The 69,167-nt window shown below is 41.0% G+C and overlaps 3 protein-coding genes across 4 annotated transcripts; 1 reads left to right on the top strand and 2 right to left on the bottom strand.

Moving 5' to 3' along the window:
- Positions 1-32,813: 32,813 nt before the first annotated feature.
- On the bottom strand, positions 32,814-39,662 carry LOC139417304 (transcription factor E2F1-like). The gene is made up of 7 exons (XM_071166569.1): positions 38,208-39,662; positions 37,938-38,040; positions 37,599-37,818; positions 37,242-37,394; positions 37,013-37,127; positions 36,627-36,858; positions 32,814-34,409 (listed from the first exon to the last, which is right to left on the bottom strand). The coding sequence occupies exons 1-7, from the start codon at positions 38,451-38,453 to the stop codon at positions 34,144-34,146; spliced, it is 1,335 nt and encodes a 444-aa protein (XP_071022670.1). The 5' UTR covers positions 38,454-39,662; the 3' UTR covers positions 32,814-34,143.
- Positions 39,663-40,057: 395 nt separating this feature from the next.
- Positions 40,058-47,258, top strand: LOC139417303 (zinc finger protein 341-like). 2 transcript variants are annotated; one of them, XM_071166566.1, is made up of 15 exons: positions 40,058-40,148; positions 40,611-40,721; positions 42,507-42,694; positions 42,936-43,085; positions 43,323-43,538; positions 43,676-43,859; positions 43,995-44,088; positions 44,173-44,393; positions 44,551-44,759; positions 44,971-45,179; positions 45,344-45,440; positions 45,521-45,653; positions 45,736-45,847; positions 46,001-46,071; positions 46,187-47,258. In XM_071166566.1, the coding sequence occupies exons 1-15, from the start codon at positions 40,118-40,120 to the stop codon at positions 46,543-46,545; spliced, it is 2,385 nt and encodes a 794-aa protein (XP_071022667.1). In that variant the 5' UTR covers positions 40,058-40,117; the 3' UTR covers positions 46,546-47,258. The 2 variants fall into 2 exon arrangements, with proteins under 2 accessions (XP_071022667.1, XP_071022668.1); XM_071166567.1 differs by having other exon boundaries at positions 40,093-40,148; positions 43,998-44,088; positions 46,187-47,108.
- Positions 47,259-48,927: 1,669 nt separating this feature from the next.
- On the bottom strand, positions 48,928-60,810 carry LOC139416605 (E3 ubiquitin-protein ligase Itchy-like). The gene is made up of 24 exons (XM_071165471.1): positions 60,662-60,810; positions 57,981-58,057; positions 57,528-57,669; positions 56,885-57,009; positions 55,734-55,871; positions 55,545-55,590; positions 55,277-55,467; positions 54,805-55,018; positions 54,395-54,490; positions 54,017-54,200; positions 53,451-53,520; positions 53,287-53,371; positions 52,947-53,075; positions 52,222-52,294; positions 51,962-52,033; positions 51,797-51,885; positions 51,412-51,571; positions 51,162-51,295; positions 50,866-51,006; positions 50,641-50,761; positions 50,429-50,533; positions 50,210-50,306; positions 49,999-50,071; positions 48,928-49,908 (listed from the first exon to the last, which is right to left on the bottom strand). The coding sequence occupies exons 2-24, from the start codon at positions 58,048-58,050 to the stop codon at positions 49,809-49,811; spliced, it is 2,655 nt and encodes an 884-aa protein (XP_071021572.1). The 5' UTR covers positions 58,051-58,057; positions 60,662-60,810; the 3' UTR covers positions 48,928-49,808.
- Between the last annotated feature and the right edge of the window lie 8,357 nt (positions 60,811-69,167).

Below are 69,167 nucleotides of genomic sequence, written 5' to 3'. Positions count from 1 at the left end.
AAATTATGCTTCTACAGTTTTTGGAGAAAAATTACAGACTCTTTGGCTAGTATTACAGCTAGCATATAGTTTACACAAATTACATAAAATATACATTTTTCCACAAATTAAATAAATTATAGCCTGTTTGGAAATGACTGACAATAAAAATATTCTCTACACGAGCAATATTTAATTATATTTTTCTTTCACTTCTGGACGTCACATCTGGAACAACTGTCTGCTGCAGCCATGTGCTTCAGTGTCACAATACGTTTCCATGGTAACTAAATTAACATTCTCTTGAAAAAAAATATATATTAATGAGGAATGAGTCCTCAGTGGTTGAAATGACACCACTAACAAAGGACAGGTATATTTTGTGTAAAAAACAATGTAAAGGGCAAACTCACAATAAATATTGATATAGATTTGATTTTAATTTACTCTTTCTCTAGTAGATAACCTTATAGAATGTGTCATTTTTAATGCTTTCTCATATAAAAAGATAGTAGTATCTCAAAAGTCTGGGTAAGGGACAGGGGTGTAATAGTGAAATGTAGGTATAAAATGCATCTGTAAAGTAGCAAAAATACTTGATAGAGGGGTGTTAAAAAAGTCTGGAGGGATTGTAGTGTGAACTTAACATATAAAGAATGTAAAAAAATGTTTTACCCAGAGGACATAGAAGTGCCTGCAGTTGCAGAATCACACACCTACAGTGCCTCCACACACCCCCTGTAACTGCCTGCATTTAAAATGGATTAAATTTAGATTTTTTATTTTTTTGGGACTACACACAATTCCCCTATAATGGCAAAGTAGAATTATTTGATTTTTGTTTGGTACAAATTAATTTCAAATGAAAATCTTAAATTTCTTGAGTAAATAAGTGTTCAACCCCTTCGTTATGGCAAGCCTAAATAATTAAACATTTTCTTAACAAGTCACATAATAAGTTGTATGGGCTCTCTCTATGTGCGATAATAGTGTTTAACATTATTTTTGAATGATTACCTCATCTCTGTACCTCACACATACAATTATCTGTAAGGTCCCTCAGTCAAGCAGTAAATTTCAAACACAGATTCAACCATAAAGACCCGGAGGTTTTTCAATGCCTCTCAAAGAAGGGCATCTATTTGGTAGATACAAAATAATATTGATAGATAACAAATAAAAAAAGCAGACATTGAATATCTCTTTGAGCATGGTAAAGTTATTAATTACATTTTGGATGGTGTATCAATACACCCAGTCACTACAAAGATACAGACGTCCTTCCTAACTCAGTTGTTGGAGAGAAAGGAAACTGCTCAGGGATTTCACCATGAGGCCAATGGTGACTTTAAAACAGTTACAGAGTTTAATGGCTGTGATAGGAGAAAACTGAGGATGGATCAACAACATTGTAGTTACTTCACAAAACTAACCTAATTGACAGAGTGAAAAGAATGAACCATGTACAGAATAAAAATATTCCAAAACATGCATCCTGTTGGCAATAAGGCACAAAAGTAATTCTGCAAAAAATATGGCAAGCAATTAACTTTATGTCCTGAATACATGGCGTTATGTTTGAGGTAAATCCAATACAACACATTACTGAGCACCACTCTCCATATTTCAAGCATAATGATGGTTGCATCATGTTATGGGTATGCTTGTAATCGTAAAAGACTGGGAAGTTTTTCCGGATAAAAAAGAAACGGAATGGAACTAAGCACAGCCAAAACTTGAAATTGTTATCTTGCAATGATCAACAACCAATTTGACAAATATGGTACAATCCAGATGTGCAAAGCTCTTAGAGACTTACCCAGAAAGATTCACAGCTGTAATCACTGCCGAAGGTGATTCTAACATGCATTGACTCAGGGGTGTGAACACATATGTAAATGTGTTATTTCTGTATAAAATGTTCAATACATTTGTCAAAATGTCTAAAAACATGTTTTCACTTTGTCATTATGGGATATTGTGTGTAGATGGGCAAGAAGAAAAAAACGATTTAATACATTCTGATTGCAGGCTGTAACACAACACGTGGAATAAGTCAAGGGGTATGAATACTTTCTGACGGTACTGTACATGGGCAAAAACCCATGGTGTCTGTTGACAGCAGAAATCAGAAACAATTCATCAGGGGAGAAAATCTGGTAATGCCGTCATTGATTTACATTTATATTTTGGTCATTTAGCAGACACTCTTATCCAGAGCGACTTCAAGTTAGTGTATACATCTTAAGATAGCTAGGTGAGACAACCACATGTCATAGTAAGTACATTTTACCTCAATAAAGTAGCTATCAGCAAAGTCAGTGCTACTGGGGAGGGTAAAGTGCGAGTGTTAGTTTGTAAAAGGCAAGTTTTTTTAGGGGTGTTTGCAGGATTTCACCTAGAGTGAGAGGGGAGAAAGAGGTCAAGGCCCAGGGTAGTTTCTTTTCAAAGTGGTTGACAAAGTTGGAGGGGAGGTAGGGGGAGGAGTGAAGGACTAAGGAGTTAGGAGAAGGTGGAAAAGAGTTTCCTAGGGTTAGAGGCAGAATCTTAACATTTTGAAAATGGTGTTAGCAGCGGATACAGAGAAAGGGAAGATAGCGAGGAGGAGGTGAAAGGATGATAGGTCCTCCGGAAGTTTGGTTTTCCTAAATTGTCACTCAGTTGCCCGCAGCCCTGCTCTATAAGCTCGCAATGAGTCACTCAGCCACGGAACAGGGTGGGAGGGCCGAGCCGGCCTAGAGGAAAGGGGACAGTGTGAGTCATAGGTTGCAGAAAGTGAGGAGAGTAGGGTCGAAGAGGCAGAATCAGGAGACAGGAGGAAGAGCGATTTAGCAGAAGGGAGAGATGATAGGATAGAAGAGGAGAGAGTAGTGGGAGATAGAGAGCGAAGAATGCGATGGCGCATGACCATCTGGGTAGGGGCTCTGAGTGGGTAGGTTTGGAGGAGAGGGAGATAGATAGAAAAGGAAACAGGGACCTGGAGGGGTGTTGCAGTGAGATTTGTAGGCAAACAGCTTCTAGTAAAGATGAGGTCAAGCGTATTGCCTGCCTTGTGAGTTGGAGAGGACTAGGAAAGAGTGGCAAGGAGTCAAAAGAGGCAAGGAGGGGACAGAAAATGTAGATTTTTTTTTGCAAGTGTAGATGTCAGGAGGTTGAAGTTAATCAATACAATGAGAAGTGAGTCATCTTCAGGAAATTAGCTTATTTTTTAAAACCAGTGTCAAGCTCATTGAGGAACTCTCTAAGGGTACCTGATGGGCGCCAGATGGAATTAAAATGTGAAGATGGACAGGTGAGTGAGGGAGAAAATATAAAATCTCCACTTAGGTGAAATGAGTAGCCACCACCGTGACAACCAGATGCTCTCGGACTATGAGAGAACAGGTAGTCAGATGAAGAGAGAGCAGCTGGAGTAGCAGTGTTCTCTGGGGTGATTCATGTCTCCGTCAGGGCCAAAAAGTCTAAGAACCGAAGGGCAGCATAGGCTGGGATGAACTCTGTGTTCTTGACCGCTGATCAGCAGTTCCAAACGTTTCTGGAGACCAGGAATTCCACATGGGTTGCAGGCAAGAGGTGGGGAGACCCTACAGGGAAAGGAGCGAACAGGTATAGAAAACACACACATAGTTGACAAAGCTACAATGAGCAAAATTAAGTCATCTGAAAATAACTAGGTAAGATACTCAAGTGAGAGAGTGGTGTGGAGCCTTCCTCTCTTTCCTTCCTCGAATAACTCCGCAGAGCAACTTGGCAGAACCGTCTTTGTTTTGTTGATGAGATTTCCTGCTCTAAGGGGAATTGATATAGAACATTTCAACTATCCTTCAGGCAACTAGCTGGAATGAAGAAAAACTCCAAACTCTGTGTTAATTGTTTTTTAAAACCAGTTAAATTAGACTAAATGTAATCAAAACTGCTATCTGCGTAATCCACAAAAGTAATTATTTATCATAAGAGGGCCATAAACAATAACTATTAATGCTGCATACTCCAAGAAATGTTAAAATCTCACCTTTCTGGTGAAAATAGTTCTAACTTGCTGATGTGTAGTCACTTTTGAGGACACAAACTCAAGTACACAGTACACATATGATACAAATCTAAAATATTTTATTTTATCTTATCTTAATATCTTATTCAACAAAACTTTATGAATAAAGCTTGAAATGACTTATACCTGTATACTTTCTAAATATAGTATAATCAAATTATAAAATGACTAACTATAAGACTTCACCTTTCTTATAACTGTCAAATACATATTTGTATGTTTGTGTTTAGAAATGTGCCTATTTCTAAATGTCTCTCTTGATCAAAATGTCTGCCCTTGTCACTGTGAACGTCTCACAGAGCTCTAGCTTAGCCTCCTGAACTCGGTAGGAACTCACAATGTATTTTTTTATTTTAATGTATGAATTATTTTAGATGAATAGCTATATTTCGATCTCTGGATGTGCTACAATGTAATGGTTTGTCAGTGGCTGTTACATAGGGTTCAGCCAGGAGTTGATGGACAGTCGGAAGAGCGAATTAAATGGTAGGAGGGACATCCCAGCTTCAAGTGGTTTCAGATTTCACGTCCTACGGGCTCAGAATACATGCTGCTGTGTCTGTGGGAACCAGGGCTATTGCTCAATGCAAGCCATTTCGATTACAGTGTCCACAGATCGATGTATAAGCGGAAATGTTGGTTGGAACCGTTACCAGAACCACGCAGGTCCCCTAAACAGGGGACTTTACATCTAAGAGGTTTTAAGACCCAACACCATGGAGGAATCAACAGGCCAGACAACACAGAGGAATATGAATGGCACACAAAAGTGGAATGCCCTCAAAGTCAATCTCTTCATATTATATCTGACACAGCAGACAGAGCAAACATCAGTTATACCCCTTCTAAAGCAGAGGAAAAAACATCTAAGACAAGTGAAGTAAACAAATGCCAAAAAAATAACCTCTGAAATAAACTTTTTCTTCTTCTCTCTCCTTTGTGTGTGGCACTTACATTCTCTCTGTTAGTAACTCTTGACAGAAAATTAAACGTTATATTTTCTCTTCTGGCTGGTATCAGGGCATTAAGCGTGAAATTAAAGGGAATGCATTCTGAGTCCAAAATAAATGTGCTCCTCTGATGAGGTTGGAGTTCTTCCAAGCCACTGAGATGAAATGCTTTTACACTTATTTCCCTCATAGGAAAATTATCTCCTGCTTATTATTGTTCACAATTCATGATTCCTTCTCTGGGGAAATGGAACTCTGTGCCAAAGGGAGCTTACTGGAGGAAATCAGACTTTTGGAGAGTTTTACAATTGACTAGTCACAAAATCACTTTATTTCCAGTTTTTCCACATTTCTATTTTGTATAGCATTATAGCTCAGTCCTAAATTCTCACAGTAATCTTTGTTCTTTGAAAATTGTGAATACACATCTACAGTAGTAGCACACATCCATTAATTTACAGTAAATGGTTTATTTGGGTGATAACCTATAACATTATATAATGCGCTTCTGTAAAGACTATCCATTCCTGCAAATTCAGTGTAGCTCATCACAACAGAGGAAATAGCTAAATGTCAACATCTATAGTAAACTACAACTAATTTAGTGGCACGTACAGTACCAGTCAAAAGTTTGGACACCTAATCATTCAAGGGTTTTCTTTACTTTTTACTAGTTTCTACATTGTAGAACAATAGTGTGTCACACCCTGATCTGTTTCACCTGTCTTTGTGCTTGTTTCCACCCCCTCCGGGTGTCGCCCATCTTCCCCATTATCCCCAGTGTATTTATGCCTGTGTTCTCTGTTTGTCTGTTGACAGTTTGTTTTGTCTGTCAAGCCTACCAGCGGTTTTCCCCTTGCTCCTGTCTTTTTTTATAGTTCCTGTTTTCAAATTTTCCCAGTTCTGACCATTCTGTCTGCCCTGAGCCTGCCTGCCTTCTGTTTTTTTTTTTTTTTACTTTGATCTGGATTACTGACCTCTGCCTGCCCTTGACCTGTTGTTTTGTCTGCCCCTGTTCTAGTGATACACTTTTGTTACTTCGACACTGTCTGCATCTGGGTCTTCCCAAACGTGATGTAGTGAAGACATCAAAACGATCAAATAACACATATGGAATCATGTAGTAAGCAAAACAGTGCTTTCATATTTTAGATACTTCAAATTAGCCACCCTTTGCCTTGATGACAGCTTTGCACACTCGTGGCATTTTCTCAACCAGCTTTACCTGGAATGTTTTTCCAACAGTCTTGAAGGAGTTCCCACATATGCTGAGCAATTATCCTTCACTCTGCAGTCCAACTCATCCCAAACCATCTCAGTTGGGTTGAGCAAAGGTGATTGAGGAGGCCAGGTCATCCGATGCAGCACTCCTTCACTCTCCTTCTTGGTCAAATATTACACAGCCTGGAGGTGTGTTGTGTCATTGTCCTGTTGAAAAACGAACGATAGTCCCACTAATCGCAAACAAGATGAGATGGCGTATCGCTGCAGAATGCTGTGGTATCCATGCTGGTTAAGTGTGCCTTGAATTCTAAATAAATCACAAACAGTGTCACCAGCAAAGCAGCCCCACACCATCACACCTCCTCCTCCATGTTTCACGCTGGGAACCACACATGCACAGATCATCCGTTCACCTACTCTGCGTCTCACAAAGACACTGCGGTTGGAACAAAAAATCTCAAATTTGGACTCATCAGACCAAAGGACATATTTCCACAGGTCTAATGTCCATTCCTTGTGTTTCTTGGCCCAAGCAAGTCTCTTCTTATTATTGGTGTCCTTTGGGGGTAGTCTCTTTGCAGCAATTTGACCATGAAGCCCTGATTCATGCAGTGTCCTCTGAAATGTTGATGTTGAGATGTGTCTGTTACTTGAATTCTGTGAAGCATTTATTTGGGCTGCAATTTCTGAGGCTGGTAACTGTAATGAACATATCCTCTGCAGAGGTAACTCTGTGTCTTCCTTTCCTGTGGTGGTCCTCATGAGAACCAGTTTCATATTAGCGCTGGATGTTTGTTGAAATGTTGTTGTTGAAATGTTCCACATTGACTGACCTTCATGTCTTAAAGTAATGTTTATCTTTGTCCTTGCCAAAAGACTTGGTCTTTTACCAAATGGGGCTATCTTCTGTATACCCCCTATGTCACAACCTAGGGGGGTATACACAACACAACACATAGGCTCAAACACATTAAGAAGGAAAGACATTTCACAAATTAACTTTTAACAAGGCACACCTGTTAATTGAAATGCATTCCAGGTGACTACCTCATGAAGCTGGTTGGGAGAATGCCAAGAGTGTGCAAAGCTGTCATCAAGGCAAAGGGTGGCTACTTTGAAGAATCTCAAATATAAAATATATTTAGAATTTTTTAACACTTTTTTTGGTTACTTCATGACTCCATATGGGTTATTTCATAGTTTTGATGTCTTCACTATTATTCTACAATGTAGAAAATAGTAAAAAATAAAGAAAAACCCTGGAATGAGTAGGTGTGTCCAAACTTTTGACTGCTACTGTATATTCTGACAATTATATAGATTTACCTCTAGAATAGGTAGATAGTCTTGGCATGTTGCCTGTTAAAGAACATGAAAAGCATATGCATAACCATTGTAGCAATTGAAAGGGAACAGTTTGGAGATAATGGGAAAATGATTAGATCAGAGGTTGAAATAAGTCTGAGTCTTCACATTACACTGATGATTGTATGTGCGTTTTACATTTCCTGTGTATTTTGCCGCATTTACTGATATTGAAATCAGAAAATACACTGGATACATTCAGTAACAGGATATGAATATTCATAGAAAATATGGGGTAAGTGCAACATAAGACAAAGAAATTACAAGGGTTTGAGTGAGAGGACTAACTGGTGTCTTCAAGTGGCAATTTCAATGCACTTTTATGATTAGAAGAATCTGGGTCAGGTGGGCATGATATGAAAGCTTGTTCTATTGCCAACATGACTAGCTAAGTTATAAAATATGATCTTACAGTGTTAGGCTTTTCACAAGGCAATTCAGGGAAACAGATTGTAATTTTGGTGTGCATAGAAAGGAGTCATCAGTGCATTCAGGTGTGAATACCGTTGCAAATGTTCTTCACAATAAACAAACATAGGCCTTTTCTGTTCAGAACAATCCAGGGTATGACGCCATATCATCTTGTAACTGTACATCAAACATAGTGATCATAAATGTTGACAATGTATATGACATGAGTGTTATGATATGGAAATGTGAAGTGCACATTTGTGTTTGGCTTGCTTGTATGACATCAAAGCAGTATTTATTATAATCCTCAACATCTCATCTTTCAAAATACACAGAGACATCAAAATGTACAGCATTTCCCTTACTAAAGACAACATGTTTTGTTGCAAAAGTTGCCCAATTACAGGGAGGGATGGGGGCAACGTCTTGTCATCTGCGGTGCTCAAGTTCAGAACTGCTGTCAGTCAAAACCAATACAACGCTGTGAAATGCAGAGCCAGAGCTCTGATGTCATGTATTCCATGTTAATGTACAGCCACTACGTTCCAATTTAGGCACTTACAGTATTAGTGCCCAAATCTGCCATTTTCAACCCATATATGGGTACGAGTGTAAATGGCTACATAATCATTCAGACGAGCAACGCTGTGTAGTTTGATGTCATAACCCCAGGGGGACGGGACTGATATACAAACTCGTCAGGCTCTGTTTGGCTCACCTGTAAAGTCACATTCTGATTAATAATCCCTCTATATTAAAATGGGAGAGCCGGGGACTTAATTAAACCTCATGGCATGCTGCTCCATTTGTACAGACACTGCTTATCCTAAAGCTCCCTTTGTATTCTACGGGAAAATGTATTACACTGTACTTATTTCTGGAGGAAACAGTGAGGTATTATTAGAATATTAATGAAATGTAGTGAACATTAACTAGAGAACCTTGATCAATGCTCAGCAGCCTATATGACCCAACCCACTGAGCACAGATGTCAATTCAACATTTATTCCATGTTGGTTCGACGTACTTTCATTAAAATGACGTGGAAACAACGTTGAATCAACCATGGGGAAGGTTATGGATTATCAAGAAGTTGATCTCTTGACAAGATGCTTATATTTTAACTGATGATTACATGAATACTTGGCTACCAATATTTGTTTGGATTGAATTGAATTTTGTTATGCACTTATGCCGTGTATACGTATCCTGTTTTCTTTCTTGACTTAATCATACAAAATGGTCCCAACTCACAGCCCACTTACTGTAATTAATAGTGGGATGATACTGGTTGGTTGGCCAAATTCTGTGTTGGCTCTAGTTCTGCCAATCCTGCCATATTCATCATCCGCTGGTCTAATTGATTGATTAAAACCTTATAAATATAGTGGCTTACAAATAAATGGCTGACTTGCATGTTACAGATGGGAATGATGCAAGTTTTCTATTTCTCTACTGCAATATTGTATTGCGTCACATACTGTATGTCTAAATACATGCTGCTATTCTACAGCACAGAGCATGACAGTGTGGTATCACATGACCCTCTATTGTAACGTAACATCATTTATGATACTAAAAGGAGGGATACAAATTTACATACCAAATCCTACGTAATGCCCAGAGGCCAATTTGGCCTATCATGTCCTGTGGTTCTACAGAGAAGTAATAGCATTAACATGAGAATGTGTTGCGAGTCAAGGCAGGACAAGGTGGGCTGGACAGAGGTCAAAAACAGTTTGTGGCGAGTATTGATTTGGCCATGAACATGGCAACAAATAAGGTGTCGTTTTAGGGGTATCATACTTTGCGGATACGGAGACAATCACTCAAATTACAATTCTTGTCAATGCAGGTGACCATCCCAATCCTTTCCTCCAGCCAAAAAACAGAGACCTGGGTGTGAATGGCAACGTTCCCATCAATTAATTTCCCCTTTGGTATTTCAGTAAACCATTGAGAAAGAACGCTGTTGTCATCCAGACCTCAATCCTGCCTGTGATTTATGGTGGTAAGAAAATAGCCATTTCCACAAACGTCATCCCAGACCAGTCGCCATATCACCAGCCTGAGGACCTGTCTCTCTACAGGTGTGGCTCTGGAGCCATGAAAACCCGGTGATTCAAGATGAGTGTTAGTCAACTACAATAGCCTTTATAACAGAATAGCATTCTGAATAAATACAAAAACAAGCTCCAAGAGAGATAAGCTAAGCACTCAGGAAAAATAGTACAGGCTTTATCCACAGGGTGCCTCGGCCCAGCAGACTGTACCATGGACAGTGTGAACATGACCAATAAAACAAAGCAAACACAGAACAAAGATCTCTGCTAGACCTGGCTATATCTCCATCAATCTGCACCTATTAGCACAGCCCCCAGTAATTCCACTCATATTACCTAGCCTGGCCAGGAGTTGAAACATTTTGTGTCAGAGTAATTTGAATGACCACAGGCGACCCTCTCTTGGCTAATGAAACAATGCAGAGTTAGTATCGGTAGCATTGGAAATACCCTCACTCACCTCTCCAAGCATTCATAGATCATAATGAAACACAGAGATCAATGGCGTGAGAGGAAGCAAGGCAAAGGCAGTGACATAGTTGCAGAGCTAAAAAAATTGACTGTTTGACCAATGCGTGGCACTTCTGGCACATAAGCCAATGTTAATAATTAGCTATTGAAGCTGTGACCTCAGGGAAAAACCCATTAACGGGTGACGACGGATGGGTCGCTACTAGATTCATTATCACAGTCATTAAAGTCTGATTACTCACATTTCTCAATCAGGGGGTGGGAGCTAGGGCTGCTAGGGGACTATTATTACCACCAATGCAATAGCTTGAATAATTTCACTCTGAATTCCCCATTATATGTCCATATTTGTAATAGGTGACATCATTTGGAAGTGGAACTCTGTAAAGGCTTCATTGAACTGTTCTCTGGAAAGATAGGGCATACTTCAAAATCATACACTATATAGACTACAGAATAATGAAAAGTAAAGAGAAATCAGTCCTTTTTTATCCCAAACTATGAAACCTAGCACCCTCTCTGCTTGTCCATAAGAGTTAGTGGACTGACACTTTACTTTGCAGCTTCGTCATTGTTCAGTTTAATACATCAACTATATATCTGCTCTCTCACTTTGTTTCCCCCACTCCTCTGTGAAGTTCAGAAACTTTAACTCTCAACTCAAATCTCAGGGTGAAGCTCTTAGAAATGGCAGAAGGAGGGAGAGAAGAAGCTGTTAAAGGTCAAATGCAGCCATGTTTTATCTCAATATCAAATAATTTCTGGGTAACAATTAAGTACCTTACTGTGATTGTTTTCAATTAAAATGGTCAAAAAGAAACAAAAATAGCCTGTTAGCAAATATCAATTTCTCAAGCAAGAATTTTGTTAGGACGGCCTGTGAGTGGTCTTAATGGGAAGGGGAAAACAAGCTGTTATTGCCAGAGAGGTTTGGAACTCTCTTTCTTGTTGGTCTATTAACTAATTTATCGCCTGGTGGTGTCACCAGGCAGGCCAAAATTTCATCCCACCAAAACAGGCAAAAATTTCAGGCGGTCTTTTTAAACAGCTCTTACACTAAAAGACCATTATCATAATTTTCCCAATTTCACAGGGAAATCACATTTTTGACTGCACTATGCCTTTAATAATTTATGGATGCCTCAGCTTTTCAAACACTGGAGTGGTCCCACTCCCCGGTTTCCCCCTGACATTTAATTTGTCTGAAAATCAGCAACCGTGCAGTCTGATTATCGCACACATCTGCCAATATGACTGTGTGTGAAAGCTCCACGGCACCAGAAGAGAGAGTTCGCAAGGATGTTCAAAACATCAGCCTTCACCCACCAATTCTGTTTCACCTAGCCTAGGTTATAGACTTCAAATTGACTTCAGCAAAAATCATGCTTATTATTTTCTATGCCACAGCAGAACATTTGTCAAAACAATGTTGACATTAGAAAGAATTTGAAATATGACACCTTGCCCTATTCACACAGAAGGGATACAAAGGCAAACACACACAGAGACAAGAAGGTGACATTAATTTTGAGACTTCAATACTGCCATCTAGTGACGACTCAAGATCATAACAGGTAGGACTACTCCACGGTGCACACACCTCAAGTCCTATAAGCTGATCCATACCCCTGGTCCTTATAGGCTTGTTAAAGAGCAGGCAGGAAATACCAACATCGAACAGTGAGCCATCATATTCATGCATTAAAAAAAAGAATGAAAGAAAAGCATTGCAAGTTTTAATTTTGTAAAGTTATTGATCAATAATGAAACCTCCTGGCATTGACAACTTGGATAGAAAGCTACTGAGGATGGTACCTAACTCTATAGCCACTCCTATCTGTCATATCTTTATTCTGAGACTAGAAGGAAGTCTTTGTCCTCTAGTCTGGAGGGAAGCCAAAGTAATTCCACTACCCAAGAGTGGTAAAATGGCCTTTACTCGTTCTAACAGCAGACCTATAAGCTTGCTGCCAGCTCTTAGCAAACTGTTGGATTTTTTTTCATACCAAATACAATGCTATTTCTCTGTAAAAAAAAAAAATAACAACAGACTTTCAGCATCCTTATAGAGAAGGGCACTCAACATGTACTGCACTGACACAAATAGCTGATGATTGGTTGAAATAAATATATAATAAGAAGATTGTGGGAGCTGTACTGTTAGATTTCAGCGCAGCCTTTGATACTATTGACCATAACCTGTTGTTGAAAAACATACGTGTTATGGCTTTTAAAACTCTGCCATATCATGGATTCAGAGCTATCTATCTAATAGAACTAAAAGGGTTGTCTTTAATGGAAGCTTCTCTAATGTCAAACCATGTAAAGTGTGGTGTACCCACTCAAGAAAAAGCTTTACACTGTAACCAGTGCCTGCAACATGGTTCAGGTTAACATGGTTCAGTCAACCTATCATGGTAGTTACAAACAGCACAGGAATAAAATCATCAACATGTATTGAGCACATCTTTACTAATGTTGCAGAAATTAACTTGAAAGCAGTATCCATATCCATCAGATGAAGTGATCAATGGTATTGAAAAATGGTATGGTTGAGAGGGATGAGGCAAAAGGAATGGCAAATAAGTCTGGCTGCACAGCTAACGTATTGCAAATTGAGAAATCATGTGACTAAACTGAATAAAAAGAAGAAGAAACCACACTATGAAACAAAGATAAAAGACAAAGAATGATAGTAAAAAGCTTTGAATAACCTTAAATGACATTTTGGGGAAAAAAAGCAAACTCTGCTCCATCATTCATTGAATCAGATGGCTCATTCAACACAAAACCAACAATTATTGCCAACTACTTGAATGATTTTTTCATTGGCAAGATTAGCGAACTTAGGCATGACATGCCAGCAACAAATGCTGACACTACACATCTAAGTAAGAAAGACAAGCAGACTGTCATTTTGAATTCCGTAAAGTATATCACTGGGGCCAAACTTCCTGCCATCCAGGACATCTATACCAGGCGGTGTCAGAAGAAGGCCCTAAAAATTGCAAAAGACTCCAGCCACCGTGGTCATAGACTGTTCTCTCTGCTACCACACGGCAAGCAGTACCAGAGAGCCAAGTATAAATCCAAAAGGCTTCTTAAAAGCTGTAACTCATGAACAACTTTTCAAATGGCTACTCGGACTATTTGCATTGATTAAAACTACATTGTTGGTTAAGGGCTTTTATGTAAGCTTTCACGGTAAGGTCTACACCTGCTGTATTCTGTGCATGTGACAAATAAGATTTGATTTGATTTGAGATTGACTTCATCACTACTTGTATTTATGAGAGGTATTGTGTTGAATGTCTGTTGGCGCACAGCTCGGACACACATACATACCCCACAAGACATGCCACAAGAGGTCTCTTCACAGTCCCCAAGTCCAGGGGGGGCACACAGTACAACATAGAGCCATGACTGGAACTCTATTCCAAATCAAGTAACTAATGCAAGCAGTAAATTTGATTTAAAAAACAGATAAAAATACACCCTATGGAACAGCGGGACTGTGAAGCAACACAAATATAGGCACAGACAAATGCATACACACGATAACATACGCACTATACACACGTACACATGGATTTTGTACTGTAGATATGTGGTAGTGGTGGAGTAGGGGCCTGAGGGCACACAGTGTGTTGTGAATTCTGTGAATGTATTGTATTGTTTTTAAAATGGTATAAAATGCCTTCATTTTGCTGGAACCCAAGAAGAGTAGCTGCTGTCTTGGCAGCATCTAATGGGGATCCATGATAAATACAAATGACCTGCTACTTGCATTAAACAAAACATGTGTGGCCATGTATGCTGATGATTCAACCACAGCTAATGAAGTCACTGAAACCCTTAACAAAGTTGGTCTGTTTTGGAATGGGTGGCCAGTAATAAACTGGTCCTGAACATCTCTAAAACTAAGAGCATTGTATTTGGTACAAATCATTCCCTAAGTTCTAGACCTCAACTAAATCTAGTAATGAATGGTGTGGCTGTTGAACATGTTGAGACTAAATTACTTGACATTAGCTTAGAATGTAAACTGTCATTGTCAAAACATATTGATTCAATGGGTGTAAAGACGGGGAGAGGTCTGGCAGTAATAAATAGATGCTCTGCTTTTTTGACACCAAACTCCAAAAAGCAAGTTCTGCAGGTTCTATTTTTTTCTTATCTTGATTATTGTCCTGTCGTGTGGTCAAATGCTGCAAGGAAAGACCTAGTTAAGCTGCATCTGGCACAGAACAAAGCGACACGTCTTGCTCTTCATTGTAATCCGAGGGCTGATATCCAGTGCTTTCGGAAAGTATTCAGACCCCTTGACTTTTTCCACATTTTATTACGTTACTGTCTTATTCTAAAATGGATGACATGTTTTTTTCCCTCATTAATCTACACACAATCCCCCATAATTACAAAGCACATTTTTGCAAATGTATTACAAATAAAAAACTGAAATATCACATTTACGTTAGTATTCAGACCCTTCACTCAGTACTTTGTTGAAGCACCTTTGAAAGCGATTTCAGCCGCGAGTCTTCTTGGGTATGATGCCACAAGCCTGGCACACCTGTATTCGTCAGGTTGGATGGGGAGCGTCGCTGCACAGCTATTGTCAGGTCTCTCCAGAGATGTTTGATTGGGTTCAAGTCTGAGCTCTGGCTGGGCCACTCAAGGATATTCAGAGACTTGTCCCGATGCGACTCCTGTGTTGTCTTGGTTGTGTGTTTAGGGTCGTTGAACTGTTGGAAGGTGAACCTTCACCCCAGTCTGAGGTCCTGAGCACTCTGAAGCAAGGATCGCTCTGAAATCTGCTCTGTTCATCTTTCCCTTAATCCTTACTAGTCTCCCAATCCCTGCCTCTGAAAAACATCTCCACAGCATGATGCTGCCACCACCATGCTTCACCGCAGGGATGGTATTGACCAGGTGATGAGCGGTGCTTGGTTTTCTCCAGACGTGACGCTAGGCATTCAGGCCAAAGAGATCAATCATGGTTTCATCAAACTAGAGAATCTTGTTTCTCATGGTCTAAGAGTCTTTTCGGTGACTTTTGGCAAACTCCAAGAGGGCTGTCATGTGCCTTTTACTGAGGAGTGGCTTCCGTCTGGTCACTCTACCATAAAGACCTGATTGGTGAAATGCTGCAGAGATGGTTGTCCTTCTGGAAGGTGCTCCCATTTCCACAGAGGAACTCTGGAACTCTGTCAGAGTGACCATCGGGTGTTTGGCCACCTCCCCGACCAAGACCCTTCACCCCCGATTGCTTAGTTTGGCCGGGTGGCCAGCTCTAGGAAGAGTCTTGGTGGTTACAAACTTCTTCCATTTAAGAATGATGGAGGCCACTGTTTTCGGTGCTACAGACATTTTTTGGTACCGTTCCCCAGATCTGTGCCTCGACACAATCCTGTCTCAGAGCTCCACAAACAATTCCTTCGACCTCATGGCTTGGTTTTTGCTCTGAAATGCACTGTCAACTATGGGACCTTATATAGACAGGTGTGTGCCTTTCCTAATAATGTCCAATCAATTGAATTTACCACAGGTGGACTCCAATCAAGTTGTAGAAACATCTCAAGGATGATCAATGAAAACAGGATGCATCTGAGCTCAATTTCTAGTCTCATAGCAAATGGCCTGAATACTTATGTAAATAAGGTATTTCTGTTTACGCTTTGTCATTATGGGGTATTATGTGTAGATTGCTGAGGACATTTTTTCATTCAATCCATTTTAGAATAAGGTTGTAATGTAAAAAATAAGTGGACAAATTCAAGGGGTCTGAATACTTTCCGAAGGCACTGTAAATAATATGCAAGTCAGTCTCTGTTGGCAAAGAGTTGAGAGAGTGACTTCATCACTTCTTCTTTTTATAACAAATGTTAATGTGTTGAAAATCTAAAATGGTTTGCATAGTCAACTTATACACAGCTCTGACACACACACTTACCCCACCAGACATGCCACCAGGGGTCTTTTCACAGTCCCCAAATCCAGAAGAAATTCAAAAAATGTACAGTATTTTATAGAGCCATTATTACATGGAACTAGGTTCCATCTTATATTGCCCAAATAAACAGCAAAGCTGGTTTCAAAAAACAGATAAAGCAACACCTCGCGGCACAACACCTCTCCCCTATTTGACCTAGACGGTTTGTGTGTATGTATTGATATGTAGGCTACATGTGCCTTTAAAAATGTTTTTATGTAGTTCTGTCCTTGAGCTGTTCTTGTCTATTAATGTTTTGTATTATGTCATGTTTTGTGTGGAACCCAGGAAGAGTAGCTGCTGCTTTTGCAACAGCTAATGGTTCTCTTAATAAAATAACAAATAACAAACAGCTACTTGAAACAGTACCCGAGGAAGTCCCACAGCATCATCAAGGACCCCACACACCCCAGCCACAAGCTGTTCACTCCCTTTCTGTCAGGCAGAAGGTATCGGAGCATGAGGTCTGATATCAACAGGCTCAGAGACAGGTTTCTACAGTGCCTTGCAAAAGTATTCACCCCCCTTGGCATTTTTCATATTTTGTTGCATTACAACCTGTAATTTAAATTGATTTTAATTTGGATTTCATGTAATGGACATACACAAAATAGTCCAAATTGGTGAAGTGAAATGAAAAAAATAACTTGTTTTAAATTTTTTTTTTTAAATGTAAAACTGAAAAGTAGTGCGTGCATATGTATTCATCCCCTTTGCTATGAAGCCCCTAAATAAGATCTGGTGCAACCAATTACATTCAGAAGTCACATAATTAGTTACGTAAAGTTCACATGTGTGCAATCTAAGTGTCACATGATCTCAGTATATATACATCTGTATATAAAAGGCCACAGAGTCTGCAACACCATGAAGACCAAGGAGCTCGCCAAACAGGTCAGGGACAAAGTTATGGAGAAGTACAGATCAGGGTTGGGTTATAAAAAAATATCAGAAACTTTGAACATCCCACGGAGCACCATTAAATGCGTTATTAAAGAAATGGAAAGAATATGGCACCACAACAAACCTGCCAAGAGAGGGCCGTCCACCAAAACTCATGGACCAGACAAGGAGGGCATTAATCAGAGAGGCCAAAGAAAACCCTGAAGGAGCTGCAAAGCTCCTGTTTTTCCATCAGCAGGGACTGGGACACTGGTCAGAATTGAAGGAATGATCGATGGCGCTAAATACAGGGAAATCCTTGAGGGAAACCTGTTTCAGTCTTCCAGAGATTTGAGACTGGGATGGAGATGCACCTTCCAGCAGAACAATGACCCTAAGCATACTGCTAAAGCAACACTTGCGTGGTTTAAGGGGAAACATTTAAATGTCTTGGAATGGCCTAGTCAATGCCCAGACCTCAATCCAATTGAGAATATGTGGTATGACTTAAAGATTGCTGTACACCAGCGGAACCCATCCAACTTGAAGGAGTTGGAGCAGTTTTGCCTTGAAGAATGGGCAAACATCTCAGTGGCTAGATGTGCCAATCTTATAGAGACATACACCAAGAGACTTGCAGCTGTAATTGCTGCAAAATGTGTCTCTACAAAGTATTGACTTTGGGGGGGTGAATAGTTATGCATGTTTAAGGTCTGTTTTTTATTTATTTTTTAAATATATTTTGCATCTTCAAAGTGTTAGGCATGTTGTGTAAATCAAATTATAAAAACCCCCCCAAAATCTATTTTAATTCCAAGTTGTAAGGCAACAAAATAGGAAAAATGCCAAGGGGTGAATACTTTCGCAAGCCACTGTATCTACAAGCCACCTGACTGCTGAACACTCTAACTAGACTTCCCACCAATTTACTATTGCTAATACTGCACAATATAAACACTTGCCCCTGAATCCCCCCTTCCCTGATACTTGTAAATATTGGACTATAAATGGTGCCTTCCTGTTTTATATACTGATGCTAAAATGTCTATATTCTACTAAGCCATTTAATGTTTGTTTTCTTAACTTTTATTTCCAATTGTTGCATTTTCGAGAAGGAACCTGTAAGCATTTAGTTGGACAGTACAAACCATGTGTCTCCTATACATATATCTAATAAAACGTCAATGTTGTCATTTAACAATTGGGACAGCACTATATCTGAGAGCTAAGCTTCACTGTAAATGTTGTTCATTCTATCATGTTCCATGTTTATTCATGTGCCTCTTATCTCTGTAAAACGTTTCCCCTCACACTGTCTGTCGAGGAAACACTCCCTACCAGTGAGTGGTATGATAGCCCCTTATCATCCAATAGGAGTTCATCTTACTACAGTCACTGGACAACACAATGTCTGTTAGAGGGACTCATGTTCTAACGGGGGACAAACACTCCCATTAATCAACATACAAAAACCTGTCAAGAGGTACATAACAATAATGCCATGCTCGCTACACATTACATTGATTGATTATTTCACAATGCATTCAGGGAAGAAGGCGGGACTTGCTTGATTTTTATGAAACGTAGACAAAACATTCTCAATATGTTGACAAATCTTTCTTGAAACAAATCAATATTAGGAATAACACATTTGAACATTAACTTAGCAAAAGCAAAGTGAAGACATTACAAACACTCACATCCTTCAGTGTGCTCAGTCGAAAGCAATCATGCTTTATGCAGAAACAGAGACTTTGTGGAAGGTTTTGATGGCTGTGGGGCTGTTGTTGTAAACCAGGCTTGCCTGCAACAGTTTTGTGCCAGTTGTTGTGGGGGGTGAAATAAACATTTTTTCTCTATGGTCTGTCCTGATGGCACTAGGTACACCTTAAGAGGAGAAAAATATTCGTAGAGAATGGCTGGAGTAAATCATGTCAAGGAATGCCTATATTAAGTTAATCTAGGATGTCACTATAAGATCCATGAATGCCCATATTCCTTATACTGTTGCTAAACCCATTTACAGTATATAAAACACAGGAATATACTGTATATATATGTATATATATATAGCGTTTGTATGTTATTGTTTCATCTTATTGTATGAGACAGGCATTATACAACCTGTGTGACCTTTTTAGTTTGAGGTCAAAGTCTTATGATGCAACCACATGCAATTAGTTCCATGAAACTGACAACCAAAAGCATACCTGGTGACATACCAATACTACGTTTCTACAATACTTCCTCAAGAACAGGTGTTTTCGTTGTCATTAAAACAGAGAAAGTGTTCAACTTAGAATGTGTTCCATAGAGACAGAGAGCTTATCAATGTCTTATTTGGTTTTTCAGAATAGTTTAGAATATAATCAGTTTCTTGGTCTTCCGGTGCACGATCACTTACTTTGTCTGGTCTTTGCCCTTGATCAAATCAAATCAAATTGATTTATATAGCCCTTCGTACATCAGCTGATATCTCAAAGTGCTGTACAGAAACCCAGCCTAAAACCCCAAACAGCAAGCAATGCAGGTGTAGAAGCACGGTGGCTAGGAAAAACTCCCTAGAAAGGCCAAAACCTAGGAAGAAACCTAGAGAGGAACCAGGCTATGTGGGGTGGCCAGTCCTCTTCTGGCTGTGCCGGGTGGAGATTATAACAGAACATGGCCAAGATGTTCAAATGTTCATAAATTACCAGCATGGTCCAATAATAATAAGGCAGAACAGTTGAAACTGGAGCAGCAGCACGGCCAGGTGGACTGGAGACAGCAAGGAGTCATCATGTCAGGTAGTCCTGAGGAATGGTCCTAGGGCTCAGGTCCTCCGAGAGAGAGAAAGAAAGAGAGAATTAGAGAGAGCACACTTAAATTCACACAGGACACCGAATAGGACAGGAGAAGTACTCCAGATATAACAAACTGACCCTAGCCCCCCGACACATAAACTACTGCAGCATAAATTCTGGAGGATGAGACAGGAGGGGTCAGGAGACACTGTGGCCCCATCCGAGGACACCCCCGGACAGGGCCAAACAGGAAGGATATAACCCCACCCACTTTGCCAAAGCACAGCCCCCACACCACTAGAGGGATATCTTCAACCACCAACTTACCATCCTGAGACAAGGCTGAGTATAGCCCACAAAGTATAGCCCTTGATCAATCCTGAGCCTTCCACTGTCAGCACAGCACCGCTCAAAGGATTAGCCAAACCATCAGTGGAAGAAACCAGGCTCCTGTGCTCCTTCTCCAGCTGAATGTTATCTCCACCAATGACCTGTGGAATAAAAGCACTTCAGAAACTCTGACTCTGCCTTGGAGGTACATCCGTTAAAGACTAGATAAGTTGTTAGAGAGCATACTATAGAGATATGTGTTGGGATGATGTTTAACTCTTCTGACACTGGGACTCGCTCATCCTTTATGACCACCGCCAAGTTAAGCAAACCCTCACCCACAAGCATGTTCTTATACTCAGGGTGTGGGATCTGGTGATGAACTGTCAGAACCGGAAGTAACACAGTAACAACGTAAACAGAGTAGTAATGAAAAGAACAACAAACTATTTTATTATGGGGGACTACTAGATTTGGTGTCGAGCATAGAGGGTGTCAAAATTAAAACAGATGGAAAAATTTTCTTAAATCAGGATTGTAATGATTTTAGTAGGCTTTTTAAAATGGTTGGTGTTGAGCTAGGGTATGGCGACTGCCATCCCAATTGGAACCCCTGGTTGTGACTTGTTACCTGCACATGTGCTATATGAAAGTGCTTGTGTGCCTCCCAGAAGAGTTCCGCGGGCTGCCATTGTACTCTTTCGGAACCTTGGGGTCTTTCGACCTGTTGGTGACAGTGACGCACAAGCAGTGGTGGCAAAAGTACCCAATTGTCATACTTGAGTAAAAGTAAAGATACTGTAATAGAAAGTTACTCAAGTAAAAGTAAAAGTCACCCAGTAAAACACTACTTGAGTAAAAGTCTAAAAGTATTTGGTTCTAAATATACTTAAGTATCAAAAGTAAATGTAATTGCTAAAATATACTTAAGCATCAAATAGTAAAAGTATAAATCATTTTAAGCAACATTTTCTTGTTTTGTAAATGTATGGATAGTCAGGGACACATTCCAACACTCAGACATCATTTACAAACGATGCATGTGCTTAGTGAGTAAGTGCCTGAATTGGACCATTTCACTTTTGGGTGTCAAGGTACTTTTTGGAGTCAAGGAAAATGTATTGAGGAAAAAGTACATAATTTTCTTTAGGAATGGAGTGAAGTAAAAGTAAAAATGGTCAAAAATATAAATAGTATAGTAAAGTACAGATACCCCCCAAAAACAACTTAAGTAGTACTTAAAGTATTTTACTCAAGTATTTTACACCACTGTGCACAAGTAAATGTTCTCCCCCAACCTTGCCACTGTCTCAATCTTCAAGGAAACCTACAAACGCTGAACTGTTGCTACGGAGAGAAATGGACAGAGGATGAGGTGTGACAAACAACAAAATACATATTGGAAAAACTAAAACCAAAATGATTCACTTTTACATTTTTACAGATACGTTGCATGGGTACCTGAAACAAGTATACTGTAAGTATGTCAGACCTCTGTATCTTGACAGCAGAATCATTTTTGTATAGTTGTGATTTAGTTGGGTGGTATTTCCTGATGTTAGCACTGTCTTACTTTAAGCACACATTCCTAGTGAGTCCACGTTCTTAGTGAGAACCGACCCTCTGTGTGTACACACTCGTCCCCAACACCATTCCTCACTATCACCATGACAACCTTCACATTGACCGACGCATAGATGACTGGAGTCTCGATCAGAGTCATAACATCGCTTTCTGAGGCCTTTCACTGGACACGGACTACAGCTGAATATTCCTGTAGATGTTGCAGATGTTATCATTTTATTCACTTAAAGACATGTCAGAATGATCATAGGCTATCTATTGAAAGGGCAAACATTTGACAATCAGATATTTCAGAGAATCAAAGGTCAAAATTAGATTAAAACAGCATAGTCTTAATTAGCTTTCAATCTGTCATCTTAATGATTTAATTAACAGAAAGTGATTATTGAATAGAATAAGGTATTTGACCTGGATCCAAAAACCTGCCAACCGCCAAAACCTTGGCACAGGTCAGTTCCTGGAAATATTTGTATACATTTAGGACATACATGTACGTACATGACTGCACACCCCAAAATAATAAAAAGCTAAATACTATAAGAGGTGATGCAACCATCTCAGATGACAGAGAAAACAGTGTTATTTTTTGCAGACAACATATTACATTTTGAACACCAACTCATATGCTGTCCTTAGAGATATCATTTGTTTAAATTTTCTTTCCCCCCCCCAGTGTTGGTGTAATATTCCTCGATGACCATGTTTCCATTGGTGTCATGGGCGGAGTTAAAAACTTCTTATGGCTTGAATCCGGCTAACGGGATCGATATGACAACAGCCAGTGAAAGTGCAGGGCGCCAAATTCAAAACAACAGAAATGTCATAATTAAAATTCCTCAAACACAGAAGTATTTCACACCATTTTAAAGATAAACTTGTTGTTAATCCCACCACAGTGTCCAATTTCAAAAAGGCTTTATGAGGAAAGCACACCAAATGATTATGTTAGGTCTGCACCTAGTCACAGAAAAACACAACAATTTTTCAGACAAAAAGAGGAGTCACAAAAATCAGAAATAGAGATAAAATTAATCACTAACCTTTGATGATCTTCATCAGATGACACTCATAGGACTTCATGTTACACAATACATGTATGTTTTGTTTGATAAAGTTCATATTTATATACAAAAATCTGAGTTTACATTGGCGCGTTATGTTTAGTAGTTCCAAAACATCCGGTGATTTTGCAGAGCCACATCAATTTACAGAAATACTCATAATAAACATTAATAAAATATACTACTATTATGCATGGAATTATAGATACACTTCTCCTTAATGCAATCGCTTTGTCAGATTTCAAAAAAGCTTTACCGAAAAAGCACACCATGCAACAACCTGAGTACAGCGCTCAGACAACAAATCAAGGCATACAGATATCCGCCATGTTGTGGAGTCAACAGAAGTCAGAAATAACATTATAAATATTCACTTACCTTTGATGATCTTCATCAGAATGCACTCCCAGGAATCCCAGTTCCACAATAAATGTTTGATTTGTTTGATAAAGTCCATCATTTATGTCCAAATACCAATAATAATAATAATCCAAATTCATGACACGCAGGCCAGACAAAAAGTCAAAAAGTTCTGTAGAAACATGTCAAACGAAGTATAGAATCAATCTTTAGGATGTTTTTAACATAAATCTTCAATAATGTTCCAACCGGAGAATTCCTTTGTCTGTACAATTGCAATGGAACGCAGCTAACTCTCACGTGAACGCGCGTGACCAGCTCGTGGCACTCTGCCAGACCACTGACTCATTCAGCTCACATTCCCCTCTCCTTCACAGTAGAAGCATCAAACAAGGTTCTAAAGATTGTTGACATCTAGTGGAAGCCTTGGGAGGTGCAATATGACCCCATAGACACTGTATATTCGATAGGCAAAGAGTTGAAAAACTACAAACCTCAGATTTTCCACTTCCTGGTTGGATTTTTTTCTCAGGTTTTTGCCTGCCATATGAGTTCGGTTATACTCACAGACATCATTCAAACAGTTTTAGAAACTTCAGAGTGTTTTCTATCCAAATATACTAATAATATGCATATATTAGCAACTAGGCCTGAGTAGCAGACAGTTTACTCTGGGCACCTTATTCATCCAATCTACTCAATACTGCCCCCAGCCATTTATTTTTTATTTTATGGGACCCCCAAAACTGTCATAACTGAAAAAAGAAAGAAACACACAAAGACAACTCAAGACAATGATATGTATATTGCCACTGGAAAGACCTCTAATGGTGAATGATATTCAAGTGGATAGTCAAATTTCAGTTAACTGTACACATGACAGAGGCAAAGACCCAGCATTGGCCGTAATGCACAGCGCTGAAATTGGATCAGCTCCAGTTGGCACTGCAAGTCCATTCCATCTGGGTAACTCCATCTTTAGAGTTCCCTGACCAGTTCCCTTCAAAACACCTGACCATCTTCACAGACACTAAACAAAGAAAAGTGGGAGGGCATCACTCACAGTCATAGACTGGGTGTTTGTGGTGAGAATAGACTTAGGTATTTCAAACATAACTGAACAGTATCTGAGGATATTTTAGGTCTTCTACCAAAGTACATAATAGCCAGCCTGGCCTCAGAGCCATACAAAATATTATTGACATATTTCTGAGCACCTCCAAGACGTATAGACGGGTTGACTGACGCCCCAAAAATGATGTGCATGCGCAACAATGACAAGAAGCTGCCATGTGAGGAATCGTAGGTGGCTTGTTTCAGCTACTTTTATCTTGTTGTTGATACCATGTCTGGTTTTGAGGTGTTTTGAATGATTTCATGTCAATGCTAATATGGCAAAAAAAATGCAAGCTAGCAAACCAACAATTTTGTATTTGAGAGACAACAATTGCTCATTGTGCAAATGTATTTATGTTTTAAATAAACATGTGGAAATTAAATATAGTTACACGTCAAAAATCTAAGCCAACACCTCTGTTTTGCACCATAGTTGTGTATGCGTCAGTTTAGTTACTAAACAACCAACCCATCTATGATACCTACTAATGGTCGAGTTACTTGAAACGGAAACAAAAGTAGGGAAAGTGGTCAGGGAGGATGGGTGGGCATAATCCACAATGGTCAATCCAAAACGTGTATGTTACAGTCTTGTCGGGGACAACCATATCATTTTAACTAACTCTTCCCCTAACTCTTATTCTAAATTTAACCCAATTCAGCTAACCTGCTACGTAAGTTATTATTCTACGATAAACTCAGCAAAAAAAGAAACATCTTCTCACGGTCAACTGTCTTTATTTTCAGCAAACTTAACATGTGTAAATATTTGTATGAACATAACAAGATTCAACAACAGACACAGCTCCCCAGCCACAAAGTGCCTTCCCCGGGTGTGCACGTCATAGTTCCTCTTCTGCCTCACACCTGCATTCACCAGCTGCTCTCTGGCGAAGGTGTGGGCTGTCTCCAGGCGGTCCAGGAGTCTCCGGGCATACTCTGGCCCCAGGGGAGCAGGAGGGCTATCCAGGGGCTGACCAAATGCTATTTCCGTAGGCGTGCGGGTCTCTCTCCCCAGCATGATGAGGGCAGGCTGAAATCTTTTGAAATCTATGTTATTCAATTATTGCACCCACACTGCTCGCGCGTGCCAACGAGCATCTGCGTTGCCAAGAACTAAAATAGAAATCAGTTCTATTTCTGACGCAGATCGAGCTGCAAGTCCTGCCTCTCCCATCTCCTCATTGGTTTATAGAAGCAGGTACCCACGTGCCATCTCCTCATTGGTTATACCCACGTGGGTGACTGAAAGACTAACGAGGTCAGTGACGCTAATGCACTTAATTTATGAAAGTTAGCTAGCTAGCTAAATTGCCATAAATGTTTAATGCTTTTCGACCTGCCCCAAAATTAATATAATTGGTTCAGAGTTTGTTTTGATATTTTAACCTGCGTGTCGTGATCGCGTTTGGTGTAGGGGGACAAAATAAATGTATGCATGATGGCGCACGCGTGCAGCCGGTTTGGGTTCCGTGTCACAGATTCTTTGTCCCGCAGCGTCGACATCATCCCTTCGGTCCGCCCACCAGAATCCGCGTGAAGCACAGTCAACGAAGCACTCATGCCCGCTTCAGCCGCCATCATTCTAGAGGTCTCCCTCAAGCGGCCTCTGTCCTCCGATGCCCTGGCAATCTCCTCAGCCAGATGCTCCGACGACCATGCAGACGCACCTCCTTGGCCATAATTGTACCCTAACTCCACCTTCACTTTCAGATTTTCTCAAAGCATATTCAAACCTCTTTCTCATGTACGTCAGCTAGCCAAGGTAGTTAGTTAGCTAGCTGGCTAACTTTTATCTACATTTTTAATTCTGACACCTATGTAATGACCTGGCTAGATCATAAAGGAACAATTGTCCAGACAGATATATTTTTCAACTGTGCTGTGAAGTTTCACAAAAGTCCTGAACCTTTCTATTTTCATAGTTTCAAAAGATTGTACATGAAAGATAACATGTTTCATGTTCATCATATAAATAGGCCTGTTTTATTTAGTCTGGCTTGCCATTACAAATAAAATGTTTTTTTAATTATATGAGCTAAAAATATTACAAGTATTTAGGTGTAGACAGGGCCATAAGCAAAGAGGTAAACAGAAAAACAGGTATTTTAATTTCCATGGTAGCAAGATTTATCACAAATAGATACACTTTCTATTAAAATGTATTGTAGAGAGATTATTTATTTATTTTGGGATATGATTACCTAGAGATTAAGATTTCGCTGAAGAGGATGGCTGACGTTTTACATGCCTGTAACCAATTGTGCTATTTTGTTCGTGTTTTTTGCGTTGTTTGTAACTTCTTTTAATTTACCACTTATTTTGAACATAATGTTGCTGCTACCATCTCTTATGACCGAAAATAACTTCTGAACTGGGATTACTCACAATGAACTGGAAGAAGCTTTTTCCTTTAACGAGTTCAACGAGAAAGATATACTGCTCTCCCGGGAACAGGCCCAGATACCCATCATTTGCGTGAAGAAAAGACAGAGGAAAAGAACACGCAGATCAGGCTGGCTTTTGAGAATCCGTAGGCGAGCGATTAAACTTCCACTGCCATTAATTCTACTTGCTAACATGCAATCATTGGAAAATAGAATTGATGACCTACGATTATGGTTATCCTAACAACGGGACATTAAGAACTGTAATATCTTATGTTTCACTGAGTCGTGGCTGAACGACGACATGGATAATATAGAGCTGGAGGGATTTTCAATGCACCGGCAGAACAGAGAAGCTACGTGTGGTAAGACGAGGGGTGGGATGTGTGTTTTTTTGTCAATAACAGCTGGTGCGTAATCTCAAATATTAATGAAGTCTCGGGGCATTTCTCGCTTGATGTAGAGTACCTTATGATAAGCTGTAGACCACACTATCTACCAAGAGAGTTCTTATCTATATTATCTATTTACCCCCACAGACCGATGCTGGCACTAAGACCGCACTCAACTATAAGGGCATAAGCAAACAAGAAAATGCTCACTCAGAAGCGGCCGGGGACTTTAATGCAGGCAAACTTAAATCAGTTTACCAAATTTTTACCAACATGTCACATGTGCAACCAGAGGGAAAAAAACTCTAGACCATCTTTACTCCATACACAGAGATGCATACAAAGCTCTCCCCCGCCCTCCATTTGGCAAATCTGACCAATATTCTATCCTCCTGCTTACAAGCAGGAAATACCAGTGACTCGTTCAATACGGAAGTGGTCAGATGATGCGGATGCTACGCTACAGGACTGTTTTGCTAGCACAGGAATATGTTCCGGCATTCATCCAATTGCATTGAGGAGTATACCACCTCAGTCATCGGCTTCATCAATCAGTCCATCAACAACGTCATCCCCACAGTGACGGTATGTTCAAATCCCAACCAGAAGTCATGGATTACAGGCAACATCCGCATCGAGCTAAAGGCTAGAGCTGCCGCTTTCATGGAGCAGGACACTAATCCGGACGCCTATAAAAAAATCCCACTATGCCCTCATGAACAATTAATCAAATGGCCACCAGACTATTACACTGCCCCCCCCCCCCCCCTTTTGTTTTGTACTCTGCTGCTACTCACTGTTTATTATCTATGCATAGTCACTTCACCCCTAGCTATATGTACAAATTACCTCTAACCTGTACCCCTGCACACTGACTCGGAACCGGTACCCCCTGTATATAGCCTCGTTATTGTTATGTCATTGTGTTACTCTTTATCCTTTTTTACTTTAGTTTATTTGGTAAATATTTTCTTAACACTTCTTGAACTGCACTGTTGGTTAAAGGCTTCTAAGTAAGCATTTCACGGTAAGGGCTACACTTGTTGTATTCGGCACATGTGATAAATAAAGTTTGATTTGATTTTAGTATTTCCACTTCACCGTCAGACCATTTTATTGGAAAACTACACAGTAATGTAAAAGTTGTATTTTTTTTGTGATTGAATACGCAATATAGTACACAGATCATAATTTGATTGTAATCCAGAGGTTAGAAAATGATCTAAATCATTATTGAGGCAGTGGAGGGATTCTAATTGTGGATTTGAAAGAGAACATGAATCATCAGCATACAATGACACCTTTGTTTTTAAGCCCTGGATTTCTAGCCCCTTGATATTATTGTTAGATCTGATTTTAATAGCTAATATTTCAAATAGATATGCCGATAGTATACAACCTTGTTTAACTACTCTTAATACTTTCTTTCATTATTTACTCTTTTTCACCAATTGTACAAATTGTTATATTCCAGGCATTTACAGTGCCTTGCGAAAGTATTCGGCCCCCTTGAACTTTGCGACCTTTTGCCACATTTCAGGCTTCAAACATAAAGATATAAAACTGTATTTTTTTGTGAAGAATCAACAACAAGTGGGACACAATCATGAAGTTGAACGACATTTATTGGATATTTCAATTTTTTTTAACTTTAACTTTACTTTCAGTGCAGCAAACTCTCTCCAGAAGTTCAGTAAGGATCTCTGAATGATCCAATGTTGACCTAAATGACTAATGATGATAAATACAATCCACCTGTGTGTAATCAAGTCTCCATATAAATGCACCTGCACTGTGATAGTCTCAGAGGTCCGTTAAAAGCGCAGAGAGCATCATGAAGAACAAGGAACACACTAGGCAGGTCCGAGATACTGTTGTGAAGAAGTTTAAAGCCGGATTTGGATACAAAAAGATTTCCCAAGCTTTAAACATCCCAAGGCGCACTGTGCAAGCGATAATATTGAAATGGAAGGAGTATCAGACCACTGCAAATCTACCAAGACCTGGCCGTCCCTCTAAACTTTCAGCTCATACAAGGAGAAGACTGATCAGAGATGCAGCCAAGAGGCCCATGATCACTCTGGATGAACTGCAGAGATCTACAGCTGAGGTGGGAGACTCTGTCCATAGGACAACAATCACAACAATTTGTGTATATTGCACAAATCTGGCCTTTATGGAAGAGTGGCAAGAAGAAAGCCATTTCTTAAAGATATCCATAAAAAGTGTTGTTTAAAGTTTGCAACAAGCCACCTGGGAGACACACCAAACATGTGGAAGAAGGTGCTCTGGTCAGATGAAACCAAAATGTAACTTTTTGGCAACAATGCAAAACGTTATGTTTGGCGTAAAAGCAACACAGCTGAACACACCATCCCCACTGTCAAACATGGTGGTGGCAGCATCATGGTTTGGGCCTGCTTTTCTTCAGCAGGGACAGGGAAGATGCTTAAAATTGATGGGAAGATAGATGGAGCCAAATACAGAACCATTCTGGAAGAAAACCTGATGGAGTCTGCAAAAGACCTAAGACTGGGACGGAGATTTGTCTTCCAACAAGACAATGATCCAAAACATAAAGCAAAATCTACAATGGAATGGTTCAAAAATAAACATATCCAGGTGTTAGAATGGCCAAGTCAAAGTCCAAACCTGAATCCAATCGAGAATCTGTGGAAAGAACGGAAAACTGCTGTTCACAAATGCTCTCCATCCAACCTCACTGAGCTCGAGCTGTTTTGCAAGGAGGAATGGGAAAAAATGTCAGTCTCTCGATGTGCAAAACTGATAGAGACATACCCCAAGCGACTTACAGCTGTAATCGCAGCAAAAGGTGGCGCTACAAAGTATTAACTTAAGGGGGCTGAATAATTTTGCACGCCCAATTTTTCAGTTTTTGATTTGTTAAAAAAGTTTGAAATATCCAATAAATGTCGTTCCACTTCATGATTGTGTCCCACTTGTTGTTGATTCTTCACAAAAAAATACAGTTTTATATCTTTATGTTTGAAGCCTGAAATGTGGCAAAAGGTCGCAAAAATCAAGGGGGCCGAATACTTTCGCAAGGCACTGTATATATACGTACATTCCAGTCATACTTTATCAAAAGCCTTTTCAAAGCTAACTATAATATTAACAAAAGATAGGCTACATAAGTTCTCATAACAAAATAGCTTTAAAGAGAATAGTGAGACAGACAATGGTGAGGTAGCCTGCAATGCAGTAGGGAAAGGAGACACAGAGAGTGAGGCTAGTAGTAAAGTGCTTCCCAAACTTGGGGTAGGGGACCCATGTGGGGTCCTTTTACACTGTTAGAACACACTTTGTGTTGGAACAGCACGTGGGACCTAAAATATAACAATTTTAAATATAAAGACAATTCAATATTATTATCATGTATATAAGGCAGGCTGCAATGCAGGAGGAAGAGGAGACACACTGAGGTTACAGTTGTTCCCAAACTTGGTGCTGTATGTGATGAGCATTTTGTTGGCTTGGCACAAACATTACACCTTAGAAGTCAGGCCGCTCAACAATGGAGAATCCACCAATACATGACATATACACTGACTGCACAAACCATTCACTGGCTCTCACTGGCTCTTTCCATGATATAGAGACCAGGTGAATCCAGGTGAATCCTGGTGAATCCAGGTGAATCCTGGTGAATCCAGGTGAATCCAGGTGAATCCTGGTGAATCCAGGTGAATCCTGGTGAAAGCTATGATCCCTTTTTGACGTCACTTGTTAATACACTTCAAATCAGTGTAGATGAAGACGAGGAGACAGGTTAAAGACGCCTTGAGACACTGATTGTGTATGTGTGCCATTCAGAGGGTGAATGGGTAAGACAAAATATTTAAGTGCGGGATATGGTAGTAGGTGCCAGGCGCACCGGTTTGAGTGTGTCAGGAACAGGAATGGTGCTGCGTTTTTCACACTCAACAGTTTCCCGTGTGTCAAGAATGGTCCACCACCCAAAGGACATCCAGGCAACTTGACACAACTGTGGGAAGCATTGGACTCAACGTTGGAGTCAACATGGGCCAGCATCCCTTTGGAACACTTTTGACACCTTGTAGAGTCCATGCCCGACAAATTTAGGCTGTTCTGAGGGCAAAAGGGAGTGCGACTCAAATTAGGAAGCTGTTCCTAATGTTTTGTACACTCAGTGAAGTAAAAGAACACATTAAAACTCAGTGACATTTCAATTATGTATATCTTGAACCAGGGATTGAGATTAAATTCTGAAAGGCACTTGCCGATCAAGCAAATCAGGATAATTTTTTTGCTTGCCTGATTTTAATGATCATTTACCCAAAAATGTAAATTAGTTATGTACACGCAGAAGTGCCATATATTGCCATATACAGTGAGGTCCAGAATTATTGGCACCCTTGATAAAGATGAGCAGAAAAGACTGTAGAAAATAATACAAATACTGAGCTACAAGGCATTTTGTTTAACAAGTAATATTTTTCTCTCTCAAAGAGGGGTAAAAAATGATTGAAAGGTATTGAAAATAGGTGGCAATAACTCACCTTGAGAGAATAACTGCACTGAGCCTTTTTCTAAAAATGTATACATTTAGAGAACACATTTGGAAGGATCTTTACACCATTCCTCAATGCAGAATCTTTCCAGATCCTTGAAATCCTTTGTCTGCTCTTATGGACTGCCCTCTTCAATTCAAACCGCAGGTCTTCAATGGGATTCAAGTCCAGAGACTAATATTACATTAGACATTTTGGATAAAATGTCCTGGTACAGGGTAAAGTTCATGATGTTTGTTGACCTTAAGGGCCCCATGAACAGTGGAAGCAAATTAAGCTTCCACTGGTCCTGGATCTTCCACCAAAACAATAACCCAAGCCGAAAATTATCCGCCGCTATTGTTGCAACTCCTATTACTAGCCTACTTAACCTCTCTTTCATATCATCTGAGATCCATAAAGATTGGAAAGCTGCCGTGGTCATCCCCCTCTTCAAAGGGAGAGACACTCTAGACCCAGACCCATATCTACCCTGCCCCGCCTTTCTAACGTCTTCAAATGCCAAGTTAACAAACCGTTTTGAATCCCACTGTACCTTCTCCGCTACACAATCTGGTATCCGAGCTGCTCATGGGTGCAACTCAGCAGCGTTTAAGGTCCGAAACGATACCATAACCGCCATCGATAAAAGACAGTATTGTGCAGTAGTCTTAAATCGACCTGGCCAATCAGAAAGATCAGTATTGGAATTCTTTGTATTTTGTTTGTAAAAATATACGCAGGTTCAACTTGCCCGACAGTCAAATTGTCTGTCTTTCACTTATTAAACAACGGGATGGAACTAGAAATATCTGTTTTACGCTAATGGAACTCTTTGCAGTTTGTTTTCACCTTATTTTTATCATCATCAACTACCCCATATAGCAATGTTTTTATTCTTCAAAAAACAAATTTGATACAAAAGACATGCTTGATAAACCACTCGGATTGGTACAAATAATTATTTTCACCACTGAATTTGTGGAAAAAATGTCATTTTGTAATGTTGCTACAAAACAAAGTGCTGAACAATGTGAAATTGACTGCAGAGTTAAATTCCCTTAAGCACTTTTAACACAGTGGCTGAAATCTCAAGTACAGTAAGTAGCCTGACAGCCCCAAATAGTAGTAATCCACAATTTACTGTTAGGAAATGCAAATCTAACACTTTCATTCAAAAACCTCAATTATAGACACAGAATAACACCTGAATTGCATCCATCCAACACTTTTATGTTGTTGTTGTAAGGCACTGCATAAGACCTGCAGAAAAGGAGCTGTGATAAGGTTCATGATAATGACAAACTGTGATATAATGTATGACTGACAATCAACCAAATGTAAAGCCTGGTAAAACAATATTCAAACTGTAGATCAATATGGACAGGTTTTAAAAGAGATCATATTTTCTTATTGGTAATTAATTATATTACCAAACATATCTAATCAATGTTAAAGGAAATGTTTGCCCATTTTGAATGAGTTTTTGTGCATCTCAAGATTGAAAAGACAATAGCTTAGATAGACATGAAAACATGAAAAGACCCCAGGAATCGATAGAACATCGCTCAGAGATGCACAAAAACGATATAACATTCAAAACGGGTGAATCTTTCCTTTAAGTTACTGGTTCTCAATCCTGGTCCTGGGGACCAGGATTTGATGATTTGAATCAGGTGTGTAGTGCTAGGGCAAAAACAAAAACGTGCACCCCTTTGGGTTCCCAGGACCAGGAATGAGAACCACTGCTTTAAGGCAAGACATCCCAACCCGCATCCCAAACTTCATCTATAAAAGGACTCTTAACCTACATAGGCTATATCCTGCCATTACCATTGGCCAACATACTGTAAGACTTTTTAAAATGCATCTGAAACCCAACTCTTAGCGGAAAAGTTTGACTCTTCCTTACACCTGAGACTATGGCAAAAATGCCTACCTAATATAACAAATTCAGTATTAGCTTCCAAGCTGATAAGTCGATATCCCACAAGTACACCTTCTCAAGCCACTTAGGGGAAGAAAAAAAAAACATTCTTGGTACAAAAACATTATCTGTATAGAAATAAATTAAAATAGCCATCTAAAGCTAACCTCTTGCTAGACGACTTAAGTGCCATTACTGTCTGTGCTGTACAATTCTGTATTTTATCCACGTGGGAATACTTTTCTGAGGGGAAAAGGGTGTGTATTTCCATAGAGATACAACCTCATTCTTGTTCTGTGGGTGTTTCTCTCCACCCCAACTCTAGTGGGGTGAAGTCTCCAAAGTCAGAGTCAAACAGTTCAGTGATGCCCTCATGCTCCTCTAGGCCAAAGTGGTAGCTGTGGCTTTGTGGAGGGGACAGGTTGATGAACCCATCCAGTGGGTTACCAAGGCCCTCCCCACTGAGGAAGTCAGAGGATGACAAGGGTGAAAGGTCCAATTCTGACAGCACTCCCAAGTTAGTGAACGGGTAACATTCCAGGACTGCTCCTGTAAAAAATAAAAAATAAAATAAAAATGGAAATGCAGTTTTAGTGACCACAGCCAATAGCCATTGAGGAATGTTAAAGAGCGACTGAATGCACCGATTCTGTATGGGTTTCTCTGTTGCTCATTAAGAAAAACAAGATTTCAGTCTTTGGGGGTGTGGATCGATGTGGCAGTTACTGATGTTTGTCCCCCATGAGACACAATAGGAACAAAGCCAGTATCACTTCCTCAAAATAGTCCGAATGTATCGACAGTGCATTTGGAATGTATTCAGACGCCTTGACTTTTTCCACATTTTGTTACAGCCCTATTCTAAAGTTGATTCAATAGTCGTCGTCCCCTCAAATCTACAGAAAATACCCCATAATGACAAAACAAAATGTATTCAAAATAAAACTGAAAAATCACATTTACATAAGTATTCAGACACTTTACTCAGTACTTTGTTGAAGCACCTTTGGCAGAGATTACAGCCTTGAGTCTTCTTGGGTAGGACGCTATACGCTTGGCCCACCTGTATTTGGGGAGTTTCTCCCATTCTTCTCTGCAAATCCTCTCAAGCACTGTCAAGTTGAATGGGGAGCGTCGCTGCACACTTATTTTCAGGTCTCTCCAAAGATGTTAGATCGGGTTCAAGTACAGGACATTCATATTCATAGACTTGCCCCGAAGCCACTCCTGCGTCATCTTGGCTGTGTGCTTAGGGTCGTGGTCCTATTGGAAGGTGAACCTTTGCCCCGGTCTAAGGTCCTGAGCACTTTGGAATAGGTTGTCATCAAGGATCTCTCTGTACTCTGCTCCGTTCATCTTTCCCTCGGTCCCAACTAGTCTCCCAGCACCTGCCGCTGAAAAACATCACCACGGCATGATGCTGCCACCATCACGCTTCACCGTAGTGATCGTGCCAGGTTATCTCCAGATGTGACGCTTGGCATTCAGGCCAAATAGTTTCATCTTGGTTTCATCAGACCAGAGAGTCTTGTTTCTCATGGTCAGAGTCCTTTAGGTGCCTTTTGGCAAACTCCAAGCGGGCCATCATGTTCCTTTTACTGAGGAGTGGCTTCCTTCTAGCCACTCTACCAGAAAGGCCTGATTGGTGGAGTGCTACAGAGATGGTTGTGCTACACAAAGGTTGTCCCATCTGCACAGAAGAATTCTGGAGCTCAGAGTGACCATTGGGTTCTTGGTCACCTCCCTGATCAAGGCCCTTTTCCCCCGATTGCTCAGTTTGGCTGGGCGGACAGCTCTAGGAAGAGTCATTTAATAATGATGGAGGCCACTGTTCTTGGAAAACTTCAATGCTGCAGACGTTTTTTTGGTACCCTTCCCCAGAATTGTGAGTCGACACAATCCTGTCTCTGAGCTCTACGAACAATTCCTTTGACCTCATGGCTTGGTTTTTGCTCTGACATGCACTGTCAACTGTGGGATCATAGACCGGTGTGTGCCTTTCCAAGTCATGTCCAATCAATTGAATTTACCACAGGTGAACTCCAATCAAGTTGTAGAAACATCTCATGGATGATCAAAGGAAACAACTGATGCAACTGAGCTCAATTTCGAGTCTCATAGCAAAGGGTCTGAATATTTATGTAAATAAGGTATTTCAGTTTTGCATTTTTTATACATTTTCAAACATTTCTAAAAAGCTGTTTTTGCTTTTTCATTTTGGGGCATTGATGAGGGAAAAATTATATTCAATTTCAGGTATGGTAACGGGAAATAGGCTGTAAGGTCCTGGTAACGGGAAATAGGCTGTAAGGTCCTGGTAACGGGAAATAGGCTGTAAGGTCCTGGTAACGGGAATAAGGCTGTAAGGTCCTGGTAACGGGAATAAGGCTGTAAGGTCCTGGTAACGGGAATAAGGCTGTAACGTAACAAAATGCACTGTAAGACAACTCAAGAAATCTGTAATTATCTGACATTATTGCATAGGTTTTGGTCGGGCAATTTAAATCTACCTAAGGTGTTTGGTGCAGTATTTCTCTTGTAAAAAAATGCGACGTGTTGTCTTATGTAAACAAAGTACAATACGCTACACTGCTGGGTAGTCTGTCTCACCTTGTGTTTCTGACCAATATTGATTCCCATAAGCTGTTTTCTATCAGATAGGTTCAAGAATGTCAGGGAGTTCTTTCAAGAAATCCATTAAAGCACAACTCAAGGCAATAAACAACCTATCAGGGTGACAGTGTGACACTAGTGAGAGCAGCTTACCCGCTTCACAAAACAATGGCAGTGGAGAGGAGTTCTGTTGGGACGCAGCTGTTGACAATGTAATTTCCTGTGTGGAACTGCACTGTGGTTGTTCTGCAGGCTGGGGCATTATCTGGTATGTGGCTTTAGAAGGGCTGATGCCTGTCACTGGGCTGCAGACACCAGAAATGTCCTCTGGACACAGGAAGACATCAATGGGACCCTGGGTGCTCTTCAGGGAGACCTGATAGCCCTGCCAGAAGACAACAAAGGAATAATTTATTGGAACAGAGAGGATACAATTCAATAGTTGTGGTTGGTAAGTAAACCACATTAGCTGGAATACAGTATTTGGTCCAGAAGAGAGTCTTGAGCAAGCGTCCATTGGTCTATTATCCTCCACATACCTCACTGGGCTCTGACACTTGCATCTGGGTCTCTGGAGGGGCTCTGATGACCATCACCAGCTGGTCAGGAGAGTCAAAAGACTTCCGTAGATCCTGGCACATCAAATAACCCAGCGTGCAATTATGTTAAAGAAAAAACACTGACCTATAATGCATATTCAAATACATACAGTAGATAGAAAAAGCACAGAAACACAAACAGAAAGACAGACAAGACACAAAAGGATATTTCTTGTTCTGGGTATCCTCAGTGAGGAGTCTGAGCTGGAGGTTACACTTGGTAATAAGCTCATCCAGTTTCTCCTCAGCCTGTGTCAAATCAGAGACCTCTTTCTGTAGGTCCTGGTAACGGGAAACAGACGCTCCATCAATGCGGTTCCCCCTGTGACAAACAGAATGTTAGGATAATGTTTTTTTGTGTGTTTTTTTTTAGCTAATACACATATCCTGTGGAATCACTGATGATGGTGTATTGTATGTATTAAATAATATCTGTAGAGGCACGCACAAAAAGGATTATAAGCCAGAAAGGCCAGAACACACTTTTGATATTGTCATACTGTACAGTACGTGAATCCAGACTTACAGCCATTGTATGTTGTTCTTTGATTTCTTGGAGATGAGCTGGATACCCTCCAAGACATTGGTGATGTCATAGATGCGTCTCTTCTGCACTTCCAGGACCTGTGAGGCCCAGTTGAGGTCCACCACCCCGTCAGGAGACTGGGCTAGCAGGTCTAAGAAGCGCTTGGTGGTCAGGTTCAAAGATGTGTCATAGCGAGACTTCTCTGTCGAAGGCTTTGGAACTGAGAACGGGACACAATAATGAAAATACTTTTAATTATTGTCTTTGGCCAAAATTATAATAGTTTCAACTGAATTCAAATGAATAGTTCTATTTGAATTGTGAACCGGGGGTCTGTACCTCTGGGTGGTGCTGGTGTGGACGTTGGGGCCCTCCCAAGAGAAGGTGGGCGAGAGGTGCTGACATACTGGTGATCACTGTCCAAGTCCAGCTTCCTCTTCACCTGAAACAAGTTATGGGGGGGGGACAAAGGTAAAAAGTTAGTGTGGATACTACAGATCATTCTTTCTCACACAGGCACACTTTCTGTAGTCATTGTACAGGAATACATTTACATCATATTCCCACCCCAGCCAACACCCATATGAAAATGGTCAACTAGCTACCTACCGGAGGTCGTCCCAGAGTTGGCCGTCGCTGGTCCTGGACCACATCCGCAGGGCCTTGGGGGGTAGCGAACAGGAGGATCTCTCCAGTGTTGCTGGGTACAGCTGAGTTTAAGCCCACATTGCTGGGGGTAGAAATTATGACTATCTGGTGGTTCTCTGATAAGTCAATACTCCCAGCATTCAAAAGAGACTCAAAGTCTGCCAAAAGATCCTCCGACGTCTGACCTGATACGAGTGCCTCTGACATGGCACACAGCCGGGGTGCTCTAGTCCCCTAAATTGTCTTTTGTGGCAAAATTCAAGTCCAAAGGCTTGATATGCTACTTTCAGCACCTTCTGACACAAGTAATCTCTAATTTGGGAGAATAATAGTGCAAACGTATTAGAAGAGTTGGTTTACAAATACTGAGATTAAGCATGTCTAATATTAACATTAGCTTACTGACAGTCAAGCTTCAACAACTAAAACTCACAAAATCAAAAAATGCATGGTAATGCTTCCTCACAATTAGCCAGCTATAAAATAACCTTAGAGACAGTTGTTGCGCTTTCTGACAGCTGCAGACTGTAGTTACAGTCCGTAGCTATACAAGATAAATCGTTATATTGAATAATTTATCTATAGTTTACAAAAGTGAAATAAACATGCATCAATGTTAGCTAGCGTGCTAACTCGCTGCTAGCTTTTCTATGCAATCTATTGTTTTCATCTTTTACAATGAGTGCGGTGAGGCCTGGCCACATCTATCAACTACTTTCCCTTTGTTAATTGCTAATTCGCTACCTAACGTTGGTTGACATCCAAATAACGTTCGTTTGGTACAGTTTGTAAACACAACTCATAATTTGCTTACTGTGTTGCTAGCAAGCAGAGTTCCTTGAATACTGCAACGACCTAGAAAAACTTAGCTACTCTAGTTAGCTACCTAGCTGGTATTGTTAGCCAAGAAAAGTGGTTGTGTTCGCTTCAGGGTTAGGTTGGGACAGAAGACACAAGCCAATTCAGTTTCAGACTAAATGTACCAGCAATATATTCGCTACAAACAAATCAGGAACCTAAATATTTTGTATTCTTCCTAACGCAATATTGCACTAACCTGAACTTTTAGTTCAGCTTCCTTGGACGAATAACTGGATTTATTACGCATCCTTTCAAATGACAATTAGGGCACCTTAGAATGCTAGCTAAGCTTGCTGCAGTAACGTTACCAGCCAACTCAGTTCTTCACCATCTCGTTTGGTCAGCATACCGAGGAACCAATCCGACAAAACCGGAATAATGGCAAATAATTCCCCCACAAAAAATCTACATATCCTATAAACAAATTATATGGATCATCTTGTTGATCACCTTGACTGAAGTCCATCCATAAAAGTTATAACCTGAGCGCCAAACCGACTGTGTTATTGTTGTTATTGTTCCAGCTGATCAGAACAGTGTTGAGGTTTACGCGCCAAATATTTTTGCCGCGAAACATGCACGTGCATGAAAATCACGATTTCAATTGGTTGGGCGAATGCGTACCTCTAACGTCAGAATTTCCGAGACTTGTCATTGGCTCCCATGAAATGCCACTCTCTGTGATGCCACGCTTTTCATTGTTATGAATGGGAAAACATGTTTTTGGCTAATAGATAAACTGTGAGAAAGTGTACCTTTGAATATGTCATAAGTGATTTGATTAGCTTATTCTTTGGTAACTATTTTGTGAAGCAAATCGAGAGGGGTGACGAATGAGTTAACGTCTGACTTGGGATCAGCCTTTCCTACCCGAATCCAAAACCAAAAACATGACAAAAACTGTTGAAACTGGCCCTGGACCAGCTTTTGGGCAGAGAGAATCCGCCTACATAACGTAATCGGCTACGCAGTCATATTCATCGAAAGCCTACACACAGAAGAACTACAAGATGGCGCAGGCTATATTTGAAGTCCTGGAAGGTATCGACACGTTGATCATATACCACGCTTTTAATTTGACAACATATGAATGTGTTGTAAGACAACTTTTTCTCGAAAAAGTGAGGTTATTTTGGGTTATCTGGGAGGTGTAATTATGGTAATGTGATATGGTAAGGCACAATTTGTATTATAATAATCGATGCCAGAGAGCTAGCTAGTTATCATTTCGTTGAGTAAATTTGGATAATTTTGCATTTGTTCTTTAAATTTGCTTATGGTGATGTATAGCTATTTCTTTTGTTTGGGGATTTTTTTGAGAAGAGGGAGTATGTCGCATTGAAACAGCAGCCACTTGCGCTAGCTTCAACACACTGAGAGGCTGCTTGTTGTCAAAATAGCAGTAGCGCACCAATCCTATTTTATTTTGTTCCTGTCGTACTATGGTATATCATCACCATGATCTGCACCGTTCTGACCTCCAGATCTATTATTCTTTTCTAGGGATGGACAACCAGACAGTCCTGGCTGTCCAGTCTCTGTTGGATGGCCAGGGAGGTGTCCCTGACCCAAACAACCAGAACATCTCAGGCTCATCTACCATTCAGGCAATGGGTGTGTACTTCCCTTTTATCCACTTAATTGTTGTCTCACTGCAATTTCTATTGTGTTGATCGGAGAACTAGGTACTACAGTAACTCAAAACAAGGACCCATTCTGTATCTCCACTGATTGCAGTTTAAATATGGAAGGGTGGATACAGTGCCTTCAGAAAGTATTCATACTCTTGATTCCACATTTTGTTGTGTTAAAGCTTGAATTCAAAGTATATGTTTTGTCTCACTCATCTACACACAATACCCCATAATGACAGTGAAAATGAAATACAGAAATCTCATTTTACATAAGTATTCACATGTTAGAATCACATTTGGCAGTGCTTACAGCTGAGTCTTTCTGGGTAAGTCTTTAAGAGCTTTGCACACCTGGATTGTACAATATTTGCACATTATTCTTTAAAAAATTCTTCAAGCTCTGCCAAGTTGGTTGCTAGACATCTGTTTTCAATTCTTGCCATATATTATTCAAGAAGATTTTAAGTCAAAACTGTAACTAGGCTCCTCTGGAACATTGTGTCATCTCCAGTTTATAATTATTCTTGTATTTTAGGTTATTGTCTACCAATGTCTGTTGGAAAGTAAATTGAACCAGCTATTCCTCTAGGATTTTGCCTGTGCTTAGCTCTTCTGTTTATTTTTAGCATAAAAAACTTCCTAGTTCTTGCCGATAACAAGCATACCTATTACATGATGCAGCCACCACCATGAAAATATGGAGATTGGTACTCGTTGTGTTGGATTTGCCCCAAACATAATGCTTTGTATTCAGGACAAAGTAAATTTCTTGGCCAAGTTTTTTCCAGTTTTACTTTAGTGCCCTATTGCAAACAGGATGTATGTTTTGGAATCTTTTTTTATTCTGTATGTAACAGTATAGCTTCCGTCCCTTTCCTCGCCCCTATCTGGGCTCGAACCAGGGACCCTCTGCACACATCAACAACAGCCACCCTCGAAGCATTGTTACCCATCGCTCCACAAAAGCCACTGCCCTTGCAGAGCAAGGGGAACAACTACTTCAAGGTCTCAGAGCGAGTGACGTCACCGATTGAAACGCTATTAGCGCGCACCACCGCTAACTAGCTAGCCATTTCGCATCGGTTACTTGTACACACTTCCATATTTTCACACTGTCATTTAGGTTAGTATTGTGGAGTAACTACAATGTTGTTGATCCATCCTCAATTTTCTTCTATCACAGCCATTAAACTCTCTAACTGTTTTATAATCCCTGAGCGGGTTCCTTTCTCTCCAGCAACGGAGTTAGGAAGGACGCCTGTATCTTTTGTAGTGACTGGGTGTATTGATACACCATCCAAAATGTAATTAATAACTTTACCATGCTCAAAGAGATATTAAATGTCGGATATATATATATATATATATATTTTTTTTTTTTTTACACATCCACCAATAGGTGTGAGGCTTTGGCAAACCACCCTGGTCTTTGTGGTTGAATCTGTGTTTGAAATTCACTGCTTGACTGGGGGACCTTACAGATATGTGTGGGGTACAGAGAATGAGGTAGTCATTCAAAAATCATGTTAAACAATATTATTGCACACGTTGAGTCCGTGCAACTTGTTATGTGACTTGTTAATCATATTTTTACTCCGGGACATAATTCCACTTTGACATTATGGGGTATAGTGTGTAGGCTAGTGTCTTAACATCTACATTTAATCCATTTTAAATTCAGGCTGTAATGTATCAAAATATGGAGAAAGTCAAGGGGTGTGGATACTTTCTGAAGGTACTGTATATTCCCAATTGTCCTCTACAGATGATGAAGATGTCTTTCTTTGTGGGAAGTGCAAGAAACAGTTCAACTCATTGCCTGCCTTTATGACCCACAAGCGAGAGCAGTGCCAGTCCAATGCCCCTTCCCTGTCTACAGTATCACTGGCATCTAGTAACGCCTACACCCCTGTGCCCTCCATTACCTCTGTGCCACAGACCCCCAACAGACAGGTGGGTACAGCACTACTGGCTTATAACGTATGGTTTTGATTGATAACTAAGATGTTTTTTGTTGTTGATCACTTAGTCTTTTCCCACACCATGAGTCTGGCAAGATAAACTAGTTACCTATCTCCTGTACTTACTCCCCAGCCCATACAGTATCATAGCATACACCAGAGCAATAATTCACTTGCAATGTAAATGCAATAATGCAGCCTTCCTTTTTTCTTTGTTTTGCTATCCACATCAGGTATCCACATACATCACAGTGCCTCCATCTCCTCTTACTCACACACTGGTCCAAGGCAATGTTTTAGTGAGCGACGATGTTCTGATGTCTGCCATCTCCGCCTTCACATCCATTGACCAACCCATGGCAGCAATGCAGCCACCTATTCAGGTAAGTTGTTTTCATTCAATTAAGTATAGGGTTGCACAATTCCAGTAACTTTCCCAAGATTCCCTGGTTTTCCAGAAATCCCGTTTTGGAGGATTCTGGATTTCCTTGCTTATTGCCTAACTTGGATGGGAAGCTTTCTGGAATTGTTAATGGAACTTTGCATCCCAAATTAAGCTATTCTTCTCAATAAGTATATTCCTTTATTCACTGCATATCATGTTTATCTTTCCTTCTCAGAGCAACCTGAGTATGCACACAGGTGCATCCTACCTTCAGCACCATCAGCAGTCCTCCCACTCTCTCCCACCCGGACAGTCTCAGCCTCTGTCCTCCCAGGTGCCACCCAGTATCAGCAACTCAGTGGTCCAGGTCTACAGCACAATGCCTCAAATGTCTGGGAGTGGTAATGCAGAGATTCACACCTTGGGCTTGCAGCTGTTCCAATCTGTACAGGTGAGCTTTAACTAATGCAATCTGTGATTTGCAGAGAATGAGGAGGATGACAGACTTGTACTCTGCAGTCTTTGGGCAACTTCCTAAAGAGTTTGGCTCAGTAGTTCACTAACACTATACATTTTTTCTGCCCACAGGTCCCGAGTCAGTGTGTGGAGAGCCAGTCATTCAACACTCCTCCAATATACAGCCCTGGGAAGCAAGGCACCAAGACCAAAACCTGCAGCATCACTGGAAACCTAACTGGGCTTGAGGAGTTTGACAAAGTGATCATTCCTAAACGACCCAAAAATGGAAAGAAAGGCCAGGATGGAGCAGTGGGTATGATTTTGAAAACAAATGTCAATATACAGTACATATTGGTCTGACCCTAACAATATATATTTTTACATTGTTTTCTCATCATTGGCTAAATAAAATAATGTTGTCCATTGTTAATATTCATTGGCTCTTCAGCAGAACAAATGAAAGGAAAGTCCCAGAAGCTGAAGTGCAATTTCTGTGACAAAGTCTTCTCCAAAAACTTTGATCTCCAGCAACATATCAGAAGGTGAGCTTAACAAACCAAATGTACCATTCAGCCCAAACAGAAAAGCACTATCCATATGCGTTGACATCTTTGATGTCTCTACAGTCATACAGGGGAGAAGCCTTTCCAGTGCATCGTATGTGGCCGGGCCTTTGCCCAGAAGTCTAATGTGAAGAAGCACATGCAGACACACAAAGTGTGGCCCTCGGGCGTGGCCAGTACAGTGTCCAGACTGCCCATCACAGTTAAGGTGGTCCCACTGTGTGCAGAGGAGGTCATGGAGCAACAGGAGGAACAGCAGCATGAGGAGGAGGAGGAGCAGCCAGGTAATCATCTCACTGTGGAATCTTTTTCTCTATAGGCCATTCAGACCTTTTGTGGATGACATAGTGGTAATAATATCCAAAATCAATGTATGTATGTCATAATGAATGTATTATTAAGGGCCTAAGTATGTATTATAAATGTAGATTGTGTGTTCAGAAGCCCCAGGTAAGCCTGAGGAGAGAGACTGTGACTCCCAGACTGATGTAGACAGCCTGGTTGATGGTGAAGGCAAGCACAATGGCCAGCAGGCTCAGACCAAGCAGATAATCCTGATCGACAGCTCTTACCAGTGCCAGTTCTGTGCTGGCAAGTTCAGCACCTACTTCCAGCTCAAATCTCACATGACCCAGCACAAAGGAGAGCAGGTGAGTCCACATGGCCAGAGGGAAGGATCTACCCAGAACAATAATGAAGCACGAGCATTATTAAGCACAGGGGGCAATCGGTGTTCATATTATTTGGAAAACCTTTTTGTTCTCCTTTGAACAGGTATTAAAATAGAAATGTTATTCTGTCAGATGTCTTCCTTAAGAGCTCTGTCCTCACCTTCTAATGTTCCTTTCTGCTGTGTTTCAGGTATATAAGTGTGTGGTGAAGACCTGTTCCCAGACTTTCCAGAAGCTGGATCTGTTCCTGGAGCACACCCGGATGCACCAGGAGCAGCTCACCTACCGCTGCCACCTGTGTAGCAAGGTGTTCCCCTCGCTGTTTGAGCTGGGGGTGCACCAGTACTCCCACTGCTTCTGTCCCCAGCAGAACCCACGCAAGGAGACGACTTTCTATAGGTTAGCGTCACAAACTCCAGTCTCCTAATTAGGTCATACTAATGCTTACAAAGTTCAGTCAGTTGCTTTCTTTTCAGTGTGATCACAGCTTCTCTCTGTGTTTTATATGGCCTTTAGTTTGACCCCATGGTTACGGGTTTCACCAGTGTTTCTGTCACACTCAGGTGCATGAAATGCCAAAGCCGGTACTCCACGCAAGAGGCCTTGGAGCAGCATTTGTTAACCGCCTCACATAACTTCCCCTGCCCACATTGCCAAAAGGTATGCTCTAGAAAAAATGGCTGTCACTCGCTGCTATGTTAGAATTAAGTCACTCTAAATAATGCATTTATTTTTAACAGGTTTTTCCTTGTGAGAGGTATTTCCGGCGGCACCTGCCCACACATGGTATCGGAGGAAGGTTCAAATGTCAGATATGTACAAAGTTCTTCAAAACAGAGCACTACCTCAAACTGCACACTCGTATCCACTCAGGTGAGGCATGCAGACATGGTGCAAATAACTTTCACTCGATTCTCTCTGCTGTGCTTATGGCAACACTGTCATTTCATTGCAGGAGAAAAGCCATACCAATGTTCTGTTTGTGAGGCCATGTTCAACAGGAAGGACAAGGTGAAGAGGCACATGCTCATTCATGAGCCCTTTAAGAAATACAAATGTCCATTTAGGTAAGTGAGGTGTATATTTATCTAACAGATCATATGTGAGCCTATTTGGAAACCTGAGCCACAAAAGATTCCAATAAAAACCTGGGGATACGTCAATGTAACAGAAAGTTGTGTTTTTATTGGTGTATTCAAAGCATTGTTTTGTGCTTTCAGGACACATGTTGGCTGCATTAAAGAGTTTAACAGACCAGACAAGCTGAAGGCACACATACTGTCTCATTCTGGTGAGTATTTCCTGTCTATTGTAGTAAATGATTAATATACCAGTCACAACTGTAAACATAATTTACCTTGTTGCAAAACCATTTAGAGCCATACTTTTGTTTCTGTTGTCTCAAGGTATCAAGCCCTATAAATGTGGGTACTGCCAGAAAGCTTTCAGCAGAAGAGCCCACATGCTTGAGCACCAACGCTCCCACACAAACAACTATCGTTTCCGATGTGCCACCTGCAAAAAGGGCTTCACCCGACAGAAGTATTACAGAGACCACAAGTGCCCCATGGCAGGGGCTGTGGTGGCGAAGGACAGGGCGGAGAAAAGAGTGACGAGGCAGGGACACGGAACAGAGGGGTCAAAGGGGAACGAGGAGTCAGATCTGGAACAGAGCAGGGGAGAGGTGGATGAAAAGGAGGGCGACGAGGAGGATGATGAAGAGGAGAGGGTCGAGGACCCTCAGGCAGTCAGTTGTCCCAGTTGAGGATCTGTCGGCGGGAGGAGAGGCAGAGCTAGAGGAACACTTTGAAGACTGCGGAGTGAGACTGGCTGGTTACAGCAGAGCACCCATGTTCATAGAGACAGTGGATTGAGGCCTGAGTTAGCTAAACAGACCTAGGCTAACATTCCACACCTTGTGTCCTTGTCAAATGCCAAAGTTTTGCATGGCGGGAGTAGAATGATAGCTAAACAGACTGGTGCCAAGACTAGGCCTGAGTTATTCAAGCAGAATCTTGAAAAGATTGTCCTGAGACTACCTTTGCATATGGAAGGGATTTGAATCTCACTATATCCCTCCAATTAAATTAAAGGGGGTTTATTTGTTTTATATTAAAACATTGAAGCTTGGCACTTTGTCTTTCATTGATGATTGTTATTCAGAACAGTGAGTTAGTGTCTTCAGAAAGTATACACACCGCTTGACCTTTTCCACATGTGTTACAGCTTGAGTTTAAAATGGTAAAAAAAAAAAAAAAAAAATTGACTGGCCTACACACAATACCATGTTGTCAAAGTGGAATTTTTTTTATAAAAAAAATATTTAAATGAAAAGCTAAAATGTCTTTAGTCAATAAGTATTCAACCCCTTTTGTATGGCAAGCCTAAATAAGTTCAGGAGTAAAAATGTGCTTAAGTCAAGTTCCATGGACTAACTCTGCAATAAGTGTATATAAATAAATCTCTTTACCCCACACAGATAATTGTAAGGTCGAGCAGTGAATTTCAATCACAGATTGAACCACAAAGACCAGGGAGTTTTGCCAATGCTTAGCAAAGAATGGCACCTATTGGTAGATGGGTCAAAAAATGACATTCAATATCCCTTTGAGCATGGTGAAGTTATTAATTACACTTTGGAGTATCAATCCACCCAGTCACTAGTGATACAGGCGTCCTTCCTAACTCTGCCGGGGAAGATGGAAACTGCTCAGGGATTTCACCAAGAGGCCATTGGTGACTTAAAAAAAATGGAGTTTAATGGCTGTGATAAAACTGGGAATGGATCAACGTTGTTACTCCACAATACTAACCTAATTGACAGTGAAAAGGAAGCCTGTACAGAATACAAATATTACAAAACATGAATGCTTCCTGCAACAAAAGTACTACTGCATAAAAATTGTCTGAATAATTAATTGAATATAAAGTGGTATGTTTGGGGTAAATCAAATAACACATTACTGAGTATCACTCAGCTGCACGTTATGTGTTTGCTTGTAATAGTTAAGGACTGGTGAGTTTCAGGATTAAAAAGACAGAATGGAGCTTAGCACTGGCAAAATCCTAGATTCAGTCTGCTTTCCAAGACACTGGAAGATGAATTCACCTTTCAGCAGGATAACCTAACACACCCGGCCAAATCTACACTTGAGTTTCTTACCAAGAAGACAGTGAATGTTGAGTGGCTGAGTTACAATTGACTTAAATCTACTCGAAAATATATGGCAAGACCTGGAAATGTTTGTATAGCAATGATCAATAACCAATTTGACGGAGCTTGAAGTATGTTGAAAAGAATAAATGGGCAAACGCTGCACAATCATGTGTGAAAAGCTCTTAATGACTTACCCAGAAAGACTCCGCTATAATCACTGCTAAAGGTGCTTCTACAAAGTAATGACTCAGTGGTCTGAATACTTAGGTAATTTAGATTTTTGGTATTTCATTTTTAATAAATTAGGAAAAATCTATAAAAACATGTTTTTACTTTGTCATGGGGTATTGTATGTAGATGCGTAAGAAAAACATTTGACCCATTTTGAATTCAGGCTGTAATACAAAATGTGGTAAAGTCAAGGGGTATAAATACTTTCTGAAGGCACTGCATCTCATCCATGGGCAGATGTTTTTTTTTCACCTGCCGCATGTACAGTAAATCTATCGTGCAGATTCCTGACTTCCTTTGGAGGTAACAATTCTATTTTTGTATATAACATTCTATGAATGAATCTTAAGGCATGCACTCTATAATACACTGCATTTAGCTAGAATGAAAATGAAACTATTCAAAATGGATAGCCATGATTTGAAGCCCTTTCACTCGTTTAACTAGATGGTTTAGATTTCTTCACTGACGTCACTACCACAGTAACACCACAAAAGGAAAAACACTAAACCCATTGAATTAATTTGATATTTTTTATATATATATATATATATTTTTTTACACAAATTCATAATGTACATATAAATCAAAACAGGGGAAAAATCTTTCAAATGGCGTTTCACAACACACCCCTTATTACTAAACACTATTTTTATTTTACAAAATGAAATTAATTTGTTATTAACACAATTTACAACATGGTTTCATATACAGGGAGAGCAGTTTAAGTTGCATTAAGGATACATCTGGAGACAAAAATAGGAGCCAACTTTTTATTTGCAATGCACCCAAAATCATTATTTACACATTAACTACCCTAGAATTTCCATTCAAAATCAACCCAGAAAAACAAACTAAATGTATTCTCACCGACGTTCCCATGCCTTTGCCACGGCTAGAAAAACATCTCCCATTAATATAAAATGGATAAATCAGTTTGTTAAAAATCTCTTTTAAAAGCTACCTGTTTAGTCTTCACAGGCACAACCTCAGCACACAACTTGGTTAAATCGCAAATCAGCCAAGACATCAAGGCAATATTCTGGACACAAACATTTCACACTTCCTATTCCCCAGAATACTTAAAAGAGATTACATTTTATCATGTCACAATGCCCTATAAAACTAGGGTCATAGTAGAGCCACATCCATGTACCTTTATAAATATAGGGGCCAATATTGTCCCGTGCAATATTTGATTGATTCACAGATAAATGCTAAGGAACCTTGAACAGAAGAACTGTTCTATTTTAAAGCATGTGCAGTGAACCTTCTGGATCTGGCCATTGTCTTATCAGACGTAACAAGTTTCCTTAAAGTCAGTGTTGGGATAGTCAGAAATAGTGTTGGGACCGATGCTGCTGATAACCCTGTCCCATATATGATATGATGTTATTGAGGGTGAGTTTCCAGCGTTAATACATGATGGGGGGAGGGGCACACATTCTATGAGACAGGAGCAGTTTACTCTTGTGGATCAATAACCACCTCTAATATGCTTCCAATATTTTAGAGCAAGGTCTCTCCCTTCAACAGCACGCACAAACACGCTTACACAGATGCCAGTCTTCGAGAGGCTCCCTGGCTTAAACACTGACAAACGAAGACCACACTCCTGTGTCTATCGATCAGTTGCTAGATCACTCCTGCCCAAAGCCCTCAGTCTCTTCAATCGCAAACATCAATTTCTCCTTCAGCTGCTCATAGCTTTTGTAAGGAGGCAGATCCAATCGATTGAAGCTAGAAAAGGGGGAAAGAGGGGCAGGTTCGTTATCTGTCGAATGAAGCCTTTACTCTGTTTTAACCTAGACTCTTCCATACAGTACTCACCAGGTGTGACTTCTGGGCAGCCAGTTCTCCTTTCCCACCTTCTCAATGCAGAACTTCTGCGGGCCATTGCTCCCTACAAAACCAAATATGGAAGTCACTAACCCATCTACTTACAGGTAAAAAGGGCACAATGTTATGTTTCATTATCTTTTACCTCTGCAGATTGTATTTGTCATCCACCCATGAGGGGAAGGAACAGCCTCAAACTTACCCAATAGGTCAGAAAAGCCTCCAACAGGAAGGCGACAGGTGCCTGTGACGAACTGGAGGAGTCTCATCCGCTTCTCGTTGTCCATCTCTTTGATGAGCTGGAAGGAAAGTACAGGAGGGTACAGTATGTCCAGGCATGTTCTTTAGTGCGTGATCTGAATGGAATGATACTGAGGAGATGTGACATCTGACTGTAGCACAGGTGAGGAGTAACACTGACCTGCCAGAACCAGAGGACCTGCTTGCTGCTGCGTGCGTAGTGTCTGTAGATGGTGTTCCTCTGCCAGTCTGTCAGGTCGATCTCCTGCATCCCACACAGCATCACCTGCAGGAAGTGGACATGTCACAATTGGTTCAATGGAACAACTGATCTTTACCAGAGTGAATATTGGGAATCTGGTGTAAATAAGTATGCTAAACTAAGACTCATACCTCCAGTTCTTTGGCGTCAAAGTACTGCAAGTACTGCTGTGGGAGGACCTCGTTGAAACCCTCAAAGAAGGCCTGGGTCTGCTCCTCCACACCTCTGGACAACCTCCACTCTGCTACAAGCCTGGGAGAGAAACACAGACCATTAAGGCACCACACACCAGGACAGTAGTGAAAAGGGGTCAGAGGTACCAAGAGGGGAGAAGGCGGCCATACGCTGAGACAGACCTAATATACTCCCCCTTGTTCTCCTCAGTGACCAGGACCTCGCCACCGTCCGGCTTGAGCTCATGAGTGGTGATTTCACCCAGAATCTCTTTGTCCACAGAGAAGTACATCTCCAGGCCACACTCCTCAATGTCATTCTCCCTAAAGTATACAAAAAGATGACAAAGACATGTGTCAGCGACTTAACACAGAAAACAACAACTTTCATTAAGAAAAATGGGAACAAAATATTGAACAAACATTAACATCCGTTACAACCAAAGTTAATATCAGTACAGCTTCCGCAGAAGACTCACTTAATCCAGATAAGAGAATTGTAGAATTCTGTGTCAATGGACTCAAGATCTTTCAGTGCCCATGGCTTGTTCAGCATGCGCTTATAGAACGGCAGCGAGAAGCCTGTGTCAATGAACTTCCCATGGAAAAGAGCCTGGGAAAAGAGATCAGGAGGTTAACATCTAAAAATATAGAACTACATCAGATCTTTGCACTTGCAAACATATCACATTGCAGTAGAAGTTGAACTTAATGACTCAAAATAGTTACCATAGCGATGAAGCGTCCAATGAATTTAAAGTATTTAAGGTGGTCAGGGTTAATGTATGAGGCAGGGTTGATCTGCAGGCAGTAGTTGTCCTTCCCAGCATATTCAAATAGGCAGTACATGGGGTTCAGCACCTCGTGAGACAGCAGGAAAAACCACTCCCTACAGAGGAAGAAATTGATAACTCATCACAATACCTCTCTGCAAGCATCCAACGAACACCATACTTTATAACGTGGTCAAATAACTGGTAGACAACCACTTATCTAGGATATTTTACAAGGCAATTCAAAAAGCTGAAACCTTGACCAAAGGCAACTTCATCACTACGACAACATATTATTTATTGGAGTGCAATGACTGTACAAGAGCACATTAGAGTTTTACCTTGCCACCCCACCATAATCGAGGCCTTCTTCCCCAGGGAATATGATCCATAGTCTCCTGCGGAGGTCCTGTGCATTGAAGCTCATTATCTACAATGGAAAGAATCAAATTAATATGGACAACATGTCAGTGTCAGCATGATCATTTGGGAGGATGTTTACTCACTTGTTGGAACGAGTCCTCAAACAGGGTTTTGCGGGTGACAGTGATCTTGATGTGCTGAGGCATTGACAATTGCTGGACAAGAAGAAGAGGAAATCATAAGTGATTTTGAAGCATGTGACTTTTTTCAGAATGGGCCAACAGAAATAACAGGTCATCATTTTCATTTAATTGGGTCACTGTATTGGAATTCATGTGGTTCTGTTGATCATAAAAACAATGACAAAGTTTAACCACTCAAACTCAGAAGGCATGACACCTACCTGGCACCAGAATCTGAAGTACTGGACTTTGGCTTTAAAGTCTCGAACGTAAGTAATCTGGGGCCCATTTTCACTGTTTTATAGTAAGCGGGAAGGAACAAGGCACACATTGTCACACATCATGGCCAAAACACAAATCAGCCTTGTCAGATTACCTGGCTTTAACTATAGTTTATGAGAACTATACAATACTGTCAAATCATAGACCCCAGACAGACAATGGTATGTGTTCACTACTCTCTTCAGAAATAACAAATGGCTAGATATTGACAATTGTTTCAGCCAAAACATGCTACATGTGAGCAGACAAACAGCTAGAGGGGAAATATCAATAACCTCAGTCCTGTGAAAAGGCACCAAACAGGTAATTCCTGTTAGTTGGGGAATAGAGCTAAGCAAAGTCACTGCTGCACAGAGAACAGTCATGTTGACAGTACACCATCATCCTTCAGGTGTGGCTCATTACAATACTAAAAGATAGACAGTACAGTATCGGTTCAGCCCATTTTAGTCATCCTTATTTGACATTTTTAGAACATAAAGGGCTGTTATTAGTAGCAACACTTCCATCACCAGTCTGTTTTAGGTCAAAACTAGTCTCAAACAGAACCGTGTTTGCTACATACAGCCTAGTTTTATTCTAAAATATGGCCTCAAGAAAAATTATTTAGTCAGAGTGGGAGCCCAATGCTTTTATATCAAGTGAATGGAATGTTGTGACGTACAGTGAGGATGTTCCAGTGCGAGGGTCGATGTATGTAGTGGCTCTCCTGTTGTGGTCCACAAAGTATGGGATGCCGTCGACAGTGAACCTCATCTCCCAGCCCTCTGGAAGAGGCTTTTCATTCAGCAGCCTGAGAGAGAGTGTGTCTGTCATTACTTGGACCAAGAGTCAGACACAGATCTGCACAATGTCTGAATTAACACTTCAGATCCAGCACATGGGCATGTGGAGAGTACTAGAACCAGGGCTGAGCTAATCTTGCCAGGATAGCCCCCACGGAGGTTAAAAGTAGCTGTTAGAATACATATCTGCACTAAGAGTAGCACAGATGAACTTCTCACCCCTGAGTGCGAGGGTCCTCCCACTGTGTAGTCCGTGTGGTGTGTTGGACAAAGTACACTCTCTCGTTGCTGTCAGTTCTTTTCTCTGAGGACGTAAAGAAATTCATGAAAAATTCTAGAAAACATTTAATGAATCTGTGCGATGTGAGGTAGTGAGATATTACCCCATCCATGTGGCAGCGGGCCCAGGGGATCAAACTGCTTATTCTCAGTGGCTGGAACCTGGTCCTGGAGCTTCAGTGCACCAGAGAAAATAAGGAATAATATTTGAACAAAGTAAAAAAATTCAACTGATCAAGATTGGTTAAATATCACCAACTGAAAGAGGGAAAACTGTTTACAGCACAATATGTAAAGAATTAAGAGAAGCAGACAATCTGATTAGGCTGACAAACACTAATAGATTGTCTGGACACAACAGCAAGGCCCAATTAATTACATTTCATAGTTAGAGCAGTTATAGGAAGATAATATCATGTCTGGCTTGCCAGCTAGCTCATTTGGCTAAATAAAGCCAGGGGTGGGTTAGCATCCCCCTTTAGTTATTTAGTTCCTAATAAACTTCCTGTAAATTACCCAATCCATTTGATGGCATTATCATTGCACACAGTGCAAATAGCAGCTTTCCCCATTTATTTAAAATCTTCATCTCTTGAGTGTTTCACAACTGTTCAGTACTGTTATTGAAGGAACTAAGCACTTGATTTGACCAGTCAGAGTTCCCACTTACCCCATTCACCCCAAATATGAAGCGCTGGTTGAACTGCTGCATGGCACCCTGTAGCTGGTTGCGTTGGTGCTGCCACTGTTCATAGTTCCGTACCGTCTCCATGGTGGGCCGTTGCCAGGTGGTAGTTCTGGTGATGTGGTCTACAAAGTAGACCCTGCCCATGGGGTCCACTCTCCGCTCCCACCTACACACAGGGCAAAGAGGAACAGGGGAGACAGTATAAGAGCTTTGGCATTTAGTATCTTCTAGTAACAAAGACACTATTCTCTGTGTTAGTATGGAGGTAGGAAAAATGCATTTGAATACTGTATGTAGAATGTATATTGTAGTTGGAGTATCAGTTGAGTATGAAGATACAGGATATGTAAGGGGAGTTACCCAGAAGGTAGAGGCTCAGGCCGCTCCCACGTCGTCCTCTTTTCCACATGATCTACAAAATACAGCCTTCCGTTCTGATCCACCCTCTGCTCCCATCTTCACAGCAACACAAAGAAAAAGTTTACACTTAAAAAAAAACAGTCCACCAGCTAAAAAAGCTAGAATCCAAATCACATCAGGTAGTGTAGAGTTACAGTATAAAAATGACGAGACTAAGTAACCCTGGAGCAATGATAACAGGTAATTGCAGTTGGTAAGCAGTCGCAGCAGACATATTTCAAACAGCTCTCTTGCTCACATCTTCAGTTTAACAGAACATGTCAGATGAACTCCTGAGTTGTATTGACACCACTAACTGACTAACTGAGTGTTACTGCCAGACCGATCAACATGGATGGCTTGACCCTTACCCAGGAAAGAGTGGGCCTGCAGCAACAGTGGGGACTCTGGGGGGGCCTGGAGCAACACTGGCTGCTTGTCTGGCTGCTATTGCTTGGCTCTGGTCGTGTGTAGGGGGTGGGGCATTGGGGTCTGCGGCTGGTACTGCAGGTGCAGGCATACGGACTGGGGTTTCTGAGCTGGGGCCATCGCTTCCTTCAGTTGGTATGGAACTATTAGAGGATGCTGCCGAAAACCAGTGAATGAGAAAAAAGATTGGATGAGTTTGAGAAAACGACACTAAATGGTTGTTTTCTGCCACATTATCTGACAAATGCATACAAAACTAAGCCATCGCAAAACTGGGGCCATCACTTCCTTCAGTTGGTATGGAACTATTAGAGGATGCTGCCGAGGATGCTGCATAAAGCAAAACACCATGCCATAAAATCCCCAGGAGCATTAGTGTTGGTTTAAGATGGGCTAAGAGGTTGACCCACTCACCTGGAGAGGAGGTTGGTCTGCGTGGGGTGGGTGGTGGGGGTCGGGAGGGCCTGGGGGGACGTAGAGGATTCCCCTTGGAGCTCCCTGCTGACAGAGCGGGAGACCCTGTGCCGTTCACTGCGACCACACGCCCAGTTGGGGAAGCTCTGTGCTCCAAACCATCCACAGAAGGAGAGCCATCTCTACTCCTCCTGCCACAAGGTCAACTATTAACTCTGTTCATAAGCAAGACCATCATTACCACAGTAACCAGGAATAATAGGCTTACCTCACATCATGATCCCCGTTGTGTTGCGATTCCCCATTTGACATACCTGAGATCAGAAACACAGAGTTGTGAACTGAACATACTGACGGGAAGCTGGAGCTTATTTTCTGGGCAGGTTGGGAAAACCATAACTCTCCCATAAATCAATACAGATAACAGTGCGGATAACATTGCACAGAGCAGACGCACTTCGGCTGTTGGCCTCGACAGCAGAGGCAAACATCTCTGGGTCGACCTGCATGCCGTCCAGACAGACAGACAGGTCCCCCACCACATCGGTCTGGTCTTTGTCTGCACTCAGCTGCAGGGTCTGCACCACCTCAGAGACTGAAGGGAAAAACACCATGGAACAAAATCATTGGTTATCAGAGATGGGGGAAAGAACCTAGTTACAAATCGGGATATTATTTTTCACAAAATATCGTATTGTCAATAAGCTGAATATTATGTTTGCGCTAGTTGGCTGTATCTGCACCAAAACTATAGTATTTTTCCTTCATAGCTTGTTCTCCATCTTATTTTAAATAGGGAGCCAATTTGTTTTCAGCACTTTAATTTCCATGACTGATCAAAACTTATTTTCTCATGTCTCTCTCTTGTCCCTCTGCAGCAGACATATAGTGAGCAATATGTTTGGAATATCGAGTTGCAATAAAATCACATTATCCAATCGCAATACATATATCAGCACCTAAGTATCACGATAATGTCGTATCGTGAGGTCCCTGGCAATTCCCAGCACTATTGGTTATGTAATAAAAAGCCTCCTTCCACTCAGTTCCTTGTCTGTCAAAAGCCTTTATCAGCACTTTGAGTCATCCTGCCACTTTGCACCAGGATGATAACCTTGAGTTTGAGACACAAGAGGGACATTAACGAACTGCTTGGATAGTATACCGCATAGGCTATGACCAATGATTATCTCGGTTGTCACCTTATGAAATATATCTTCAACAAACTAGTGGGAAAAAAGTCATGGAGAGATCATTCCCGTAAAAGGAATACAAGGAGAGTCATATACAGCCATAAGAAACAGAGTAATTACCCTACTCTAAAACTAAGCTGTCATTGTTTACTGCTTTGTCAAAATAGGAGACTGGTGTGATATGTTCAATCTGGTTTGTCTTAAACTGTATTTAGAAAATTGGCAGGGGACTGAATGAACTCTTTATGAAGGGGAAGTAATCTCATCTGCCTCTTATCTGTGACATCACACAGTCAAAGCAGAGGGAGGTGCTTGTGGCTGTGTTATGTAAGAGAGAGAGAGCACAGACACAGTACAGGCCCTTATCACACAGCCAAGCAAGGTATGCATAACATGATACAAGGAAGGCACTCACTATTCATGTCGTTGGATTTGAGTGTGTCGCTGACCTCCAGAGTTGCCATGCCTAACAATACGTCCGACTTCAAGGTCTGGTGACTCCATACCCGGAAGATGAGCTTGCTGAAAGGAGTGACAATTCTATTGCCGAGATAAAAGAAAAACATACAATGAAGATCACATTGGTTAATTCACTGGGAATATAGCATACATTTTAGGTGAGAGTTGATCAGACACGAAATAGTCAAAGATAATTATTATCAAATATCTGAAGACAAAACAAACAGCGTTAGCATGGAGGCAAATAGAAGCAAGTGTCCATGCTCACTATTACAGCTGCCTATTTAAACACTAAATATTTGCATGAAAAGACAGTTATGGAAGCGCATCAGCTTACTCAACCATAGTATAACTGCTCTGAATTCTCCACACCAAGACATACTGAAATTGGAGAGGGACTTTAAATCAAGAAGGGACTGCAGAGTAAGACTCCAGAGCTATTTAAAGAAGGGATTGATTGTGTGGATGTGTTGGCACTTGGCACTACTAAATCATGAGTGGATTCTCAGTCAACCCTATACACTTGCGAGAGAATTTGTACTCGTTAAATTAATAGGCGGCTGTTCCTTGTGCTCAACAATAACACGATGACAACTTACACAGTGAGCAGCTGCTTCCATTTGGGACTGTGGGTGTTGTTGCATTTTTCGGTCTTTTTGGACTGGCCGTCAACTGCAACTTCAACATATGGACTGGGGCCAAACCAGTTCTTCTTGTTCTCTTTCAGTTTTGCTGATAGCACTGAGGAGATGAAGAGTGTTGTGAATTAGGGCAGAGCTAGAAGGAAAACTGTCTGTTGGAAGTTTGACAGCAGCTCAGTTAGTAGTCGCGGTGCTTGCAATGCCTGGGTAGTGGGTTCGATTTCCCCACCCATACATAACAATGTATGCACACATGACTAAATGACATATTTTACTATATTATAGGGCACTTCAGGTCAATTCTGTTTTATGAACATCGCCCACACCCTGAGAGAGCGTTTCATATGTTTGGTATGGACTAAGCCCTTCAACACCCAAAATAAATGACAAGGATCAGGATTAAGAACCTACCCATAATTTGCAGTTGTGCCTTCATGGGGTAGCCATTCCCAGGGCCTGGTTTAGCAATGCTGGAGGCCATGACATACCTGCAACAAAACACCACACTCAGTCAACCATTCAATGGACCAACGCACATTCCATGCAATGCAAGTTACAGCCTTTCTATCCTCTGTCTCACTGCATTGTGAGAGACGCTTTATGATATTACAGTGAGCTTATCTAAATGTGATGTTATCTGATTGTAATGAAACAAAATATCATGGTCAGCATTCTGTTAGTTACACTATTACCACCCAGCAACTAACACAGACCTCTTTTGAATGGTAATGAAATCTTATTGCTATTAGTTAAAAGGTGTAATACGGTTATGCTTGTACCTACCATTCTCTGACGAGGCTAGACTTCTCTATAAGTACATGGAAGTCGGTGTCAAACTTACCGAGCTCAGATGTATATTTATACGATTCCTAAGAGTCATTTAGGTAATTCCACAGTAACAGAGTGACAGATTCAGATGTGTCACTTTAAAATGCATGTCAAACAAAAACAATTGCAAAGTTAAAGAAACCATACAAATCCATGCACAAGGACTACTTTGAACAGTGCAGATCCAAATGTTCTTAACAGAATGAAGGTTTGTGCTGTTTGCGTCCTCATTCTATTACCCAACTTTGCATCTGCACTGTTCTTGAAGTGAATGTGTTTTTGTAAGAATCTCAGTGGAAATTGTTGAAGCTAGTCCTTATGCATAGTATGGTTTGTATAACTTGGCAATCATTGATTTGTTTGAAATGTATTTTAAAGTGAAAAAGTCCCAGTGTCAGTCTGTTACTGTGGAATTGCCCATTTACAAATAACTGTTCTCTGGAAAATGCCTCGAGTGTGATACCATCCCACAAGTAACTTTCTAGGGAAAATCAAATTGGTGAAAGTAGCACCAGGAATCATAGCCTAGTCCTCATTCCTGGTTTGTGGTTACCTCATTGTGCATAATGTACACTAAAGTGCATTCAGACCCCTTGGCTTTTTTCATATTGCTACATTACAGCCTTATTCTTAAAGTGAAAAAACTATTTTATTTCCTCTTCAATCTACACACAATACCCCATAATGACAAAGCATAAACAGTCGTTTTAAACATTTTTTGTTGCAGATTAACTAAAAATAAAAAAACAGTAATACCTTATTTACATTTGCTATGAGACTCGAAATTGAGCTCAGGCGCATCATGTTTCCATTAAACATCCTTGAGATTTTTCTTCACCTTGATTGGAGTCCACCTCTGGTAAATTCAATTGATTGGACATGATTTGGAAAGGCACACCTGTCTATATAAAAAGGTCCCACAGTTGACAGGATTGTGTTGAGGCACAGATTTGGGGAAGGGTACCAAAACATTTCTGCAGCATTGATGGTGACCAAGAACACAGTGGCCTCCATCATTCTGAAATGGAAGAGATTTGGAACCACCAAGACTCGTCCTAGACCTGGCTGGTCCGGCCAAACTGAGCAATCGGGGGAGAAGGGCCTTGGTCAGGGAGGTGACCAAGAACTGTCCCTCCTCTGTGGAGATGGGAGAAGCCCAGGACCTACCGATATGGCTTCTTCACTTGCGGGATCGTCTGAGACCTGCCACACGCCAGCTGATGAAACTGAGAAATATTTCTGTCTGTAATAAAAGCCCTTTTGTGGAGGGGGAAAAAAAACTAATTCTGATTGGCTGGGCTTAGATCCCCAGTGGGTGGGCCTATGCCCACCCAGGCCTCACCCCTGCCCAGTCATGTGAAATCCATAGATGAGGTCCTAATGGATGTATTTCAATTGAATGACTTCCTTATATGAACTGTAACTCAGTAAAATCTTTTAAATTGTTGAATTTATATTGTTGTTCCGTATAATATTACACACAGGCATGTTTAACTTGTTTTTAAAGTATTGGTTAGAGTGCAACATTCCAGGAAGAGCTTTGTTTCGTGAGGAATACAACTTATAAATGCCAAACAACTTCCTTACCAATCATTACCCACAATGCATTGAGAAAGGTTAGCTACATTTACCCAGCCCCACCCCTCAGTTCAAACAAATTGGAAGGGTGGGGTTGTTGAAATTACAGTATGCTTTATGAACACATGTGACTGGATGACAGCAAGAGAACCCCAACGTCATTTTACGCAATAACAATATGTCTGGAGAACATAAACATAGCTAACTTTGATAGCATTTTGTTTGCCATCGCTAGGATTAGATGTTAACCATCAGTCGCATGACATTAGCAAAAGGCAAAGTGTAGGTATCTCCGACATGTTTGACAATGAAGAAGGCTAACGCGTTTAGCCTAGTTAGCTGAGTGGCTAAATTAGATGTAGTCTAACTCAAAACGAGTGAAATTACAACCTTGAAACTCCGCTATCTGGTAGCTAGCGAAATGTTATTTACGTTCTGCTCCGGGATACAGAGCTTGGATGCAATATTTGTGTTGTTTACGTGTTACATATCAGCTGGCAACTTATGAAGTTATACCATCTATGAATGGGTTACTCACAACTGCTCGTGACAACATAAGAGCACGAAATACAAAAAAAATACATTAAATTAAAAGCTGGCAGGTTAGCCTGTGTCGTGGCTGGCTGACCCAGTGTTTAGGCTAAATATTGTGGTTGAGGACCTCCCACCTCGGATATTATGCTTACCCGAATCCAAGGGCAGAAGAAGTTCAAGACGTGACAGGCAACTTTCCTTAATATCCCGGTCTGTTTTGGTTCTTTTGCGGCTTCACTTCAAGAAATACACTTCCACCATATTCGTAATCGTCTCACGTGACCGAAACAAGGTGGTGCGCACGCATACTTTTTCTGTGGTGTTTATCTGCGGTTGGCATCAAACTTTATGGTCTATTACCGCCACCTACTGTACTGGAATGTGGGCCAGAGACAGGGAGGAAGTAAATCCGTAGTTCCGGTTCTCTTAAAAATGTTGACACTCTTAATATGTTTTACTCCACATCCTTTCTCCTAAAGGTCTGTTTAGCTAGCACATCTACTTCCTCATTTCCTTTCACCCCCACATGGGCTGGGACCCAAGCTTCTGGACACCCATCTGTCTCACCCGTGCATGAATTGGAGTACCGCATTTAGCTATATGAGCTAAGTGTTTGCATACTCATCAGCACAGTACATGAATCAGAGCATATATCTATTATGTTTGTCTTGACTTCCACCACTAACTGCAAGGCCAACAGTACAGCCATCAGTTTTGCAATGCATACAGCCAGGTGGTCTGTAATACGTTTCCTTACTGCAAAACCATTTCCCTGTACAGCAAAGGCTGACCCAGTGTGACATGTCCATGGATCTTTTGATCCATCTGTATATATGAGCATAACATCTTGAAATACAGTGCCTTCGGAAAGTATTCAGACCCCTTGACTTTTTCCACATTTATTCTAAAATGGATTCAAATCAATCTACACACAATACCCCATAATGATGTTGCAAAAGACAGGTTTTTAGACATTTTTGCAAATGTATAAAAAAATTATAACTGAAATACCTTATTTACTGTACATGTATTCAGACACTTTGCTTTGAGTCCTGAAATTGAGCTACGGTGCATCCTGTTTCCATTGATCATCCTTGAGATGTTTTCTAACTTGATTGGAGTCCACCTGTGGTAAATACAATTGATTGGACATGATTTGGAAAGGCAAACACCCATCTATATAAGGTCCCACGGTTTATGTCAGAGCAAAAACCAAGCCATGAGGTTGAAGGAATTGTCCGTAGAGCTCCGAGACAGAATTGTGTCGAGGCACAGATCTGGGGAAGGGTACCAAAAAATGTCTGCAGCATTGAAGGTCCCCAAGAACACAGTGGCCTCCATTATTCTTAAATGGAAGAAGTTTGGAACCCCCAAGACTTTTCCTAGAGCTGGCCGCCCCAGCCAAACTGAGCAATCAGGGAGAAGGGCCTTGGTCAAGGAAGTGACCAGGAACTTGATGGTCACAGAGCTCTAGAGTTCCTCTGTGGAGATGTTCCTCTGTGGAGATGGGAGAACCTGTCAGAAGGTCAACCATCTATGCAGCACTCCAACAAATTAGGCCTTCATTGTAGAGTGGCCAGACGGAAGCCATTCCTCAGTAAAAGTCACATGACAGCCTGCTTGGTTTTTGCCAAAAAGGTAGCTAAAGACTCTCAGACCATGACAAACAAGATTCTCTGGTCTGATGAAACCAAGATAGAACTCTTTGGTCTGAATGCCAAGCGTCACGTCTGGAGGAAACCTGGCACCATCCCTATGGTGAATCATGGTGGTGGCAGCATCATGCGACTTGTCCGGATCGAGGCAAAGATGAACGGAGCAAAGTACAGAGAGATCCTTGATGAAAATCTGCTCCAGGTGACTCAGGACCTCAGACTGGGGTGAAGTTTCACCTTACAACAGGACAACGACCCTAAACACACAGCCAAGACAACGCAGGAGTAGCTTCTCTGAACGTCCTTGATTGACACAGCCATAGAACGAACTTAAACCTGATCTAACATCTCTGGAGACCTGAGACCTAGATGTGCAGAGACGCTCCTCATCCAACCTGACAGAATTGAGAGGATCTGCAGAGAAAAATAGGAGAAACTTCCCAAATCAAAATGTGCTGACTACAACATCACCTTACAGTGAAATGCTTACTTACAAGCCCTAACCAACAAAGCAATTTAAAAACAAGTAAAAATAGCTAAAAAATAATAAGTAATACAAAAAAAGTATATACAGGGGGTACCGATACAAAGCCAATGTGCAGGGGCACTTGTTAGTTGAGGTAATTGAGATCAAGTCTGGGTATACATTTGATTAGATGTTCAGGAGTCTTATGGATTGGGGGTAGAAGCTGTTTATGAGCCTCTTGGACCTAGACATGGCACTCCGGTACCTCTTGCCATGCGGTAGCAGAGAGAACAGTCTATGACTAGGGTGGCTGGACTCTTTGACAATTTTTAGGGCCTTCCTCTGATAATGCCCGGTGTGGAGGTCCAGCATGGCAGGAAGCTTGGCCCCAGTGACATACTGGGCCGTAAGCACTACCCTCTGTAGTGCCTTGCGGTCAGAGGCCGAGCAGTTGCCATACCAGGCAGTGATGCAACCAGTCAGAATGTTCTTGATGGTGCAGCTGTAGAACCTTGTGAGGTTCTGAGGACCCAAATCTTTTCAGTCCCGTGAAGGGGAATATATTTTTTGTGCCCTCCTCACGACTTTCTTGGTGTGCTTGGACCATGTTAGTTTGTTGGTGATGTGGACACCAAGGAACTTGAAGCTCTCAACGTGCTCCACTACAGCCCCGTCGATGAGAATGGAGGCGTGCGCAGTCTTCTTTTTCCAATAGTCCAAGATCATCTCCTTTGTCTTGATCACATTGAGGGAGAGGTTGTTGTCCTGGCACCACACGGCCAGGACTCTGACCTCCTCCCTATAGGCTGTCTCCTCGTTGAAAGTCATCAGGCCTTACGTTGTGTCATCGGCAAACTTAATGGTGATGTTGGAGTTGTGCCTTGCCGCACAGTCATGCGTGAACAGGGAGTACAAGAGGGGATTGAGCACGCACCCCTGAGGGGCCCCAATGTTGAGGATAATCGTGGCAGATGTGTTGTTACCTACCCTTACCACCTGGGGCAGCCAGTCAGGAAGGCCAGGATCCAGTTACAGAGGGAGGTGTTTAGTCCCAGGGTCCTTAGCTTATCGATGAGCTTTGAGGGCACTATGGTGCTGAATAATGAGCTGTAGTCAATGAATAGCATTCTCACATACAGTTTAAGTCGGAAGTTTACACACACCTTATCCAAATACATTCAAACTCAGTTTTCACAATTCCTGACATTTAATCCTAGTAAAAATTCCCTGTCTTAGGTCAGTTAGGATCACCCCTTTATTTTAAGAATGTGAAATGTCAGAATAACAGTAGAGCGAACGCTTGCCTTTAAATAGTTTAACTTGGGTCAAACCCTTTTCGGGTAGCCTTCCACAAGCTTCCCACAATAAGTTGGGTGAATTTTGGCCCATTCCTCCTGACAGAGCTGGTGTAACTGAGTCAGATTTGTAGGCCTCCTTGCTTGCACACGCTTTTTCAGTTCTGCCCACAAATTTTCTATGGGATTGAGGTCAGGGCTTTGTGATGGTCACTCCAATACCTTGACTTTGTTGTCCTTAATATATTTTTCCACAACTTTGGAAGTATGCTTGGGGTCATTGTCCAGTTGGAAGACCCATATGCGACCAAGCTTTAACTTCCTGACTGATGTCTTGAGATGTTGCTTCAATATATCCACATAATTTCCCACCCTCATAAAGCCATCTATTTAGTGAAGTGCACCAGTCCCTCCTGCAGCAAAGCACCCCCACAACATGATGCTGCCACCCCCGTGTTTCACGGTTGGGATGGTGTTCTTCGGCTTGCAATCCTCCCCCCTTTTCCTCCTAACATAACGATGGTCATTATGGCCAAACAGTTCTGTTTTTGTTTCATCAGACCAGAGGACATTTCTCCAAAAAGTACAATCTTTGTCCCCATGTGCAGTTGCAAACTGTAGTCTGGCTTTTTCATGGCGTTTTTGGAGCAGTGGCTTCTTCCTTGCTGAGCGGACTTTCAGCTTGTGTCGATATAGGACTCGTTTTATTTTGGACATAGATACTTTTGTACCTGTTTCCTCGAGCGTCTTCAAAAGGTTCTTTGCTGTTGCTCTGGGATTGATTTGCACTTTTCGCACTAAAGTACGTTCATCTCTAGGAGACAGAACGCGTCTCCTTCCTGAGCGGAATGACGGCTGCGTGGTCCCATGGTGTTTATACTTGCGTACTTTTGTTTGTACAGATGAACATGGTACCTTCAGATGTTTGGAAATTGGTCCCAAGGATGAACCAGACTTGTGGAGGTCTGCAATTTTTTTTCTGAGGTCTTGGCTGATTTATTTTGGTTTACCCATGATGTCAAGCAAATATTTTGAAGGTAGGCCTTGAAATACATCCACAGGTACACCTACAATTGACACAAATGATGTCAATTAGCCTATCATAAGCTTCTAAAGCCATGACATCATTTTCTGGAATTTTCCAAGCTGTTTAAAGGCACAGTCAACTTAGTGTATGTAAACTTCTGACCCACTGGAATTGTGATACAATGAATTATAAGTGAAATAATCTGTCTGTAAACAATTGTTGGAAAAATGACTTGTGTCATGCACAAAGTAGATGTCCTAACCGACATGCCAAAACTATAGTTTGTTAACAAGAAATTTGTGGAGTGGTTGAAAAAACGAGTTTTAATGATATCTACCTAAGTGTATGTAAACTTCCGACTTCAACTGTAGGTGTTCCTTTTGTCCAGGTGGGAAAGGGTGTTGTGAAGTGCAATAGAGATTGCATCATCTGTGGATCTGTTAGGGCGGTATGCAAATTGGAGTAGGTCTAGGGTTTCTGGGATAATGGTGTTGATGTGTGCCATGACCAGCCTTTCAAAGCACTTCATGGCTACAGACGTGAGTGCTACGGGTCAGTAGTCATTTAGGCAGGTTACCTTAGTGTTCTTGGGCACAGGGACTATGGTTGTCTGCTTGAAACATGTTGGTATTGCAAATTCAGACAGGCAGAGGTTAAACATTTCAGTGAAGACACTTGCCAGTTGGTCAGCGCATGCTCGGAGTACACGTCATAGTAATCCGTCTGGCCCTGCGGCCTTGTGAATTTTGACCTGTTTAAAGGTCTTACTCACATTGGCTGCGGAGAGCGTGATCACACAGTCGTCCAGCTGATTCTCTCATGCATGTTTCAGTGTTACTTGCCTCGAAGCGAGCATAGAAGTATCTGGTAGGCTTCTTATAAGCTTGCGGGTTAGAGTTCTGCTCCTTGAAAGAGTTATCTCTACCCATTAGCTCAGTGCAGATGTTGCCTGTAATCCATGGCTTCTGGTTGGGGTATGTACGTACAGTCACTGTGGGGATGACGTCATCAATGTACTTATTGATGAAGCCAGTGACGGATGTGGTGTACTCCTAAAGAATCCCGGAACATATTCCAGTCTGTGCTAGCGAAACAGTCCTGTAGCTTAGCATCTGCTTCATCTGATCACTTTTTTATTGACCGTGTCACTGGTGCTTCCCGCTTAAATTTTTGCTTGTAAGCAGGAATCAGGAGGATTACATTTCGGTCAGATTTGCCAAATGGAGGGCGAGGGAGAGCTTTGTACGTGTCTCTGTGTGGAGTAAAGGTGGTCTCGAGTTTTTTTCCCTCTGGTTGCACATTCTACATTCTGGTAGAAATGAGGTAAAACAGATTTAAGTGTCCCTGTATTAAAGTCCCCTGCCACTAGGAGCGCCATCTATGGACGAGCGTTTTCCTGTTTGCTTATGGCGGTATACAGCTCATTGAGTGCGTTCTTTGTGCCAGAATTTGTCTGTGGTGGTATCTAGACAGCTACGAAAAATACAGATGAAAACTCTCTAGGTAGATAGTGTGGTCTACAGCTTATCATGAGATACTCTACCTCAGGCGAACAAAACCTTGAGACTTCCTTAGGTATCGTGCACCATCTGTTGTTTACAAATATACATAGACCTACACCCCTTGTCTTGCCAGAGCATGTTGTTCTATCCTGCCGATACAGTGTAAAACCCGCCAGCTCAAGATGTTCATGTCATCGTTCAGCCACGACTCGGGGAAACAAGATATTACCGTTTTTAATATTTTGTTGGAAGTTTAATCTTGCTAGTAGTTCATCGATTTTATTTTCCAATAATTGCATGCTTGCCAATAGAATTGGTACTCGAATTGGTACTCGCTCGCCTTCAAATTCTCAGAAAGCAGCTCGACCTCTGCCCCCTTTCTCTCCATCTTCTTTTCACACAAATTACGGTGAATTGGGCCTGTTCCCGTGAAAGCAGTATATCCTTCACGTCGGACTCATCGGATTCGTTAAAGGAAAAAGCTTCTTCCAGTTCGTAGTGAATAATCGCTGTTCTGATGTCCAAAAGTAATTTTCGGTCATAAGAGAATGTAGCAGCAACATTATGTACAAAATAAGTTACAAACAATGCAAAAAACTTAACATAATGTAGAAAAAGTCAAGGGGTCTGAATACTTTCCATATGTAATGTTCGTAAAACATAAGTAATAGTAATATATTACCTTAAACTCAGGAACACCAAAAGCTGCACCTGTCCTCCCTGTTTTATGGTCCTTAGATCCATTTGTGAATATATTCAACAAAGCATGGTACTGTGTTCTTAAATGGTCACTTACAACTGAATCTACTCCTTCCTCAACATCTCTTACCCTCTCAAGCAACCCTACATCTATCACTTGCAGCGGGAGCAACCAAGGTGGGATAGCAGGAAGAACCACAGAGGAGCTAAACTTCTTCCTTAACCTCTCGCCATGCCATTGCCTATCCACCCAAAACTGGTATTCAGATTTCGTTCACGTTCCCAGCACTCCAAGAGTACCATTTTTGTAGGATGTGTAACCTTATGTCTTTGTAGATTTACCCAATGTGTCATGCTTAGTTGTTGTCTTCTTAACTTTAACAGCATCTCTCCCAACTCTACCTCCATCGCTATGGCGCTACCGATGCTGTCACATATGCTATAATGGCACAGATATAAAGATGAGTTCTATATCTATTTATATGTGTGATGGAGCCTGCCCCCACCGCTGGAAAAGGATACAGATAAAACATTATAGCTAAAAATGTAACACACTAGCTAGGTTTCCATCCAATTGGTGACAGATTTTCATGCGAATATCACCATAAAGAAAATATATGCATTTTCCCACCAGTGTTTCCATCAAACGGACTTGTTGCAGATAAGTCAGTACATGATGACATAGTGCACATAAAATGTCTTTTTTTTCCGCTTACAGTGCTGATAGGTTCTACATGATGATATTATGGATAAAAGCTAGAATATTTTTATTTGTCAAAAGGCAGTCGAGATCATCATGTCACCAGAATAACACCCTCAATATTTATTGTAAGGAGCATCAACATGACCATGCATTTTCACAACTCTGTGAAGTTCATCATCATTTATTTAATCTGTAGACTAATTAACGGCATGGTTTCCCGAGTCATATACATATAAAGGATGTGTAACCTTATGTCCTACATTTCTTGCATAACTCATTTTAGACAAAAAAGATCCCCCCCCCCCCCCCATGTCGAACTAACAAATGATCTGTCGGCATTCATAACATTTTACCGAAACTTCCTATTTCCATCACAGCTGTTGTGCTTTTTTTCATACTTTATGATAAAAATTGTGGATGGAAATGTGGTTACTGACAGTTATTTGTAGTTCTAGATTTCAGCTTCCATTTTGTAAATATAACATACAATGTATTTGTTTTTATCTGTAGGCTTAATGACATGATTACTTTTACTTGTTCATCATAATTTGAATAATTTTGTTGATCCGGTAACATTCATGCAAAAGACTGAACAGAATATATTCAGCAAAAAAAAAAAAAAGAGAAAATGGGAGTCCTAAGTAGACATCAGAGGGCAGCATTACTCAGTAGCTACTGAGTGTCTACGTGTAATGTCTTTATGTCAGAGGGTGAAATCCTTATGTCTGTGCTCAGTACTCTTGAATATTAACTAGAATGTTAGATCATGAGAAATTGAGTGAGTTACCAAAATTCGGGTTGTGCAGAGTTTCCTTCTTTTTTTTTGACCATTCAAGGTCTATGTTTATAAATGTAACTGTGACTTCATTCAATTGAAACATCAACAAAAAATCACACACTCTTCAGCCAATTATTTTCTAATATTTTCTATTTAATGTGAGTGAAGCAGCAGCTTGCTATAGTCTAAAAGCCTCAGACAGCTGACCTGCCGTTAATGTCAACAGTCATGTGCAGTGGAAGGAATAGTTGGTTGACTACATCACATAAGAGTGACTATAAAATATGTCTGAGAATGACTTCAACAATTGAAACACTGAATCAATCATGGAAATAACCAATTAAGCTCAGAAATGAAATGTAAAGCTGCAATATGTAACTTTTTGGGCTACGACCGAATTCACATAGAAATATGAGTTATAGATCTTTCATTCTCATTGAAAGCAAGTCTAAGAAGTGGTATATCTGTTCTTTGTGCACTATGCTTCCAGTTCTGAAGTTTCGTATTTGCTTCTTTTACTTTCGGTTTTGTAC

Source organism: Oncorhynchus clarkii, chromosome 9 (genome assembly GCF_045791955.1).
Source record: "Oncorhynchus clarkii lewisi isolate Uvic-CL-2024 chromosome 9, UVic_Ocla_1.0, whole genome shotgun sequence".
NCBI classification, from domain to species: Eukaryota; Metazoa; Chordata; class Actinopteri; order Salmoniformes; family Salmonidae; genus Oncorhynchus; species Oncorhynchus clarkii.
Note: the sequence above shows the minus strand (reverse complement) of the source record. Positions and strands in the feature narration are given on the sequence as shown.

Coding starts and splice junctions, on each gene's coding strand:
- LOC139416605 (XM_071165471.1), bottom strand. CDS start 58,050: ATGGCCTCCAGCATTGCTAAACCAGGCCCTGGGAATGGCTACCCCATG. Junction 51,572..51,796: donor GATTATGGTGGGGTGGCAAG/GTAAAACTCTAA, acceptor CTTCCTCTGTAG/GGAGTGGTTTTTCCTGCTGT. Junction 50,307..50,428: donor AGGTCCTCTGGTTCTGGCAG/GTCAGTGTTACT, acceptor CTTTCCTTCCAG/CTCATCAAAGAGATGGACAA.
- LOC139417303 (XM_071166566.1), top strand. CDS start 40,118: ATGGCGCAGGCTATATTTGAAGTCCTGGAAG. Junction 45,180..45,343: donor AAGGAGACGACTTTCTATAG/GTTAGCGTCACA, acceptor TGTCACACTCAG/GTGCATGAAATGCCAAAGCC. Junction 46,072..46,186: donor ACACATACTGTCTCATTCTG/GTGAGTATTTCC, acceptor TGTTGTCTCAAG/GTATCAAGCCCTATAAATGT.
- LOC139417304 (XM_071166569.1), bottom strand. CDS start 38,453: ATGTCAGAGGCACTCGTATCAGGTCAGACGTCGGAGGATCTTTTGGCA. Junction 37,128..37,241: donor GAGGATACCCAGAACAAGAA/ATATCCTTTTGT, acceptor ACATAATTGCAC/GCTGGGTTATTTGATGTGCC. Junction 34,410..36,626: donor GCCATTGTTTTGTGAAGCGG/GTAAGCTGCTCT, acceptor TATTTTTTACAG/GAGCAGTCCTGGAATGTTAC.